The sequence below is a fragment of the Nannobrachium achirus genome (assembly GCF_963921795.1).
Source record: "Nannobrachium achirus genome assembly, chromosome: 4".
NCBI classification, from domain to species: domain Eukaryota; kingdom Metazoa; phylum Chordata; class Actinopteri; order Myctophiformes; family Myctophidae; genus Nannobrachium; species Nannobrachium achirus.
In genome coordinates this window covers 18289681-18361769 of record NC_137813.1, presented here as the reverse complement: position 1 = coordinate 18361769, position 72089 = coordinate 18289681, and the positions used below count along the sequence as shown (strand labels likewise).

The window sequence follows — 72089 nt, the reverse complement described above, 5'->3', positions numbered from 1 at the left end:
CACACACACACACACACACACACACACAGTGAGTAATACAGTACCTCCTTGTAATATAGAACCCCCTTCTAATATAGTACATTATTGTAATATAGTACCTCAAACTACAGTACAGATATCGTCTCCAAACAGAACAGTAAACAGTGGGGAAGGCTATCTCTCTTCAATCTGTATTACAATCCTTGTAATACAGTATGCCCTTGTAATATATACCTTCTTGTAATAACTCAAACAGTATCGTCTCCAAATTGAACTTTCTCTAGATACACAAAGAGAAAGGCTGTTCTCTCCTTGAATCAGTTTAATACAGTCTGTCCTTGTTGTAATAAATATAGTACCTCCAACTATTTTGTCTCCAAGCTGAACTTTATTTACACATGGCAAAGGTTGTCTCTCTCTGTAAATTCTCGTTTATCGAGTCATCCCCATCATTAGCCCCGTCATGTCACTCCTCAGCTGCTAAAACCTTTTGGTTAGAGACTTTTCTTAGATGTTACTTTTCCACCCCTTTCGAATGCTATCAATGCACTGAATGGGAATTTGTCACGTGTATTCAGACCATTGAATGGTGCAGCTGAGATACTGAGCTACCGGACGACTTTTCTTTACAGAGGTGAAACTGGACTTTATGCCGCTCTAGGCCTACACCCTACAGCAGTGTTCCCCAATAGGCGGCCTGCGGGCCATTTGCGGCCCGTGGGGGGCTACTGTCTGGCCCACACCAACCCCAGTAATAATGGTGGTATAAGAGCAGCAACAACACTAGTATATCGTCGTTGTCGGGTGGAAATCTCGTATCTCCAAATTTGTACGTTCTTTCGCAAATCATACAAGGCCGTCGCACAAAAGTAGTGAAAACAGCAGATCTACAAGCACACAACGCCTCGCACCGCGAGGCATTGTCGGCTGTTTTCACAAAAAAAATGATAAATGATAAATTCAAAACGAACCGACAACGACGAAAACTGTTGCTGGAGTAGCGGGAACGCCGTCGCCCCTTGCAATGTTGTGGCCCTCGGCTTGGTACCCTAGACATAATTCGGCCCTTGGGGAAAACTAATTGGGGAACCCTGCCCTACAGGATGCTTGTAGATCTGTACTCACGCACGCACGCACGCACGCACGCACGCACGCACGCACGCACGCACGCACGCACGCACGCACGCACGCACGCACGCACACACACACGCACACACGCACACACACACACACACACACACACACACACACACACACACACACACACACACGCTCAAGCTCAAAATAGGGAAGCTATAAGTTGAAAGTTGTTAAAATATGTTTTACATATTTTAACAACTTTCAGCTTTTCATAGGGTATAGAATATGCCTCCGTATTTAGAATTAAGTGCACACAAAGTAGGCATATACCGATAGGCTACACCTGGGCTTGTCTCGCAGCACACCAGTCTACCTCAGCACATCACACATGCTACAACTTCATTGAGATATGACAGAGCATCTTTTTGAACCGTTCCATAATGGACTGTAATGTCTCCTGAGTCTCTGTGTTATGTCAGCGAATATCTAAATATCAGCTTTCATTGACAATGATACTCGATCCCCAAGCTGAAGCTGTATTTATAATGTGTCTGTGTGAGCCAGCAACAGCTGGTCATCTTATATTTACAATTGGCTTAACGCCGCATCCCACTTCCAAGCCCGTCCACGCCCACTCTGCATCCACTCCAACTCTACTTCGACTCAACGGTAGGGAGAAGAACGTACTTTGTAGGGAGAGCGTAAGGAATACCACCCACAACCCTATGCAGCCGTCCGCTCAGAGAGCAAGAGAGAGAGAGAGAGAGAGAGAGAGTCTCAGGTTACAAGAGGGAAGGGGGGGGGGGGGCGCTGCACAGGGGAGAGAGAGAGAGAGAGAGAGAGAGAGAGAGAGAGAGAGAGAGAGTCTCAATCGCTAGGATCAGGGGCGTCACTTGGGTGTCCCTCTGCTCTCAAGACAAGTAGGAATAGGGAAGAAATAGCCAACCAGCAACCAAGCTTTTCTTCTGGAATTAACAAACTAGAATCCACTGTTACTGGGCTAGCTAGCCGAGAGCCTGTAGCTAGCTAGCCGAGAGCCTGTATCTTACAAGAAGTTCGCGGCCCTTCGGGCCACTCACCTCTAGAGTTCACAGCAAGATACTGTCTGTCTGTCTGTCTGTGTGTGTGTCTGTGTGTGTGTCTGTGTGTGTGTGTGTGTGTGTGTGTGTGTGTGTGTGTGTGTGTGTGTGTGTGTGTGTGTTGCTAAAATGAAAACATTGAAATAATGAAAATAAAACATTGGCAGGCCTATTATAGTAACAATAATAACACAATTAGGCCAAAACTTTTTATTATTCAAAAAACTTTTTTTTGTTTTCAAAAAAAAAAAAAATGTTTCAAAAAAAAAAAAAAAAAAAAAAAAAAAAATGTTTAACTTTTTTTTTTTATTTAAAAAAAAAAAAAAAAAAAACGGGCGTGGACTCTAGATGTGAGCGGCCCAAAGGGCCGCGAACCTCTAGTTTGGAACAATCTGTGTTCAGCCCAGACTAAGGACACTGTTGATGGGCACTGAAACACTGCACGCCTCTGCTCGGGTCAACAATGGCAACACCAGTATGCTTTTAGGGAATTGTCTGTCTCTCTCTCTCTCTCACACACACACACACACACACACACACACACACACACACACACACACACACACACACACACACACACACACACGCACACATGCACACGCGCGCGCAAGAAAGGGAGAGTATGCTGACATCAATTTTGCCACATTTTTATGAGGATATACAGTTGACATTATTTTACTATCACTAATTGACTGCATCTGTTTAGCAAACAGAAAATAACTGTTAAACATTTTCACCTTCATTATAACAAACACATTTATGCCAGAAGAGTCATAATGCCAATGATGCTTGATATAAGCATTGTTAACTTGCCTTTACTGCCATCATGTGGTAAGTAGTCAGAATTACATTCACCCAGTCTTTAGGGACCTGTAGTCCCTCAGAAGAATGAGGGTGTAGAAAATAATGACACGTCTATCAGCTGCAGGAGTTTCAGAGAATAAAACAATTACATTTTACAACATTTAAAATAATATATATATATGTATCCAATGTGAATGATACCACCTGCTGTGTTGTCTAATTAAGATCTGTGCATACTGTAAGTCTTATTCATTCTGATAATAACATGCATTCTTACTCTGGTTTCAAGGACATCATAATATTCTCGTGTACCTGGACTGAAGTTTTGGACACTCTGAATTTTACAGTGTACCATCATAATAAAGGCTCCGCTTCTCTTCAATCAGTCATTGATGTATCCCTCTCAGTGAATTCCCTCTGCGTCAATAACAATACACCTTTTAACACACAATCAAAAATAAAAGTACAGTTTTGATTCAATTGTTGAGATGAAAGTAGCTGCTGGTGCTGTACTTACTAATCAGTAAGCTAACCACATGGGTGTTCTTATATCTCATCATTGAAGTATAACCAAATTAGCATACATATAAAAGGCCCTATAGCTTGTTTTATCCTGTTATGACTTAACCTTTGTCACTGGCCACTTGGGATTTGAATATCGCAAGTGGATCAAGGCCATCCACTTCCAAGTTATGTTGAGTTTGAACTTGGCTCTTTATCCAAGTGGCTGCAGTAAAATACTGAGTACTTGTATAAATTAGCAACAACAGATAACCTTTGAAAACCTCAGTAGGTCGAATAAGTGCATGCCAAATACAGTATAACTTTGTAAGATGGAATTGCATTATTATAATGGACGATGACACCATCGGCTGTCATATTGGAAGGTCAGTGAAGCTTTAGTCTGAGTTCCCAGAAGTCGCATATAAACGGGAGGGGCAAGGTGAAGCTTAAATCATCAGTTAATTTATCCATTTGCAACTCTGGGAGCATACAAATGTGTACACTCTCACTTAGCTATTTGTAATTTCATTTTGAGGCCTTGAGGCCTTTCTCAAAGTGGGTGCCGTGATGCAAGTCGAGGGGTGCCGCAGAATACCTTTATAATATTTGGAATTCATCAATATCACTTCAATTTAACCACTTTGACCCTCAACAGTATACACGACACGTCCTGAGTTGCACAGTACTTGGTGCGTTCTTTTTCAATCTACACACAATCTCTTTGCCAAAAATAGAAGATCTACAATGTCACAACGCGTCACGTGACAAGTTGTGAGCTTGTAGGCTGGCTATTTTTGGCATAATGTTACACCACAGAATTGGGATGCTGGGGTTCAATTGTTTAAACATCAAGTAAACAGTTATTTTCAATCTGTCTTAATGGAGACGGATTATGCTCTCACATTTTCCTCATGACACACTTGTATCTTTACATGTACCGTAATATGATATAAATGTAAGGTTCTAAAAAGTGAAAATGTCATTAAGCCAGGGGTGCCGTGGATGAAAAAAGTAATTTACAGGGGTGCCTGTACTTTTGTACTTTAACAAGACAAGTTAAAGTATAAGACAAGTATATTTTAAATTCTGTACATTTACTTGTAACAGAGTACATATACAAAATGTGAGTACCTTTTCCACCACTGTCCATCAGGGACGTGCAGTGAATGTTAGAGAGGCAGGGGCTGAACTTTCTAAAGGGGCTTTTTGGTGGAAATATCGAAAATAGCAGACCTCCAAGCTCACAACGCGTCGTGAGCTTGGAGGTTGGCTATTTTCGGTGCATGATACCACACTGGACTACTGTAACCCTTATTAAGTCAACACTGGAGATGTGGCTTAACGGTATGGATTTCTACAAAGAGAGGGCAATTCTTTCAACATAAGAAGCTGCATTCAAGTTCAGGAGAGTTTGGACAAGGCAATTCTCTTGAATGCTGCCTTCAGGTATGGCATGGAAAGGAGGCATTTGCATTTCTTTCACCATAGTAAAAACCGCATTAATTGTCTGGAAATGGCACTTTTTACAAACGGATAAAAGGGCAAGGGCTCAAACCTCCTTTGATGTCTATGTGTACTGGATGTGATGGATGGGACTACTGGAGCTGTTGGACAACGTCCCTGTCCATCTGCAGCTCTTCATCTGAAGGTCTCCTTTCACGTTCTGCTGCTCCTCTGCCGTCCCTCTTCTTGGGTCTGAAAGCACGGGCCAGCATCTCTCTCTGGATCCTCTGCTCTCTCCGTTTCCGCATCAAAGCCAGGATCTCCTCTCTTTGGACAGCCATGGCCAAGTACCTCCTCCTCTCCTCCTCGGCCTGGAGCTGCTGCTGCTGGAGCATTGGGATACAGGCCGCGTGGGCACCTAAACATTGTGGGCACCCTCAATGTTAAATTGGCTTCGTTTTCTAAATAAAAAAACTCCATACCTAAGTACAATACGCCTATACTGTACAAATAGAACCCAATATGGCTCCCTGCTTGGCACTCAGCATCAAGGTTTGGATTGGGACTTGGGCGTAAGTCCCTGTAGCCAGGGACCCACTCACCCAGAATGTGAGATAACCTGTGATGTCATGCCGTATACTTTTTATTTCTGTTTTTTCTATTAGTTTGGTCATTAAGGTCCACAGAATGAGAGGTCTGCTCTACCGGAAACATTGCAAAAAAAGTTACGGTCATCTGTCTATTCACTGTCCCATGCCCATATATGGAGATCCTAATGTCATCAATATTGTAAGCCCATATCTAAAAGGACTTCATATGGAAATGCCTAAATATGGAGGCCACATCGGCCACATACCACACTAACAGAATCCATACAGTATATGGCCAAGAGAGATGGCCAAGACAGCCCATATCTGTGTGGCTGGTTCTACAGATAGGGATCTCCATATATGGGCATACAAGGGATTGTATGTATGATGTAAGATGTCAGAGACGTCATAGGACTTTCACATAACGAATAACTGAGTAAGCATGTTTAGGGTCTCACAGCATATCTCCATATACAGTACATGGATCTCCATATATGGGTACCAGGGGTCACCATGGGTAACTGCCTGGTCCGATATACATCACTGGCCAGATGGCCAAGACATGGCGCGACCTTGCCCTTTAGGGCGTCTTACTAGTTACTTTGTAGATTTTCATTACATACATTAACCACTTCAACCCTATATACAATACATTTTGGCCATTTGTAAATAACAGATCTATAAGCTCACAATGTGTCACGATGCAACACATTGTGAGCATGTAGATCAGCTATTTTCTTTTTTTTTAAATTCTGTTTTTATTTGGATCATCATTATTCATTCACAAATCTTCAATATTTCAACAAAATAAAAAACAAACTCTTTGATGACCAATTTTTAACAGTAACAATGAATAAAAAAGAAAAGAAAAGAAAAAGAGCAGCAGCAGGGCAGTTACATTACGGGAAACGCTTTCACTTTTTCACTTATTACAACAGTTACATGCGTGAGAAAAAGGTATACGGTCTAGGCAAATTTACAAGAGGACAAACATTACATTTTTAGCACCATCATCCGCATTATCAGACCAGTCAGCCAAAGTCAGATCGAAACGGTCTCACATATCCAGTCCACTTGTCCCAAATCCACAGGAATTTCTCCTCTTGGTCCCTTATTAAGTAAGTCAATTTTTCCATTTTATATATGTCATGGACCACCTCAATCCAGTCATCCACAGTAGGTTGCTGTGGTTGCATCCACTTTCTTGTGATAGCCTTTTTGCTCGCTACTAGAAGGATCAAGAGCAATTTCTTGTCATTGCTGTCTAGTTCTTCATAAGGAAGGTTACCCAAATACAATGTGTCGAATTGAAATGGGATATCAAAACCCAAGACCGCTTCCAGGTGTTTGTGAATATCCTTCCAGTAGGAACTCAAGACTGGACAGTCCCAAATGACATGGTAATGGTTTGCAATACCTTGCTCACATGATCTCCAACAGTCTGCACCTGTTTCACTATATCTTTTTTGCAAAGGTGTTATGAAGTACCTTATATGATTTTTCCAATTAAATTCTCTCCATGTCTTTGAACATGATGTTTCCCATATTACTGTGCACGTTTTCTCCCATTCTTCCATGGTCATGGTAAAATTACCTTCATCCCGCCATTTATCCATAACATATGCTGTACCTTCGATGTCATTCTGTTGGAGACCATTATATAATCCGGAAATTATCCTACTACAGTTTGGCTTATCAGCAGACAGAAATACACCCAGAATCCCTGAAGATTCCAGATGCATGGCATCCTTCGCCTCCTGGTTAATATAGTGTCTAAGCTGGAAGTATTTATACAGATCACATTTTTCAAGACCATGTTTCTTTTGAACAGATTCAAAGCTCTTGAGTACCCCCTTGTGTACGAGTGTGTAGTGATATGTTATCCCCCTACCAATCCATATCCTAAATCTATTATCATTTGTGTTTGGGAGAAAGTCTGTGTCGTATGCACACCATCTTAGCATTTTAATTCCCTTCCCCAGCCCAAATTTCTTCACAGTTTCTTGCCAAATTTTTAATGAGATATTTATCCATGGGTTGTTTTTATCCCTAATTTTATTAATTAGCTTTTCGTCCCCTATTACTGCTGCCAGTGGGACTCCTTGAATCAGTGCCTTTTCAATGTCTTTCCACCTTGCCACATATGATGTGTTGAACCAGTACACAAGAGGTCTCAGTTGAGCTGCACAATATATAGGCATGGAAGGCCTAAACCTCCCAGCTCCCTTTTCAGCTGTAGTGTTTTATATCTAATCCTAGGCCTCTTGCCCTGCCAAATAAATTTAGATATTAATTTATCCCATTCCTTGAACTGGTTCGATGACACCTCCACTGGGATGACTGAAATAGGTAAAGCAGTCGCGGTAGGATGTTCGTGCAACGTCCGATCAGCTATTTTCAAAAGATTTTTTATACGATTTACACATTTGAAAAGGGACATTCTACTTTTGGCTATTATCTACTTTTGGTACTTTAAGTAGGTCTACATTTGATATAACCACTTTTGGACTTTTACTTGTAAAACAGAGTATTTCCACATTGCAGTATTGATAGGTCTACTTTTACTTAGGCCTAAGTAAAACATGAGAGGCTACTTTTCCCACCACTGACAAGTGACTATAAAATGTATAAATGTATAAAATACATGTAGATCAAATAAAACATTAAATATATAGGCCTATTTGTTTTAATGTACACTGGCCAGCGTTCTCAGGTGCCCACTTAGCCATAAATTATAACTCCTGTAGAGACCTTTTTATTTTGAAGACTTTACTCTCGCGTCTCTACAGGAGTTATAATTTATGGCGGGCACCATAGGTGGGCACTCACTGTTCCCAGTTTACCGTGGAGCGTTGTGGTGGCTGTTGTTGTTGTTGCTGGAGCAGAACGCCCCCTCTCGGCGGCCGCACCGGGGTCTGGGCGGAGGTACGGCCGGGCCACGGGCAGCCTCTGGCGGATGTCCGAGGACACCAGCCGGGACTCCAGCGGCGGCTGGAGGGACACGGAGCTCCACAGCTGCTTGGCGTGAGACACGTCCTCCGGCGACGAGCCGTCGAACACGGTGAAGTAGCTGTCAAACTCCTCGTCCTGCAGAAGCTCCAGCGCCATGACGACTAACTTTAACTTAGAACTGTGTGAAAGAAAGGAAAAGAAACGAACAAACACCACGAAGAGAAACAGACACCTGCGTATAGGGTAATGTTATGCCTGTATTGGTGGCTGGCAGGCACATGGCACAAGTAATGAAAACAACAATATGCTGTGGTTCTCAAACTTTTCCTTGTAGAGGACCCCCAAATTGACACTTAATTATCCTGTGGACCCCCATTTAAAAAGATATGCTAGGGACCAGCACCAGATGCTATGGCTCTAGTGATTCCCAAACATTTAAATTTTCAAGGACCCCCATGTTTGACATTCTGTAGGCTACGGACCCCCATTTAATGTCATTTCTATCTCTGGGACCCCAATTTATATTGTAAAATGAATGTTCATATAACTCATTTAGCTTAGCTGGTACCCCCTGGAACTCCCTCAAGGACCCCTGGGGGTCCCTGGCTAGACCCCACTTTGAGAACCAATGTGCTAACCCAGGGGCCTTCATTTTCATGCCAATGACCCCGAGTGAGAGATGAAGCAGGGACCCTGGCCTGTGAGGCTGTGACTTATGACATTGTCTTGCACATTCAACTTTTTCATAGATATCTTTGTTTTTGACAGCACTATTAGTGTTTTGTTTTGTTTGTTTTGTCTTGTTTACACCTTATTTTTTCTAATAATGTGTTCAGGTAACCACTTAAACCCTCACTACTTAGTAAAATTTACTTTTGGCTCAGTACTTGGTTTGCTCTTTTTTCCCTTATACACCAAATCTCTTTGCCAAAAATAGCCAATCTACAAGCTCACAACAGCTTGCACTGCGAGGCTTTGTGAGCTTGCAGATCGGCTATTTTTGGTTCATGTTCACTCCAGGAATTCTAGAGTTCAATAAAGTAAAACATAATAATACAAAAATAAAAATAGAAACTCTTTTTGCTTCAAATCTAACAGCTCTTTGGTAACTCTGAAGACCCCCTAGGGGTCCCGGACCCCCTGTTGAAGACCCCTGGGCTAACCAATAAAATTGGCAGCATGATATCAAATAGCCTACATACTATCTCATCTAAAAACGAGTAGGAAGGAAGAACACAAGACTTTCTCAAATTATGACTACTATAAATAGCCATAATAATTATTATAATATGTTTTCTAAGCTTCATGTTAATACAAATATTCCAATCCCCCCCCCCCCCCCCCCACACACCTCAATAAAAAACAAATGAAACCAAACTAATTAAAAACTATTCCTTTTGAAATGTGCTGTTGCTTTAATAGGCTACTAAACTGTTCTTTACTGTATATATTGTACATTCACTGGGCCACATGCTCTGTTGTCAGAACTATGATAAACTCACTATGATAAACTCAAACATGTTAGTCAGTCAGTCAGTGGCGAAAAAAGCTACCCTAGGCTTTCAGCGGCAGGGCTGTTGTTATCTTTGGTTGCCAGGGAGACGGAGGAGGCGGTTGGGTCCTCCCCCAGGTGTAGCGGGCCTGTTTAAATAGTTGTGCAGGATGCTGCCGCAGGAGGAGGATGGACAGTCCTGCATCATAACTGTTACAGCTCCGTCTCACCAGTCCTGTCTGTGCCGGAGGGAGCAGCCCACTGCCTACAGTCTGCACTGAACAGCCATCAAGACACCACAATGTAAGTGTGAAGAGTTTATTTACCTTGTCTAACAACCAACCACTCACTTCATTCTCTCTGAGAGTGTACAAATAGAACCAAATGGACCCTTAAATTACCATTTTGTACACACTCTGACGTATAACACTCAGGATTTTACAGTGTAATATCAGGCCTTGATTGAAAGCAAAAAATGAACAAGCTGGTTGTGTGATAATAGGTGTGTGCAGAAATAATGCTACTGGTTGTTTTTGCACAATACATTTTTTTGCCTGCATATTAGGCAAAAAGAGCTTCAATTGGGACCAAATAGCCTATTGCGTTTGGCCACGTTTGAGTTTATTTAAGCAATTTTTTAAGTAAAGGAAAGTGTACTTGTTGCTAAGAGTTTTAAGTTGCAAGCCAGGGGCCGGCTACTGGATGACAGATTCTGCCCTTATACATTCATGTTGATCATTTCCATTTCAGTTGAATATGAATTTATCCTAAACGTCGACCTAAAAGATGTCAAATCTAGATTTAATAAAGATTATGTTGTTTTGCTGACACTTTTATGTGCCAGTGGCCACACGCACATTTTGGCGTGAACGGCAAGCTTGGCTGGACTCATGAGGTGCACCTTATAAGGTAGTATATGGCTGAAGAAGTAGCTAGCATCCCTCTCTGGGCCCACAAGACATTGAGCACAAGGGAGGTAGCCAAACATGGGCATTATTGCAATATGGCACCTGCCGGGCTTTGGATTATAGGGGTTGTTATCTGCATGCTGCTACTTTACATATTTTATTGTCACCTGCTCAATGGACGGTCGAGGCAAACAGCACAGCCCTGTCACCTGCACGTGAGGATAAGTGAGTAAGTAGCCTGATGCAAACCTGCAGTATGGAAATGTATGGCTTGTGTCAATGACGCCACCGCTCTATCTGTCCGGCCAGGTCATTAAACGCAAATGCAATAAATGTTACCATTATGGCATTTGAATGGGAAGAAAGGTGTGTTTCGGTAAGGGCAGGTTTGTGTGTTCTGTGTCAGGGTTCTTTTTTTTCAGGCCAAGGATCCCTTAGCTGAGAGAGAGTTGAAGCAGGGATCCCCCACCACTGCATAGTGTATAACATTGTTTTTTGTAGATTTCATAGATAGCTTCATAGACTTGTTTGACAGCACTGTCATGTGTTGTGTATGTTGGATTCATGTGTATTTAACCACTTAAACAAGTGTCAAGTTTACTTACCGGTAGTAAACTTGACATTCCACCACTTAAATAATAAGTGTCAAGTTTACTTAATAAACTTGACATTTAAAGCTTAAACAAGTTTCAAGTTTACTTAGTAAACTTGACCTTTCACTCTGTCTGCTCTTTTTCTCCCTCGACACCAAACCTCTCTGACAAAAAATAGACGAGCTTGTAGATCTGCAATTTTGGTTAATGTTCACCCCAAAATAGGGATGCTAGGGTTCAAGTGGTTGATGCAAATAAAAGCTTTTATCACACAAAGATTTGGCAACCGCCCCCATTTAGTAATTCTGAGGACCCCCTATGGGTCCCGGACCCCCTGTTGAAAACCCCTGGGCTAATCAATACAAATGGCAGCATGATATCATAAATAAATAGTCATAATGTTTTTTATTATGTTTTTATTTAATTTAAGGTAAGTATTTTTATAACAAATTATTGACATGGACTTCATAGAAAGTGTTACCAAAATGGCTCGGATGCCTCAGGCAGCATCGGTGAGGCCATGGTCAGCAGAATCTTTATTTGCACTGCTGTAATCAACTACTCCCCAGATCAATTAATACTATTTTGTATTTATCTACTGTTGCCTGTTTTGAAATTTAACCACGTGAACCGTCATGTGACACACGTCTCAATTCTGGGGGCGACCTTCTGTGAATATTGCAGATCTACAAGCTTGGCTATTTTTGGCCAAATATTGACCCCTGGGGGACTTCAGTCAACTAAATATAATAATTTATAAGTGTCAATTGAACACTACCTTGTGTTGTGTCTGCAGATCACACGTCGTCTCATCTGCCGTCAAAAAACGAGATACTGATTTAGGTGCCAGTGACCCGTCTGCCATCGACAAGCCACAGGACCCGGTCGCCAGTGACACTTCAGACCCCGGCTCTTCCACGCCAGACACCCCGTCAGCTACCAGGGACGTCTGCACGATGGCTGACGACGACGAAAAGTACCTGTTCCTGCAGAACGACTTTCACAACAGCGGGGCGTCTAACCCCGACTGGTCGGCCAAGAGGATGGTGTGGATCCCTGCGGAGAGGGACGGCTTCGAGACGGCCAGCATCAAGGAAGAGATGGACAATGAGGTATCAAAGAGGAGCAGTGGGGTAATTCAGTGGTTCTCAACCTGTGGGTCGGGACCCCCAGGGGGGTCCCCAAATTATTTTGGGGGGTCCCCAGATGATTAACTTAATGTGCAACATTGTTTTCTCACTCCACAGTAAACACACCAACATAACGTTTAAGTGTATAGAGGGAATCTGCACATTTCTAAAGTGACAATTTACTTTTTAACTCACTTAGCGCCGAGCGACTTTCGGGGCGACTAACTAATGATGGCGTTTAGTGCCGAGCGACTCGGAGCGACTTTTATATAAAAGCATTGTTTAAGCTTTTAATTTGGGTTGATAGACGGAGCGGAACGGTTAGCTTACCTTCGACTAGCATACAGATGAAAACCGTGAAAAAAAAGGATACGATTATGACGTCACCTTTAAGCCATAGCTTCCTGTTTACGTAGGCCTCTGTTAGCCGCTAGGCTCAATGCAAACCATCCGACCCTCACGTAGCTTCACTAGGTCGGATTTTGATTCGGAAACTTTCTGTGTGGCATCTATATACGTTCCGATGCCCATACCAATGGTGGTTTGAGACGATCAAGCACGAATTGAGCAGTATTGAGCTCAAATGGCGGCCCGCGGCCTGTCCATTGAATGTCAATGGAGAGCATGTCATTGTACCATCCTGTTATGTCATGAACCTTGTTTTTTATTCTGACTTAACATGGGACCATGGAAAGTCTATGAGCTATGGCTCACTCTAGTGGTCATCTTGTGGCATCCGCAGGCACGTGTACCTGTTTATGTAATGTGATTTTGGGGATTCAATATAGCTATTTCCTGGCGTTATAAGCGCAGATTCATATTGAAATCTGGCTCGCTCGGCGCTAAGTGAGTTAATACCAAATTGTCAAATATAAGAGGCAGAAATTTTTAAAATAGCAGATCTACATGCTCACAACGCCTCGCAGCGCGAGGCGTTGTGAGCATGTAGATCTGCTATTTTCACAATAGAACTGTATTATACAAAATGTATAACACAGTTCCCGGACCCCACTTTGAGAACCAATGGTGTAAAGCACTGTTTACCAAAAAGTGGGTCGGGATGCATTTGTGGGTCACGGACCAATTTGTATGGGTCAAAAGATTTCATTTTTAAATACCTTTTTAAAATATACATTTAAAAACAAACAAACAAACACATCTTACAAATTCCATAAATAAAAACATTATAATAATTAAGAAGTATTGAAAATAGCCGATCTACAAGCTCACAACACGGTGCGAAGCGACACTGTGCTTGTAGATCGTATTGGTCCTGGGCAAAGGTAGCATTTCTCTTTTGGGTCTCAAGCTAAAATGTTTGGGTACCACTGGGGTAAAGTAAGTATCTACTCAAGTACTGTACCTACAGTAAGTACAATTTTGACAAGTTCAAGCTTATTCACTTTCCTTGGTGCGTTCTTTTCCAAAAATAACCGATCTACAAGCTAGCAACGCATGAATGTTTCCCCCAGAATAGGGATGATGGGGTTCGAGTGGTTAAAGGTCAAGGAACTGATATTTTCTCAAGTTTTCCTCGTAACATACTGTATCTCAGGGGGAAATACTTACATATTTATGTACCGTAATATGACATGAATATAAGGTGCTAGTATCGTGACTACTAATTGAAGCCGAGGCCGAATTGGGCCAATCCCATGGATGAGCCCTGACAGCACATGGTTGGTGCTACAGACTCCAAATTTCGCACACAGACAGCTCAGACCTTTGCCTACGTTCTTAGCTAGGCCTCGACCCGACCCGATATGCGGTTTTCCGGAACCAACGCGAAAGGTTTGGAATCTCCATATGCGGAGTCCTGACTACTAATTGAAGCCAATGGACGCCGAATCCGAATTGGCCCGAATCGCATGGATGAGCCCTGACAGCACATGGTTGGTGCTACAGACTCCAAATTTCGCACACAGACAGCTCAGACCTTTGCCTACGTTCTTAGCTAGGCCTCGACCCGACCCGATACACAGTTTTTTGGTTTTCACGAAAGGTTTGGAATCTCCGTATGCGGAGATGACTGACATCGGGCTGTTCCGGAGCAAGCGCTGACTCATTGTGACATCACTTCATAAAAGGCTCTGACATCACATACGCTAGATAAGTCAACAAAAAATCTCTCTGAATGGGCATAAACTAAAGTCTTTCTTCCTCTCACTTCGAGGTGAGCAAAGTTCAGGGTGCTCTTCAGAGCGGTTGGGTTCAGGGGAATTAGCGGGCTGTGCCTTTAAGAGAACCAGGTGAATAATGTGGATAAGCCCGGGCAGTTCCCTCTCACGCTAAACTTAATCCTGACTACTAATTGAAGCCGAGGCCGAATTGGGCCAATCCCATGGATGAGCCCTGACAGCACATGGTTGGTGCTACAGACTCCAAATTTCGCACACAGACAGCTCAGACCTTTGCCTACGTTCTTAGCTAGGCCTCGACCCGACCCGATATGCGGTTTTCCGGAACCAACGCGAAAGGTTTGGAATCTCCATATGCGGAGTCCTGACTACTAATTGAAGCCAATGGACGCCTAATCCGAATTGGCCCGAATCGCATGGATGAGCCCTGACAGCACATGGTTGGTGCTACAGACTCCAAATTTCGCACACAGACAGCTCAGACCTTTGCCTACGTTCTTAGCTAGGCCTCGACCCGACCCGATACACAGTTTTTTGGTTTTCACGAAAGGTTTGGAATCTCCGTATGCGGAGATGACTGACATCGGGCTGTTCCGGAGCAAGCGCTGACTCATTGTGACATCACTTCATAAAAGGCTCTGACATCACATACGCTAGATAAGTCAACAAAAAATCTCTCTGAATGGGCATAAACTAAAGTCTTTCTTCCTCTCACTTCGAGGTGAGCAAAGTTCAGGGTGCTCTTCAGAGCGGTTGGGTTCAGGGGAATTAGCGGGCTGTGCCTTTAAGAGAACCAGGTGAATAATGTGGATAAGCCCGGGCAGTTCCCTCTCACGCTAAACTTAATCCTGACTACTAATTGAAGCAGAGGCCGAATTGGGCCAATCGCACGAAAGAGCCCTGACAGCACATGATTGGTTCTACAGACTCCAAATTTCGCACGCAGATAGCTCAGATCTTTGCCTACGTTCTTAGCTAGGCCTCGACCCGACCCGATATGCGGTTTTCCGGAACCATTTGGAATCTCCCTATGCGGAGTCCTGACTACTAATTGAAGCCAATGGACGCTGAATCCGAATTGGCCCGAATCGCATGAAAGAGCCCTGAAAACACATGGTTGGTGCTACAGACTCCAAATTTCGCACGCAGATAGCTCAGACCTTTGCCTACGTTCTTAGCTAGGCCTCGACCCGACCCGATAAACTTTTTTTTATCCGGCGCGAAAAGTTTGGAATCTCTGTATGCAGAGATGATGTCTGACATCGGGCTGTTCCGGAGCAAGCGCTGACTCATTGTGACATCACTTCATAAAAGGCTCTGACATCACGTATGCTATATGAGTCAACAAAAAATCCATATATGGAGATACCCAACACATCTCATTAAGTTTGACCTCACAAGCCCCATATTTGGACCTGGACGATAGACCTCATGCTGCTTAGAAACCTGCAAGCAGGTCCTGGCCGCACTCTCAAGAATGGCACCAGAAAGGTGGTAATGCAAATGATGAACAGTCATTGAGTGTGAGATTGTAGTAGGCACAAAGAGGAGTGAAACAATCTTCCTACCAAGAATACCTCACTATGACAGAGGTGAGCTTCCCTTCACCTTCATTAGACGACAGTTCCCTATCCGTTTAGCTTTCTCTGTTACCATCAATAAGGGTCAGGGCCAAGAGAATGAACGAGTTGGCATCTACTTGCCTCAACCTGTGTTTGCTCATGGCCAACTCTACACAGCCTTCTCCAAAGGTTGTAAAAGTTTTCATTGTGGATAATGACATGGGCATTACTGACATTGTTTATAGCGAACTCCTTTAGGATAATAAGCATAAAGGGAGAGGCAGAGATGTCCATATATGGGCATAAATGCACACAGATGGTCAAAACGGTTCCTATGACAACAGGTTAGTATAATGGTCTTTGCATTAAAGGTGGGGCATTCATTCCCTATTTACATCATTCCCGAGCATGCCAGGCGCCTTGTAACTCTCTCCTCACTGGTCTCCCAGCACGTGCACTTAAACCTCAACTAAGTTCAACCTCAACCAGCCTAAGTTCTCACATGTCTCCCCCCTTCTCCGCTCACTCCACTGGCTCCCGGTTGGGCCCACACTGAATACAAAACACTAATGCTGACCTTCAAAGCAGCCACAGGTATGGCTCCTCCATACCTCCAAAACCTGATCAACCCCTACACCCCCACCCGTTCACCTAGATCAGCCAACACAAGGATGCTGACAGAACCCTCGCTAAAAGCCCCAGGACAAAAATCCACTCGTCCAAGACAGTTTGCCCTCCTGGCTCCCAAGCTGTGGAATAAACTACCTGTCGCACTTAGAACAACGGACTCACTCGCTAGCTTTCGCCGTGGACTGAAGACTCACCTTTTCAGACTCCACCTAAACCCATAGCATTACTGAAACACTCAATGACCATACAGGAAGCTAGTTAGCATTTGTTTTTTAGGTTTTTAGAATCCTTTTTTTTCTTTACTGATTATATTGTTTTCTTTTTTGATGGGATGGGATGCTGTGATTTTTTCCCCTCCTACAACATAATCATCAGGTATTATGATTATACTTGGAGAAAGATTTCTTTTCTTCAAAAAAAGTGTATAAAAAGTGTTAAAATGGCTTGGTTAAACTATGGCACCACCTCTTTAAAAGTGTTAAAGCTCCTCATCTCAAACCACTCTCCCAGGTGGTGGTGGAGCTGTCCAACGGCCAGAAGGTGACGGTGAACAAGGACGACATCCAGAAGATGAACCCGCCCAAGTTCAGCAAGGTGGAGGACATGGCCACGCTCACCTGCCTCAACGAGGCCTCCGTGCTCCACAACCTCAAGGAGCGCTACTTCTCCAGCCTCATCTATGTGAGCACACGCACACACTCACACACACACACTCACACACACACACACACACACACACACACACACACACACACACACACACACACACACACACACACACACACACACACACACACACACACAGTAGTATTGATTGATTTGCAGCTTTGTAACTTGTGTTATGAAAGGTGCCGAACACACCTTTATTTGTATTTTATTACGACTAGCCCTTACCCGTTCAAAGATATGAGCTCTGAAATGATGTGCAGTGTGTTGGTTATGGGATGTGCACTGTGCACAAAGTATATGAGGGATGAAAAGTAACTTTAACTGGTGCTTGCATTGCATGATAATATGTAGGAGCATCAATGTAAGAAATACCCGTTTCGTTTAATGGCTACAGAGATACTGTGTACCGATCTGCATGATCTGCCCGCCCGCCCACCTGCACACGCACACGCACACACACACACACACACACACACACACACACACACACACACACACACACACACACACACACACACACACACACACACACACACACACACACACACACACACACACAGAGCTGGTTAAACATGTTGCCTCATGCTAGATGCAGAATAGATATGCCTCATGCTAGATGCAGAATAGATAGTAGATACACCATAAAAATGCTAATATACAGCATATGATTTGTGAAAGTGACAAACGGGCTTCACAGTTATGTCAGGTGTGTTCATATGCTAATGGTGATGCGATTTCAGATCAATTGCTCCAGCCACTAAGGAGAAACGCTGTGACAGACAGACACTCAGACAGACATTTGGAAAATGATATGTTTGATAGCACATTTTATAAACATTCAAAGGACTATAATGTGTTTAAAAAGAACATATTGGACTCTCCAACCCCTTTTCTCTATACATACTTAGTTGTTCTGGGTTTCCTTTCAACCTGCAACATTCACAACTTAGAATTCACCATGTTGCATCATAGATAAACACAAATTACTCGCACCAGTAACAGTTTTGGACAGTAACAGAGACCACCATGCATATCTTTCCCAGACGTACTCGGGCTTGTTCTGCGTGGTGGTGAACCCCTACAAGATGCTACCCATCTACTCTGAGAAGGTCATCGAGATGTACAAGGGCAAGAAACGTCACGAGGTGCCTCCACACATCTACTCCATCACAGACAACGCCTACAGGAACATGATGCAAGGTCAGTGGACTCTCTGGTGATTGATTGATTGATTGAAGAATTTATTAGAAGTTTGCAATAGAAAAAAGTACAGTTTCATGACAGTACAAATCACTGGTACAAGGTCAACTAAAAGGAGATCCTAGAAAGCCGAGGCTTATTTCCACAGGAACCACACTTTAAGTATCTCATATAACATTGAAAGACAGACGGATAGAACATAGTACTTTATCTAGGATAATATCAGTTTCAAAAGCATAACATCAAATACAAAAGGCAGAATACAAAGAAAAGGGGGGGGGGGGAGCATGGGCGCTTAGTCTATTTACAAGTCACGGGTAGCTGCTGTCTGAAGGTGACTTTTCATACCAATTTTGAAGGAGGCTAGGGATTTGCTCTCCTTTAGGGCTTGTGGAAGGGCGTTCCACATGTTGATGGTATAGCAGGAGAACGAGTTAGCGCCTTGTTTAGTGTTAAATCTACGCTGATGATGATTAGTGGAGCTGCCTCTGGTGTTATGATCGTGAACATCCTTGACCTTTAAGAAGTAGTGTGTCAGGTACATGGGGATCTTGGAGGTGTAGTGTATCTTGTACACCAGGCCCATTGCAAGATGCTGTACTCTGTCAGCTACTTTGAGCCACCCCACGCTTTCGTGGTGATGCTCGGTAAGGTGGGTCAGAAAAGGTAAGGTGGGTGCAGGGGAGTCGCACCAAATTCTGGGCCCTGGGAACAAGAATTCACTCACATGTTGTGCTTTAACTATTGAAAAATAGCAGATCTACAAGCCGCGCTGCAAGCTTGTAGATCTGCTATTTTACAATTTGTACAAGTCTTTGAATATTTCAAATCCTTCTAACCTATGTTTCTATGTCAGTGGTGCTCAAACCTTTTCACGTGAAGGACCCCCAAAATGATATGTATTTGGCCACGGACCCCAATCTCAAAACATTTAGTTCCAGGGAGGGACCCCCAGAAGCAAAATTTGAGTTGAGAATTTGAGATGTTCGCTTAAAAATACATGTATTCAAAGATTTGCACACGTTTTCACGACTTTTCAAAAATAGCAGATCTACAAGCTTGCAGCGCGGAACTGCTTGTAGATCTGCTATACAATAATACAATAATTTCAGGCCCCTCCACCTTGGGCTCTAGTAACTCAGTCCCACTCCCCCCCCCCCCCCCTTGTGACGCCCCTGCTGGTGTGTGGGTCTGTAACAGTGTGATACCAAAGAAATCACAGCTGGCTAATGACAATACCGCTTCCTCGAATTGTACAAATGATTGAAATTCTTTATAAGGAATAACCCCTTGAGATGAACCATCTCGTTTCCCTAGGGGGTCCCCAGAGTTACTACAGGGGGTCCTCCAAATCTTTGAGTGATAGAAACTTTTTTTCTCCTTTTTTATATTAACCACTTGAACCTTAGCGTCCATATTTGAGAACTTTAGCCAAAAATAGCAGATCTACAGCTTGTAGATCGGCTATTTTTGGCAAAGAGCTTTGGTGTAGAGGGGAAAAAGAGCAGACTAAGTACAGAGTGAACGGTCAATTTTATTAAGTATTGACCGTTCAAGTGGTTCAATATCTGAAAACACAAATTGACATGAATCCAAAACACACTGATGAAACTGTCAAACAATAAAACTATATGGAATCTATGAACAGGTTGTGGGGGTCCCTGCTTCATCTCTCTCTCAACTAAGGGGTCCTTGGCTTGAAAACATTGAAGACCCCTGTATTACACCTTTACCATGCCATAAGATACAAACTCCCCACAGACAGTTCCTACTGTATGTATGTTATGGCAGGTGCTGCGCTGTCAGCAATCTGTCTGGACTCTATGGTCTACCAGTGACCTCAAACCAAGCCCCACTTTCCATTCACCATGGAGATGGCCATACATGGAGCACAGAGGCCCACTCCCTGAGACCCTGAGTCCACTAGTAGCTATTTATAGCCGGCATCTAATCTCTGACTGACCTGGCTTTTAAGGAGTTTTCTCGTCCTACCGGTGAAATGCGCCCGAAACCCTGAAAGGTCAACGCGTTTGAAGCGTTCAGCTTGACTTGAACAGAGATCAGGGTCAGTCTGAGTTGAGGACCTGTTTTATCCCCCAATAACCCCCCTCTCTCTCTCTCTCTCTCTCTCTCTCTCTCTCTCTCACTCTCTCTCTCTCTCTCTCTCTCTCCAACTCCCTGCCACTGCTTTGTGCCTCCATAGACCGTGAGGACCAGTCAATCCTGTGCACGTGAGTGAAGACACCAAACAACCTTGATATTTTTTCCATCTCATACAGTAAGACATGTCCTCTGAGCAGGGCTGTGCAGAGAGCACTGAGTGGGCAGGTGCTCAAACCTCACAAAAAGGCGCTTCTAGCGCGCAGCGATTCTTGTGGGTGGTCTTTTTGTGGGGGTCCCTCCCTCGTGCCATTTCACTCCAGAAATGTAGCTAGTACATAGAACCTAGCGCGCTTTCTGGCCGTCTCAAATAAAGTTCAAGGTGGGAGGGCATTATTTTGACATCTCTGTATCGGGTGAAACTAAAACTGACTGATGGCAGTCAGCTGATTGAAAATATATTACATTTAGTCAAATGTTCGTCGGGCCATGGATGTTGGGCAGGCTATTAAAAAAAAAGGGAAAAAATTACAAAAGGGCACTTTGAGGTAAAAGGCCAGGTGCCCAAGCACCCAAAGCCCCCACAACCCCCTCTCTGCACGGCTCTGAGAGGACTCTTTTCACTAAAGCGCTGGAAGATCAGCCTGATTTGAGTGAATTATGGCTTTCACCTAGTAATTTGCGTACAGGCTGACATTTGCAACTTAAGAATAGGTGTGCTGAATCTGTTTCTGCCGAAGTAGTGTTTACTCTCGAAGCTCAGGGTCAGTGATTGATTTATTACAAAATAGAGGGGATGACATTTCCTTAACGACTTAAGCCTTAAGTCGTTAAGAAAATGTCAGCAGTATATATGTATTTGTCGATATGTAGATCTAGAACCCCATAATGTGTTGTATCGCGATGCACTGTGAGCTTGTAGATCTGCTTTGCTCGCTATTGTTGAAATATATACTGTATACTGTATGTGTGTGTTTGTGTGTGATGACGTTTTGAATAAAATTATTAAATTGTGATATTATCAAACATATCAGGCAGTCATTTTCCTAAAAAGTAATACATGTATTTAATTCAGTCTTACCAGCAGCAGGCATAAAACATAAATAATACGAATAAGGGATTGACGTATATTTTACGAGGTTCAACCTCCACTCTTCCGGCCTTTCTCGTGGTTGAATCAATCCTTCTGGTTCATGTCTCTTGTCGTACTGTAATGTCTGCTGTAAATTCTCTCTCTCCCTGAGCTATTCACCCCTCTCTACTCACCCCTCCCCTGTGGTCCCTCCACCCAGAGGAGAGTCGGGGGCCGGGAAGACAGAGAACACCAAGAAGGTCATTCAGTACCTGGCTCTGGTGGCCTCGTCACACAAGGGCAAGAAGGACCCTGTGAGTTGACACACACACACACACACACACACACACACACACACACACACACACACACACACACACACACACACACACACACACACACACACACACACACACACACACACACACACACACACACACACACACACACACACACACAATCAAACAAACACACGCCTGATGCACCAATACATTCATAGCCAAAGTCTTTCTTGAGAACCAAGCTCTGTTTTGATGTGAATAATTGTGATGTTGGATCGCAAGAAGCCAGTATTAAAGTGTTCATTCTACACAACAGGAGCCCAGTGCCCTAACAATGGTCAAGGTGAGGAGATCTGCACAGCAGAGAAACTGTATTTAACGGTGGCTGTTATGCCGGTGGTGGGCTTGGAGCTTTGCATACGACACATTCTCACTTTGAGGCAGTGGTGGAAAAGTAAAAGTATATCAACACTGCAGAAATACTCTGCAGTGCTGACTTTTACTTGATTACAAGTAAAAGTCAGCAGATCTACAAGCAAGATCTACGAGCTTGTACATTAGCTGGCCCTCAAATGGCTGAAATGTGTAGGCCTAGGGCTGAAGTGAGTAATATATGTTTTGTCGTAATAACCAGAATCTACGGGCGCCCGCTGGCCTACTGGTCCAGGCGCATACCACTTAGGCAATGCCACATAGGCAATGCCACATAGGCATGGATGCCTGGCGGCGTCACTGGTTCGATTCCCAATCCGGACGACCTTTGCCACTGTCCTATCCAATAACGGCATAAAAGCCCCAAAACAAATCTTTAAAAAAAAAATAATAATAATCTACAAAGTAACTAGCAACTAAGGTTTTCAAATAATTGTAGTGGAGTACAAGTACATATTTGCCTCTGAGATGTAGTGGAGTAGAAGTAAAAGTATTGAAAATTCATTAAAGTACAAATACCTCAAAACTGTACTTAATTACAGTACTTGAGTACATGTACTTAAGTTACTTTAAAACCACTGCTCTGAGATAGCTTTTCAGTGTTTTCGGGAGACCCCTTTTGGTGAGATTTGGCCATACCTCGTCAGTCATTTAAAGCAGTGGATGTGAGTGCTGCATACTGTACCTGATTGAAAGTCAACTGATTGAATGAATGAATGTAGTTATTAAACCATATTACGAACCACAGTAAACACAACCATGAACATAACGTAAACATGTGCAATACACCAACAGGTCCAACACCATGCACCGATGTTAAAAAGACAACAACCTCATATTTGACTTAACATCAAAACATATATTTCTTATGTTTCTTTTTAATTCAGTGTAGAGATATCAATTTGATTACTAATCCCTAGTTTATGGCGCTCTCCCTCAACTGTAGCAGGGAGGAGGTCTGGACTATGTGAGTATATCCCGAAGTTATTCACCCAAATGGACCCGTTTCCCAGTGTTGATTTTGACATCAAACTTTGGTCATAGTCTTTTGAATAAAATCTTGTTTAGTTTTTGTCATATTTTAGTCATCTGAAATGGTCTAGTTTTAGTCTAGTTTTAGTCGTAATGTCATAAGATTTTAAATCTACACTTGATTTTGTCAACAAAAATCTTGGTGCACCTTGATGGCATCATAATGCCTGATTTGCATCTGAGTTGCATGGTGAAAATATCAGATCTATAAGCACACAACGCGTCACAGCATTGTAAGCTTGTAGATCGGCTATTTTCAAACATAAAATGACTTGTCTTTTAGTTCTAGTGGATCTCTTCTCCACTAGTCCCACCCTAACTTTTTAGTCTAGTTTTTATTTGTTGACGAAATTGTCAATATATTTAGTCTTAGTTTTTGTCATCATAGCCTAGTTTTTTGTTTTTGTTTAGATGTAGTTTTCGTCAGTGAAAAAAGGTAGTCAGCGAACATTTTTAGTCATAGTTTTAGTCGACAGAATCAACACTGCCCTATCCAGAAGGGTCCATTTGGTTCAATTGTTATACACTCAGACTCACAAATGGATGCATTATCACTGAGAATGTTTCACTGTGTGGCGTGACAAGCATGTAATAGTCACCAAACAATAAAGCAACATTATTGCAACCCATATCACATCAATCACTCCAAGACTGCATGCATCTTGTATACATATTCAGCATTTTCAGACTCACTGTTATTATCAGAGCATGATTGTGCTTGAAATGTTTTGATTCAAGTACCTCTGTGTGTGTGCACGGGTTTACTTTTCTGTGCTCATACGCACGCTATCTGTTTGTGTGCCATGTGCGCATCTCTTTACAGTCTATTGATTATTGTGTGCTGAATGAGATAGATGAAAAGATAAGTCGATAGATATAATTTATATAGATAATGTGGATGGATGGATGGATGGATATATACAGAGTAGATAGACAGGGCTGTCTTAAGTACCATACTGTCTCCGACCACCACACTTTTCGTTGGAGAGTTACGACTTTCCGACTTGCAGTTTTCCGTACTCTAATTCGGGGTAATGCTTTTCAGAAGATGCGATTGACGTAATTTTCTAGTTGAACCGGACCTTTCCGACGAAAGTTCGGTGGTCGGAGACAGTATGCTAACCTATAATGCAGGGGTGCCCACACTTTTTTGACTTGAGGGCTACTTTTAAAATGACCAGCTCGACGTGATCCACCCACCCCAATAAAGATGTACCTGAGGTGGCTTTGGAATAATAGCGGCACTGGCGTTACATATAAGACAAACGTATTTGAAATGGGAAATAGTGGGGAAAAAGGTATTCACCCCATTCTGTATGGAAGTGGTATGTTCTTGGGGTTATTTGTAATGCTACTGACTCTTGAAAACAAAGCATTGCATTGGGTGGTTTGCTTACTTTAGAAGCCATGAAGGGAGCTGACAGGCCCGTTTTTATGTCAATCAATCAGTCACCTTAATTAAGTGACATGAATGTAGATGTGACAGAATTGTTTATAAATATTTTTCTTTACATTTGAATTATATATTTGTAGGGCATGTCATGTGATCTACCTGCACAGCCTTTGTGATCTACTGGTAGAGCACAATCTACCTTTTGGTCACCCCTGCTATAATGTCTTGTGGTGTATAGGGGGAGCTAGAGAAGCAGCTGCTGCAAGCCAACCCCATCCTGGAGGCCTTTGGAAATGCCAAGACCATCAAGAATGACAATTCCTCTCGATTTGTAAGTCACTTTAGGCCTACATTTTGGGGGCCTGTCTGTGCCCACCAAAGTAATTAATGACATTAACTTGTTGCTATTTAGCATTGGTTTAGTTTAGAGCATAATGGTCTGATATGATGTCCACAGGGCAAGTTCATCAAGCTCAACTTTGATGTGACAGGATTCATCGTTGGAGCCAACATCGACACCTGTATCCTCTGCTGTTCTGTCCTCACACAATATAACGTCATTGTTGGGTGGAAGCCTTGTACAGTATGTCCCTTTTTTGTTATTTTGAAAACGATTTAAAATAGTGAAAACAGCAGATCTACAAGCACACACGAGGCGTTGTGTGCTTGTACTGTAGATCTGCTGTTTTCACTAGCTTTGTGCGACAGTATTGTATGATGAAGTAGGGCTTTACTTTATGTAGATCTGCTTGTAGATCTGCTGTTTTCACTAGTATTGCGTGACAGTCTTGTATGATGAAGCAGGCTTTAGGAAGAAACGTACACATTTGAAACTTGGAGATACAAGGTTTCTGCTCGAAATTGACGATAAGAGAGAGAGAAAACAAACAAACATTTAGCTACTTAGATTGGGTAAAGAGAGATGGAAATATTCATTCAGGTTAACAGTAGGAAAAGACCACAACTCCAGTTACTCTAGTCTAGAGTCTTATGTGCTCATTAGAATTATGGTCAGTGCACAGGTTAACAGACATTTCAGTGTTAGTCCCAGACATAGCTGAAAAACACAGTGCTTCAAAATAGATTTTGGACATCTTATACTTCCGTTACTTGTCATATGTGGGTAAATTGTGTGTGTGCGCCTGGGTGACGTTAATTCTGAAAACAAAGCAAAACTAAAAATGAAAAAAATGTGGCTCCAGTCTAGACTTGACAGAAGAGAATAACATTCTCCAGGAGCTTGAAATACATACTGCACCATTATTCACAAAAGGTTGTACACTGGTAGATAGTGAATGATTCCCTTTGTTTTAGATTGTTAAATCTAAGAACATAGTGTTGTACAGGTATACTTAATGAACAGGTAGGTGTGGCCACATAAAAACATAATTTTAATACTTTCTGTACACTTTTTTGAAGAAAAGAAAATATATTGGTATCAAAATTTACTTAAAGCACCAAAGTAGAAAGTACTCATTATGCAGAAGTTTTCAAAAGTATATATAAAATGTCCAAAAATCTTTTTAAAATAGCAGATCTACAAGCTCAAAATGTGTCACATCGTGATACATTTAAGTAACCAGTAACTTAAGTTTTCAAATAAATGTAGTGGACTAAAAATACAGTATTTTTCTCTCAAATGTAATGGAGTAGAAGTAAAAGTATTGGAAATTGGAAATACTCCAGTAAAGTACAAATATACCTCAAAATTGCACTTAAGTGGGTAAATGTAGTTTTTGAGCGGTGGTCACACCGTCTCCTGTACGTGGCCGTGTGTGTGGGTATGCGTGCATGCGTGTCTGTCTGTATGTAGCCTGGGTCTGTATGTAGCCTGCAATACCTTTTCTGACCACACATGTTAAGGGAGGGGCGCTGTTGTTCAGGCCAGGCACACTCCCACACACACACGCACGCACGTGCACGGCTGCACGCGCAGCCTCCACGACCACCGCTCAGTTCACACGGGGGTGATTTTTACACCACTGGAACCCATGCATTTGAGACGAGTGGTTTTGTCTTTAACCATCTCCTGACCCGACCAGACCTGCTGGAGAAATCTCGCTGCATCCGCCAGGCCAAGATCGAGAGATCCTTCCATATCTTCTACTACATGGTGGCAGGAGCCAAAGACAAGATGCGTGGTGAGCTAATTAGTGTTGATTTTGAGTACATTTTGATTTAGTTTTAGTCTTTTAAATAAAATGTCATTTAGTTCATATTTTATTAATCTAAAATGTTTTAGTTTTTCTAGTTTAGTCGACAAAATGATTTTGTAGACAAAAATGTATTTTGGCAGGCCTTGATGCCGTCGTAATGGCTGATTTTTACACTTGGTTGCATGCTGAAATTACTTGTCTTTTAGTTATACTGGATTTCTTCTCCACTAGTCCCTCTCTAACATTTTAGTCTAGTTTTTATTTGTTGACTACATTTTCAATATATTTAGTCTTAGTCATCATCATAGCTTTTTATTTTGTTTTCATCTTTGAAAAAAGGTAGTCGACTAACATTTTTTTGTCACCAAAATCAACACTGGAACAAACGCTCTTACTGTCATCAGTGAATGGACTGATTGGCCTGATTGCATGTATGCATGTCATGTGTGTGTTTCTCTCTCTCTGTGTGTGTGTGTGTGTGTGTGCATGTGCGTGTGCGTGTGTGTGTGTGTGCACTCGCATGCGAGTAGAGGAGCTGCTCCTGGAGGATTTCAGCGGCTATCGTTTCCTGATTGACGGTCACGTGGAGGTCCCAGGCCAGGAGGACGACGAGATGTTTGTGGAGACTCTGGAGGCCATGGAGATCATGGGCTTCACCGAGGAGGAGAGACTAGGTAGGGTTCACTTCATCCAACTCCCTGACACTCCCTGAGCAATGGATCAAACTTTTACATTTGAAGGTCCATTTGGTTCCATTTGTACACTGTCAGAATTACAGACTTTTATGGGTCAATGTAGGCCCCCCTAGCTAAAGCATGTAAATAATGATGGGAATATGACATATCTTAATTTCACCAGTTTTTATGTATGGAAATGATTCAAGCAATTATGCAAAAGTAATTGTATTTCTTTCTTTCTTTCTTTCTTTCTTTCTTTCTTTCTTTCTTTCTTTCTTTCTTTCTTTCGTGTTCAAACCCCTGTATTATAGGGATGCTTAAGGTGGTCTCCTCTGTGTTGCAGTTGGGTAACATTAGGTTTGTAATGGAAAGGAACAGTGAACAAGCCAGCTTGCCTGACAATACAGGTAACATACTGTACAACATGTCAAAATGTTAATAGCACAGCTATACAACAACTATACACCACAATAACATAACTATACAATGACGCGCAATACTGCTAACATACAACACGCCATAATGCTAACAGCACAGCTAAGTTAACCAACCATAACTAACAGTCAATACAGGTGACAGTGCTGTGCTTTTTCTGGGGGTTTTCTTTGCACATTATTCTGAGCAAAATGTAGACTCATTAAATTTGAGATATCCGTTATTATTTCAATCAAGTACCACTTCCGAAGCGCTGTAGTAGTGCCTCCCTACATTCCAATAGCTTCTGCAGCGTACAATAACACAAGTAACACGCCGTAAGGGCGAGACACGTCCATCAGGTCGCGCAGCAATTCCCCCCAACACACACACATACGCACGCACGCACGCACGCACGCACGCACGCACGCACGCATGCACGCACGCACGCACACACACACACACACACACACACACACACACACACACACACACACGCACACACACAGAGACACACACACACACACACACACGCGCATACACACAGAGACACCTTTCGGTGTTTGTATGCTTATTTATATTCACCTTGTAGGTATAGCGTATCATTGAACATGAAACACAGTGATGGTTTTGTTCTCTATGTTGTCTGTCTTCTCTCCAGCGGCGCAGAAGGTGTGCCACTTGCAGGGCATCAACGTGGTGGACTTCACCCGGGCCATCCTCACCCCACGCATCAAAGTGGGCCGAGAGGTGGTGCAGAAGGCTCAGACCAAGCAGCAGGTACTGTTGGTATCAGCAGTCACAGTTTTAACCAACCAACTCTTTAACCCATTATTTTAACCACTTTAACCATTATTTTAGGCAACATTTGTGCAAGTCCTTGAATATTTTGACCCAATTCTATAAAAAAGCATGTCTATGTCTTCTTAATCCTTCTTCTAAATCAGTGTTTCTCAAACCTTTTCATGTCAAGGACGGTCCCCCAAAATTATATGTATTTGGTCCCCCATCTCAAAATATGTTGTTCAGGGACCCCCCTGAAGCAGAGATTTGAATTACAAAAGTTTGCTTTTAAAAATATATATTCAAAGATTTGCAAACATTTTCAAGATTTTTCAAAATGAACAGATCTACAAGCTCGCAGCACGACACTCGGTGCCACCTGTGAGCTTGTGTATCTGCTATTCTTCAATAGCTGAAGTATAAAATAATTCCAGGTCTTAATGGGTTAACTGCCAGAGTTAAAACATCGTCTAGCCTGTATTTCGAGTGTTTTTACTAACCTTTGAAGATCCACAGATTATTTTATATTTGTTTCCTCTGATGCGGATGTAAATAAAGGAGGTGACGCTGGAAAGACTTGTCTCTATTCTTTCCACCGAAAAAATAACATTGTATCCGCGTCTCCGCGATCATCCGTAGAAAAATACTTTTTTTTTACCAAAACCCCACTCTGGGAAAAAGATATCACAGGCTGCGGAGGTTCCGACTTGTTCAACTCTCACACAATTCATTGTGTGTAAGGCCTACACCAGACAGTTTGTGTGTGTGTAGTCATTCACTGTTCTGACAGTCTGGAGCACCCTCTCCCGCACAGCCAGCCAAAACTGTTGGCCGGCTGCGTGGCGTCGAATGGTCAGGCCGGGGACCCCCAAACTGATGGGGAGATGGAGCAGGGACCCCCTACCACCTCGTAGGGTGGGGGGGTCGCCGGGGCTACGACATATTTTTTATTTTAAACAAGTACAAGTTACAGCGAGCAGGGTGGGCCGTACCACTACCATTTCTAAACATACTACTTATTAACTGAGAACAAATGTCAATAATATCAACAATCTGTCAATTGCATAGTAATCATGTATTCAAGTTATTCAAAATGGATAGAATCATGATTTTTTTTTTACATAAATGTGGAAAATGACAAAAAACAAACAAAACAAAAACATTTTTTGAAATCTTTTTTTTTTTTTTTTTTTTCAAGCAATAATTTCGCGGACCCCCTGCAGTACCTCCGCGGACCCCCTAGGGGTCGCGGACCCCCTGTTGAAGACCCCTGTGTTAGAAGTTTGCAATAGAAAAAAGTACAGTTTCATGACAGTACAAATCACTGGTACAAGGTCAACTAAAAGGAGATCCTAGAAAGCTCTACGGCTTATTTCCACAGGAACCACACTTTAAGTATCTCATATAACATTGAAAGACAGACGGATAATCAAACTAAGTTGAAATGTGTTTAAAATAGAATTCCGGCAGTTATATTGTTAATGCACTTATTTCTCTTGCTTGAAAACTTTTGCATAGGCGGTCTCGTTTCGCGCCGGGCGCTGCCATTGTGTGGTTACAAGGGAAGCTGTGCAGATGTGGGTGCGCACAACGTCTCATTGACTGCAATGGGATTGGATTTCTCGCAAAGGTGTATTGGGATTTCTAGCCAGGTGTATTGGGATGACCCCTCTGCCTCTCCCCCATCTCTCCCTTCAGGCTGATTCCGCCGTGGAGGCTCTGGCCAAGGCCATGTATGAGCGACTGTTCCGTTGGATCCTGTTGAGGGTGAACAAGACCCTTGACAAGAGCAAGAAACAGTCCTCCTCCTTCCTGGGCATCCTGGATATCGCCGGCTTCGAGATCTTCGAGGTGAGGCCTTAAACCTGTTGCTTTCAGAATGTCACCATTATATTATGTCCGCTACGACCAAGTCACAGTGGTTGCCGTCATTTACAAGCCATCAACCCAAACACATACAGAGCCATCTAAAAGAAATATGAATATTGTGTAAAAAAGCATGCTAATGCCATAGCACCCCAAATCATCTCTGACTGGGGAAACTTCACACTGGACTTCAAGCAACCATGACTTCAGAGGGTTGACATTTCTGTTTTAATTTGAGAGGTCTCGTGTAGTATTGTAATATTTTGAGGTATGGATATTTTGATATTCACGAGCTGTATGCTATACAAATTTTAAATTAAATCGAAAAAGGTTTTGAATATTTTACTGCATTCGTAATGTATCTAGAATATATGAATTATATTACAGAAGAAAACAAACTTTTACACAATATTCAATTATTATAATTTTTTCTTTAGATGGCTCTGTATTAATCATATCCTGTATCTTGCAAGACAGTGTTCTGCAATTGCATGTCATTTATTTACCCTTGGCCACTGTTATTATTTCCATTGCATCAATTGTTCAAATTAATACACGTTTTATCAGTTGCTCACACACATCACAGCTTGTTTGGTTTGTGCTCCCCAATAGCACAGTCATCAATGACTGCAGTAACGGATGCAACTACTGTACTGTACATGACCCCACATGTCAATCATCAAGAAGCAGACATAATTTCAAGAAGCAGTGAATGTTCCACATCCCTAAGCTTGGCTTCACTTGTATCCATTGACCCTACTAAGCTATTAATCCTCTGAGCCCGGAAAGATTAAGCTATTTAGTCCACTTGAAATGCTTTTAATATGATCAGGTTTAGATTTGCTGGGAGGAGCCTCAGCTTTTAATATCCTTTATCCCTTTGGTAAATATAGACTCTCTGCACTGTTTTGGTAATGGTAAATGGTACGTTTGTATAGCACCTTTATCCAAGGCCACTTCATCTCAGAGGCACATTTGACAGCTTTAAATACTAGTTAATTTGTAGATTTTGATTACAATACATACATTAACCTGCACAATGAGTACTTTTACTTTTGGTACATTAACTAGTCAAGCTACTTCTTGATGCTCGAGGTTCCATTTGCTCATACAGAGCTTGGCAAAGCAGCATTTTCTATCAATGCTCCACTTGCGTGGAACGAGCTCCAGAAATCCTTAAAAATAAGATCTCTGCCGGCCTTAGGCAAATTCAGGACGATGGTTTCTAAGTAACACCTTTGTTTTAGAATGTAAATGTTTTAATTAATTGTTCCTAATTTCAGTTCCTTGAACTTTCTTCAGTTTCAAATATTCTGTCTTCTGATCATATTTTAATATTGATGTATGTAAAATGTATATATTATTGTTGACATTGTTGTATCTCGGCTACATTGTGAATGAGGGCTTGCCCTCAATTGTATCCCTGAGTTTAAATAAAGGTAGCAAAAAACTATATTCTGACGCCGACACCTTTACTGTTACTCTAGTGCATTTTGAACACTGTAATTTCACTCGCGACAAGTAGTATTTCTACATTGCAGTATTGATACTTTTACTTAACTAAAACATGTGAGTACTTCTTCCAATCTCTGCGCAGGATTGTATGTATAACGTGTTGTTTCTTTCTCTGCGCAGGACAACTCGTTTGAACAGCTGTGCATCAACTACACCAACGAGCGGCTGCAGCAGCTGTTCAACCACACCATGTTCATCATGGAGCAGGAGGAGTACAAGAGGGAGGGCATCGAGTGGAACTTCATCGACTTTGGCCTCGACCTGGAGCCCTGCATCGAGCTCATCGAGAGCAAGGTTAGTACCTGGAGCCCTGCATCGAGCTCATCGAGAGCAAGGTTAGTACTAATATTACAGTTCATTCAATCTATAACCAAACAACACTAGATGTAAAGAAAAATTAAAATATACACACAGCTTTACAAAATAAAGAAAATACCAGAATACCAGAACGCTCATCCCAAAACCTCACCTCAGCGTCTCTCCGGCGGAATGGTAGAACGGTGTCTGCCTGGTATTCCTAAACGTAACCTCTGCAAACTATGCCTAAATGGGTAAACCTAACCTTCTTCCTAACCTTAACCTCAGTAAAACGGTGCCAAAACATATTAACCCTATTTCCCGGGGCGCCCGCTGGCCTACTGGTCTAGGCGCATACCACATACTGTAGGCATTGCCACATAGGCATTGATGCCTGACAGAGTCGCTGGTTCAATTCCCGATCCGGACGACCTTTGCCGCATGTCTCTCCCCATGTCTCCCCCCATTTCCTGTCAGTCTACTGTCCTATCCAATAAAGGCATAAAAGCCCAAAAACAAATATTAAAAAAAAAGAACCTAACCCTATTCCTAATCTTAACCCCAGTAAAACTATGCCTAAGCCTAAACATATTTCTAACCTCTCCTCAGTAAAACAAATACAACAATACAAGCACCGCCCCACCGAGCGGTTGGCGTGAGGTCAGGGAAAAACATTAGGGCGAGCGAGTGTTTTAAGGCGAGCATTCCAGTTACCAAGAGAAGGTAACTGACTGAAATGGAATTGTGTGGTTACAAAGCGAACTAAAACAAACTAAAATCGTAAGTAAATATCCTTAGTTTTTGTCTTTATCAATTTGTTTAATATGTACACTAGTAGTATTACAATAGTATTTTGGAGGCATACTGTATGAAATCTTCCATCTGGCACAATAATGTTATAACTTTTTCGAGGATAAGCCCCTTGAGATGCAGCATCTCACTTTCAAGGGAGTCCTCTGCCCATGAAATTGAACTGTTTGATTTGGTTTGATTTTTCATTACAATTGCCTCCTCTGCTCTGTCCTCACAGAAAGACCCTCCAGGCATCCTGGCGCTGCTGGACGAGGAGTGCTGGTTCCCCAAGGCCTCGGACCTGTCCTTTGTGGAGAAGCTGGTGAACACACACAACGGCCACGTCAAGTTCAACAAGCCCAAGCAGATGAAGCTCATGTTCTCTGTGTTGCACTACGCCGGCACGGTGAGGAGCCAAACACCACACAATGTAGAGCGTATAGGGATGGGACCATAATTGTTATTGTTGTTTATCGTGTGACAGAGTTAAAGAGGAACGCTACACGCTAAAGTGTTATTGTACTGCTGAGTGAGTTTCCTTGTTCCTCAAGGTGGACTACAACATGGATGTAAAGTGTTATTGTTGTTGTTCCTCAAGGTGGACTACAACGCAGCCGATTGGTTGACCAAGAACATGGATCCTCTGAACGACAACGTGACAGCTCTGCTCCAGAGCTCCTCCAGCACCTTCATCCAGGACCTGTGGAAGGATGGTCAGTCTACTGTAGGACATACTGTAGGACATACTGTAGGACCTGTGGAAGGACGGTCAGTCTACTGTAGGACATACTGTAGGACCTGTGGAAGGATGGTCAGTCCACATACTATAGAACAGTGTTTCTCAAACTTAAACATTTCAAGTTTACCCCTTAACGGGTTCATTTGGTTCCATTTGTACACTGTCAGAGTTACAGATTGTATGGGTCAATTTATACCCATTTATACCTATTAAGGCACTTCAGTAAGGTACTCACTTTTGTGAGATACTGTATTTGTATTAAGCTGTTGGTGGAATGCACACTGGAATGTTGTTTTGTTGGTTATACGTACAGTATGTATTTGATGTGTCTGATAATCCCATGTGGGATGGGTCAAATATTGTCCAGACACGAAAATAAAATAAAATTCATTCATTCATATACCCAGTCAAGTCATACCATGTTCGGTTGCACTCGGGTGATGCACTCTGAAAATAGCAGATCTACAAGCTCCCAACTCACCGCAGCGTGACGCGTTGTGAGCTTCTGGCTATTTTCAGCACGCAACCAAGTGGAAATACATTTTAATCGTCAAAATCAACTGTAGATTTGGTCGACTAAAAATTAAATAAATAAACTAGACTAAAACTCAAAATGTGCCGTCAAAATCCACACTGAGTTGCGTCTGTGTGTTCCCAGCGGACCAAGTGGTGGGTCTGGACACCATGGCCAAGATGAAGGAGAGCTCGGGCTCGTCCCGGTCCAAGAAGGGCATGTTCCGCACGGTGGGTCAGCTCTACAAGGAGTCCCTGGGCAAGCTGATGACCACCCTGCACAACACCCAGCCCAACTTCGTCCGCTGCATCATCCCCAACCACGAGAAGAGGGTGAGAGAGACTGATGATATGGAAAGATTCAAATATTCATATCTATAGAGGGTATGCATGTGACATCACCATCATACCCGGAAGTTATGCGGGAACGCCTACTCAGTGGCAAAAAACGACTTTCTGGCCTCGACAGCCCATACAGCCAAAGGGTACGTTCAGATATCTGGCTCGCAAGGCGGCGTAACGCGCCTGCCTATTTAATGTAGCAGCATTACTCCCTTACCTTTGAACCTTCACACTTGAGCAGCTAATGTGAGTGTCAAAAGTTACGTACTTCCAGCGTTTAGGTCTGTCCCATTGGTTAGTGAATTTCTCTACCGGGTTCTCACCCGGTAGAGAACAATGAACCTGTATTCAACCCTTAAGCTTGTGACCCCGCAACGGCATAATGCATCTTCGATCAGAGACCTAAACGCCTCTTCCGGGTTATTCTCTTTACATGGGAGTGGGGTCAATGCAGAAAAACAGAAACAGAAAAGTCCTATCTGATTGCATTAAACGACGTTAATGCTATGTTAAACTCTCTTTGCCACTCGATTTGCCATTCACTTTATGCCTGGGCATACCCTCTATAATCATATCATAAAGCTGTCCATGCTCTTGCTGGTTACAGGCAGGCAAGATGGACGCCCACCTGGTCCTGGACCAGCTCAGGTGTAACGGCGTGCTGGAGGGCATCCGCATCTGCAGACAGGGTTTCCCCAACCGCATCATCTTCCAGGAGTTCAGGCAGAGGTCAGGGAGCTGTGTGTGCGTGTGTGTGCGTGTGTGTGCGTGTGTGTGTGTGTGTGTGTGTGTGTGTGTGTGTGTGTGTGTGTGTGTGTGTGTGTGCGCGCGTGTGTGCGCACGTGCATGTGAGTGCGTGTCTGCAAACCTTATCCAAAGTGCAGTGGTTTTGCTGGCCGAAAAGGACAGATCTACAAACTAACAACACATTTTAATCTGTTCCAGTGGTGTGAAGTACCTAAGTACTGTAACATAACATTTTGATGTTTGTGTACTTTACGTGAGTATTTTCCAATACTTTTACTCTCAGAGGAAAATATTTCACTACTACTACAATTATTTGAAATTGAAAACTTTAGTTACTATAGTTACTTTGTAGATTTAGATTATTATTACAAAGCATACATTAATGGCTTCTATACATTTCGATCAATTGAAAATAGCCAAGCTCACAATGCGACGCTTTGTGAGCTTCTAGATATCATATTTTCAAAAGATTTTTATAAATTTAAAAATGTGAAATGGGACATTCTGCCTTTTGTACTTTTACTGTACTTTTTTTTACTGTACTTTTTTTTACTCTACATTTTGACTGGACTTTTACTTGTAATGTAACATTGCAGTATTTATACTTTTAAGTAAGTGAAAAATGTGAGTATGTTTTCCACCACTGATCTGTTATTTTTGGCTAAGGACCACCTTGGCGTGACTATAACTTGAGCTCCAACTTGTAGCCTGTGTTTGGAGACCAACAACAGCTTCTTGTTCTTGTCCCCGGGGTTGCAGGTATGAGATCCTGGCTGCCAGCGCCATCCCCAAGGGCTTCATGGACGGCAAGCAGGCCTGCTCTCTCATGGTGAGTTCAATGGACCATTTCATCGGACTAAAACTACGAAAAGCATTCATCGACTACCTTTTTTTCACTGAAGAAAGCTAAATAACGATGTTTGCTTGCACTCTGAAAATAGCCGATCTAAAAGCTCACAATGCGCAAATAAATACATTGTGCGTTAGTCCAATCATATCATCACTGTCGGGCAGAAACCTCGTATTGATCTCCAAGACTCGTGCAAGACTAGTGAAAATAGCCGATCTACAAGCACACAACGCCACAAAACGAACAGTTTTGGACATATGAGGTTTCCACCCGACGATATGCATTTTTGTCAACAATAGAACGTGAATCCACCTCTCCTGTGCAGGCACGTGCACACATAGACATCAAAAGGGGCTTGAGCCCGTGCCCTTTTATCCGCCTGTAAAAAAGTGCCCTCTCCAGACCATGAATGAAGTTTTTACTCTGGTGAAAGAAATGCAAATGCCCTCTTTCCAAGAGAATTGCCTTGTCCAAACTCTCTTGAACTTGAATGCAGCATCTTATGTTGAAAGAATTGCCCTCTCTGTGTAGAAATCCATGCCGTTAAGCCACATCTCCAGTATTATACGCGTTTTGAGTTTGGAGGTCTGCTATTTTCAATATTTTCACCAAAAGGCCCCTGCCTCTCTAACATTCTCTGCACGTCCCTGCTCCTGTGGTCTCCTGCAGGTGCAGCATCTGGAGCTGGACCCCAACCTGTACCGCATCGGTCAGAGTAAGATGTTCTTCAGGACGGGGGTTCTGGCCCAGCTGGAGGAGGAGAGAGACCTGAAGCTCACCGTGGTCATCATCGCCTTCCAGGCCCAGAGCAGGGGCTTCCTGGGCCGCAAGTAACACGCTCCACACACGCACACATACACACATGCATGCCATGTGCTGTTCCATTGTAACAGCACTATAGGGATGGGACGATATTAAAATGTCATGTTTATTGATTATTGTGACCAAAATAATATCGATTAACAATATCATCGCGATAATAAAAATATCCCCAACATCCATTATTCCGGGGCGTAACGTTAGAATAGCAGATCTACAAGAGTTTGGACGCGTTTGGAGCTTGTAGATCGGCTATTTTTGGCAATGCGATTTGGTAGAGACTAGTGAAAAAAAAAAGACTGTATCAAGTATGTTATTTACAGGTCAATTTTACCAATTATAGAGGGTTTAAGTGGTACCACATTTGCAGCTTGGCAAATAAAAGGTGAATTGCTCCCAGTGCATGACGGAGGATAATTTCACGATGAATTAAATCTCCACTATACGATTTTTGTGAGTGTATTTTTTATCACGATAAACGCTAATAGCGATTATCGTCCCATACCTAAAGAGTAGCCTCGTGTTGCCAGACTCATCCACACTCATCCTCATCCACCCCCCACGCAGTGTGAATGATCTGGCAACGCAAGGCTACCTAAACAGCACATACCCAACATGGCATCCTCGCTGATTTCTTTCGATCGCTCGAAACAAACATACACCACCAATAGGCAACCCTGGGCAAAATATGACTTCCGGTTGGTTCTAGCGGAAGTGGCGGTAGTGCTGCGTTTAACGGAAGTTAGGTCTTGCGGTGCGGGTCTGTTTACATTCCACAGCAAAACAAATACAAATAGATTGGTCCAAATCAATGTTTTTGTTTGTATATTTTTTATTGCGAGCGCAACCGATGGAGCGGGAGAAGTAGAACAGATTTTTTTCAGCTGGGAATACGTTTGCAGGGACACTGCACTGTGAAAAAAAATACAACTTCCGGGAAAGTTCAGCCCCACCTCCTAGAACTCTCTCTGCTTCATATCTTGACCAGGCTTTTCTCTTTGCAGATGTAAGCCTGGCTACACGTGGCTACCAATAGCCTGCTATGTGTGATGCCGATTCCTCTTTGTGTGTGTGTGTGTGTGGTCAGAGCGTTCAGTAAGCGCCAGCAGCAGCTGACCGCCATGAAGGTTCTCCAGAGGAACTGTGCCTGCTGGCTGGTACTGAAGAACTGGCAGTGGTGGAGGCTCTTTACCAAGGTGTGCACGGCACGCTAGCCCTGACCTCCATGAGTCCAATAGTTGACTGATCGAGGGAGTCTGATTCAACTACCAATTTGTTGTATTAATTAACTAATAGTTTGCCATGTATCATGATTTACTGGACGAAACCAAGCACCTATATGTTAAATCAGACATTAAAGGAGAAATCCAGACCAAAACATGACCTCCCCTGAATGTGCATGTTTTTATAAATGTTCCTTCCTGGTTTGGTGGATTTCTGTCATAATTGCCCCTGTTCTGATATCTCTTGTACGACTCTTCCAAAATTGGCCACTCCAAAGTTCGTTTTTTCTTTATGAATCGTCTATTTATAGTTCCAAGAGATGCAGCAACGTACTGTTAGCGTCTCGCGAGATTTCCGGTTACTACGGTTTTAGCGTAACTTCTGTAGCGCAAAGAAGTCTTTGTTCTGGAGTTATTACAGCCATTATATACACAACAAGGCATCGTGGTATAAATAAAATAAAAATTGCAGCAAAAGAATATAATCTAGTTAGTCTGTTGATCGCTAGGATCCAGTAGTATGAATGAGAAGATAACGTACGCTTCTAGCGTAGTAAGCTTCTAGCGTAGTAAGCTTCTAGAATAGTCTAGCTATGTACGTAGCTACGTTGGGCCCACAGCCCAAATGGAATGATCTGAATGATTATTACCAGTCTGCCTATATTTGACAACCAGTGAACTAGTTGACTACCAGTCGACAATAGACAACATTCAGCCAATCAGATTCGACTATATAAATGTTTAGTCGGGGACAGGCCTAACACATGATTTACAACCCAGTTGGGTGACCCTTCAAGTTCACACTGATTGGCTGCATGATGCGTCCATCATCCAGGTGAAGCCACTGCTGCAGGTGACCAGACAGGATGAGGAAATGGGTCAGAAGGACGAGGAGCTGAAGTCAGCCAAGGAAGAGGCGGCGAAAACGGCGACTCAACTGCAGGAAATCACCCAGAAACACACACAGGTGAAATCAAGGCCTAATTTGTACTCTGTTGTAGCAAAGATAACTAATCTACAATGTGTGCGATGCATTGTTAGCATGTAGACAGTGGTGGAAAAGGTACTCACATTTAAGTGATACCCTGTCTCCCTCCCTGTGTGTGCAGCTGACTGAGGAGCGTGCCAAGCTGGAGCGTGCGCTCCAGGCGGAGACGGAGGCGTGCGCGGAGGCGGAGGAGATGCGGCTGCAGCTGGAGACCAGGAAGCAGCAGCTGGAGGAGGTGCTGCACGAGATGGAGGCGCGGCTGGAGGAGGAGGAGGAGAGGAGCAACGCCCTGCAGCGCCAGAGGAAGGAGCTGGAGGAGCACCTGCAGGTGAGAGCCAGCGCACGCACGTATCCTCACTGTCAGGTGGAAACCTTGTACAGTATGTCCAAAACCGTTTGTTTTGTATTAATCGTTTAAAAAAGTCCATTAACTCATTCTCCAGGACATGGAGGCCCACCTGGCTGAGGAAGAGGATGCTCACCAGAAGCTCCACTTGGAGAAGGTTGCCATGGAGGCCAGGATGAAGACCCTGGACGAGGACGTGCTGATGATGGAGGACCTCAACAATAAACTGCTCAAGGTGTGTGCGTGCGTGCGTGTCTGTGTGCGTGTCTGTGTGCTTGCATGTGAGAAATTGTACATAATTGTGCATACAGTACATTTATTTTAGTTTTCATTGTATTGTTCTGTCTGTATTCGTACACGGGGTCCTGCAATGATGAAACTTCCACCACAAGACTAGAGCACACCTGCTTAGAAATAGTTCACCTTCAGGCAGTACCACCACTTATCAACCAGCAGGTGTCCTACCAGACCACAGGATCTGCATTTCTCAGTACCACCTCAGACTAGTCCAAATAACTGTTGATTCACTAAAGCAACAGTAACAGATAGAGTGTAGCATAAAAAAGTAGATACAAAATAACACGTAATGTGTGTGTGCGCGTGTGTGTGTGTGTGTGTGCGCGCGCGTGTGTGTGTGCGTGTGCGTGTGCGTGTGCGTGTGCGTGTGCGTGTGCGTGTGTGTGTGTGTGTGTGTGTGTGTGTGTGTGTACATGTGTGCATGTGAGAGCAGGAGAAGAAGCTCCTGGAGGAGAGGTCGGCGGACCTGAGCTGCAACCTGGCGGAGGAGGAGGAGAGATCCAAGAACCTGACCAAGCTCAAGGCCAAGCACGAGTCCATGATCTCCGACCTGGAGAGTCAGTCTACCTTACTATATTTACCACCCTGTTTACCCACTGCTGCATGCATGGCACAATGAGCTTGTTGGGTCAGCAATGAGGTTACAGTAATGAGGGGCCATCGCCATGCTGGCTTTTGGTGGACATTTTGAACAAAATAAGAACCAAGCTACGGTGGCTAAAACTTTATGTTGAACATTTCTGTCAACAAATAAAAACTGGACCAAAATGTTAAGGAGGGACTAGTGCAGGAGAGATCCAGTAGAACTACAAGACAAGTCATTTTATGTTTGGTTGCGCTCTGGTGTTTCGGTCAGAAAATAGCAGATCTGGAAGCTCACAACGCGTTGCAAGCTTGTAGATCGGCTATTTTCAGCATGCAACTAAGTGTAAAATCAGGCATTACGACGCTATCAAGGCCCGCCAAAATACCTTTGTTGTAGGTCTGTAACTCTGAGAGGGTTCAAAATGGAACCAAATGAAAAGATGTATGGTGGTGCTTCCAAATAAAACGTTTGAGAACTACCAGTACCAATGGACTCATAATGTGCCATAGTGTTGTGGTAAACCAGTGTCATACATTCTTTAAAAAAAACCTGGAGACTTGACATTCAGTAATTGGGTATAATGATCAAAACTAGAACGCTATAATGGTGTGTGTAAAACGGAAACTCTAAAGTTTGCCAAGTTTGCCAAGTCTTTGACACAGACATATTCCCTGGTCTCTCTGTGTTTCTAGTTCGTCTGAAGAAAGAGGAGAAGGGCCGGCAGGACATGGAGAAGGCCAGGAAGAAGCTTGACGGAGAGCTGGCCGACCTACAGGAGCGGCAGGCCGACCTGCAGGACCAGCTGGCGGCGCTCAGAGCCCAGCTGGCTGCTAAGGAGCAGGAGCTTCAAGACACTCAGGGCCGGTAGGCGGAAAAACCACACCTCTTGATTGTCCTTTAACCACTTCAGGCCTATACAATACTCCTTCGGAAAACCTTCCGATTCGGAAAAGGTTGGGCCGTCCTTCCGAAGCTCAGAAGGGCAGTCAATTTGTAATTATATCACATCCCTTTCCGAAGAAATGTTTGGGCGTGTCGGAAGGATGTAATTTTTTTATTTAATTAGTTTATGAAATAAACTCCCCCGTACCCGTGAGTGAAACAGGACTACAAATCCCCAAAATTCTCTGCTGTGTCCGCCTCCATTTAAATGGATTTATAAAAGTCTATTTATCTCAGATTCTTTTCCCAGATGCGTATTTGGTCGAAAAAAAAGTATTTCTATGGACCCTAACTATAAAGAACTAATGATCGCGGATCTAATGTTATTTGAGTCTTTTCAACATCACCTGCTTTGTTTACATCCGTGTCGGAAAGAAAAATCCATGGATCCTCAACTGTTACTCGAAAATACTCGAAATCACTGGCAAGGGAAGGCTATGTTATTAGGCTATGTTTTTAACTCTGGCAGTTAACGAGTTAATGGACTATAAGTGCAGCAGCAGGTAGATATAGCCTCTATCTCTCTTTCTATCGCCCCCTTCAGGCTGGAGGAGGAGAGTGTCCAGCGAGCAGCGCTGCTGAAGCGGCTCAGGGAGCTGGAGTCACTGCTCAACGAGCTCCAGGAGGACGTGGAGGAGGAGCGGGCGGCGCGCGGGAAGGTGGAGGCGGCGCGCCGAGACCTGGAGGAGGAGCTCAACCACCTCCGCACCGAGCTGGAGGACAGCCTGGACCACACGGCCGCACAGCAGGATCTACGGTACGGTCACCCAGTTGAGCAGCAACGCTTATTGTAAGTCGCTTTGGATTAAAAGCGTCTGCTAAATGCCTAAATTGTAAATTGTAGGGCCAAGCGTGAGCAGGAGGTGTCCATACTGAAGAAAGCCATGGAGGAGCAGAGCAGAGGTCATGATGCTCAGCTCCATGACCTCAGACACAAACACAGCCAGGCTGTGGAAGAGCTCTCGGAGCAGCTGGAGCAGGCCAAGAAGGTGGGTTACACACACACACGCACGCACGCACGCACGCACGCACGCACGCACGCACGCACGCACGCACGCACGCACGCACGCACGCACGCACGCACGCACGCACGCATACTGTACATGCGCTTGTGTGCAAACATACGTTTACATTGTCAAAGCATGGGTCAAAATGTAATGAAAACAGTGGAAAATACGGATCGTATATATACATTTCGAGGGGGTACAGCATTAGTGTAAACCGGACTTTGTCACATTGTGTCTTTACAGTATATGCATGTTACTGTATATATACAGGGTCTAAAGCTTTTGGGAACAAATAGCAGCAATAATTTCTTCGCAATATTATTTAAATAGTAATGTACTGTAACTAGAAGTTTGCCGGGCTCATTCTAGGCTCGCACCCTGTGAGTGCTCGCAGCCGATCCAAGCACTTGGTAAACTTGACTCTAGCCTAGGTGTGCTCTTTTCCCTCTAGTCTATCTCTTCTAAAGCCCTCCTTAGTATGGGAATATTATATATATAGGACGTAGGTAGGCCCTACGTCCTACCTACGTCCTATATATAAGATAGCAATACATGAGACTACTGTAATGGAAACTTTATCCACTCCTCCCTCTGCCTGTCTGTCTGTCTATCCATCTGTCTTGTCCATCTATCTGCCCGCCTGTCCATCTGTCCGTCTGTCTGTCTGTCTGTCTGTCTGTCTGTCTGTCTGTCTGTCTGTCTGTCTGTCTGTCTGTCTGTCTGTCTGTCTGTCTGTGTGCAGTTGAGGGCCAGTCTGGAGAAGGCCAAGCAGGCGGTGGAGAAGCAGGCGTCAGAGCTGAGCACTGAGCTGCGCTCGCTGAGCAGCTCCAAACAGGAGCTGGAGCACAAGAGGAAGAGAGCAGACGGCCAGCTGGCCGACCTGCAGCAAAGCTTCAGCGACAGCGAGAGGCAGAGGACCGAGCTGGGAGAGCGCCTCACCAAGATCACCGTGAGTCCTCCTCAATAGGGATGGGGCCATAATCGCTATTATCGTTTATCATGATAAAAAAAACACAAGATTTACATTCATGGTGAAATCGTCCTCCGTCATGCACTGGGATCAATTCTCCTTTTATTTGCAGAGCTGCATATCCGGTACCATTTAAAGTAAACCCTCTATAATTGGTAAAACGGACCTGGAAATATCGTACTTGATACAGTCTTTTTTTTTCACTCTCTACCAAATCTCTTTCCCAAAAAATAGCCGATCTACAAGCTCACAATGCGTTGAGCTTTGCGAGGCGTTGTGAGCTTTGCGACGCGTTGTGAGCTTGTAGTTCTGCTATTTTTTGGGCAAATGTTCCGCCCCAGGAACATAGATTTTGGGGATATTTTGATTATAGCGATAATATGTGATATGATGAATCGTCCCATCCCTAGTCCTCAACACTACACACACTATCAACCTATTTAGGAGTTACAGACTTTTCTAAAGGTCTTTAATTGCGACCGTAGGGAGAAGTTACAGTAGTATCAAAACCTACGCCTCATGTCAGTCAGTGAGTCAGTCAGTCACGCCTCATGTCACGCTCCTCTATGGCGAGGTTGCTTCTCGCCCTTAGGGCGTCTTACTAGTTTGGTTCCATTTGTTTCGTCTTGCCGAGTGTGTCGAGTTCCATTCTATTGAAATTCATGTCTGTCTTTCTCTCCTTTGCACCTCTTTTTCTGTGTTTGTCTGTCTCTCAATCCTTTTTCTTTATCTCTCTCTCTCTCTCTCTCTCTCTCTCTCTCTCTCTCTCTCTCTCTCTATCTCTCTCTCTCTCTCTCTCTCTCAGTTGGAGTTGGACAATGCTACAGGACTGTTGAACGAGGCAGAGGGGAAGAACAGCAAGCTGAGTAAAGACGTCTCCAGCCTGAGCTCTCAGCTACACGATGCACAGGTGAGGAACACCTACAATTCATCATGTAATAACATGTTACTGTTGACCTAGAGACTCAGAAAAGCTGGGTTTTCTCCCTCCCTCCTCCCTCTCCCCCTCCCAGGAGCTGGCGTCAGAGGAGACGCGTCAGAAGCTACACCTGCAGGGCCGCCTGCGGCAGGCGGAGGAGGAGCGGAGCAGCCTGGTGGAGCAGCTGGAGGAGGAGACGGAGGCCAAGTGGGCGGTGGACAAGCAGCTCTCCAGCCTCCACCTGCAGGTCAGCACTGGGCACTGGTGTTTTACAGCAGCGGTTCCCAAAGCTTTTTAGCTGGTGACCAGGGGTGGACTGGGCATCTGGCATACTGGGTATATGCCCGGTGGGCTGATAATACAACTGGGCCAGTGGGCCAAAAAAATATATATATATATATTTTATTGATTGATTGATTGAAGAATTTATTAGAAGTTTGCAATAGAAAAAAGTACAGTTTCATGACAGTACAAATCACTGGTACAAGGTCAACTAAAAGGAGATCCTAGAAAGCCGAGGCTTATTTCCACAGGAACCACACTTTAAGTATCTCATATAACATTGAAAGACAGACGGATAGAACATAGTACTTTATCTAGGATAATATCAGTTTCAAAAGCATAACATCAAATACAAAAGGCAGAATACAAAGAAAAAGGGGGGGGGGGAGCATGGGGGCTTAGTCTATTTACAAGTCACGGGTAGCTGCTGTCTGAAGGTGACTTTTCATACCAATTTTGAAGGAGGCTAGGGATTTGCTCTCCTTTAGGGCTTGTGGAAGGGCGTTCCACATGTTGATGGTATAGCAGGAGAACGAGTTAGCGCCTTGTTTAGTGTTAAATCTACGCTGATGATGATTAGTGGAGCTGCCTCTGGTGTTATGATCGTGAACATCCTTGACCTTTAAGAAGTAGTTTGTCAGGTACATGGGAATCTTGGAGGTGTAGTGTATCTTGTACACCAGGCCCATTGCAAGATGCTGTACTCTGTCAGCTACTTTGAGCCACCCCACGCTTTCGTGGTGATGCTCGGTAAGGTGGGTCAGAGGAGGGAGACCAAGCACAACCCTAATTAGTTTGTTTTGGGCTGTTTGGAGCTTTAGCTTTAAGGCAGCTGGGGCGTCGCGATACCAGACAAGGACTCCGTAATCAATGAGGGGCCCAATAAGAGCACCTCCTAGTGTCTTTCGGGATTTAATATTGATCAGTGGGGCAACTCTTTGCAAGAAGCGAATTCGTTGATTGACTTTATTGATTACCTTGGTGGTCATTTTTTCACTGGATAGGTTAGCCTCCAGGATGCAACCCAGGTAGCAGATGTGGTTTTTTCTTTCTATCACAGTGTCACCTACTTTAATTGTGAAGTTCTCAACTAGGCTAAGTTTCTGACTAGATCCAAAGAGGATACATTCAGTTTTGCCTAGGTGAATTGAGAATTTTAGGATAATTACAGTAATCTTTAGGCTGGGCGTCCACTAAGTGGAGAGGGCCAATCCTTCTGTAGCACAGGCCCACAGAGAGACATTGCATGATTGGCCCACTGACTTGCCTATCATCTGAATACCAGCCTAGTAGCCCAATCACAGGATACAAGCCCCCCCCCAAACGTGTCCCTGCCTCGACATGTTGTGGGCTTGTAGATCTTCTATGTTCGGTTTGCGCCGGTTGTGGTGGGCCGGTCTGCGCCATGTTGCCATTGCCGAATTTGTGTACCAGTCCGATAATAACGATTATCGTCCCATCTCTAATCGCGTCATGACATTTTCATATCGTCCCGTCCCCTACACATACCCCCAGCTGTCCGACTCCAAGAAGAAGCTGGAGGAGCTGTCCGGGGCGGTGGAGCTGCTGGAGGAGGGGAAGAGGCGTCTGCAGCGCGACCTAGAGGCGGCCAGCAGCGACTGCGAGGAGAAGGCCTCGGCCTGCGACAAACTGGAGAAGAGTAAGAACCGTATGCAGCAGGACCTGGACGACGTCCTCATGGACCTGGACGGACACAGACAGCTGGTCTCCAACCTGGAGAAGAAGCAGAGGAAGTTTGACCAGGTCAGTTTATAATAGCAGTGGTTTTTAAACCTTTTTTTCACATCAAGGTCCATTATTTGTTCGGCATTTGAGCCACGGGCCTCCGTTTGATGATATTTTGCCTCTCGACCGGCCCAAAGCGTAGAATATGCTGTTGTCGTTGGACACGATTTTGTCCACAATTCCCTGCTGTATTGATGTTGTACCATAGGACTGATAACGGGTCAATCAAAAATAACATTTCTTCTAGCTACATTCTCTTTTGACCCTTTGTCAGCCTTCTGGTTGGTCCCTGACTGTCTTGGCTCTTTCTGCCTTGTTCCGCCCTGGTTCTGCCTTGTTTATTTTGAATTTGCTAAAACATAATTTTTAAAAACATTTAAAAACATGCCCAGTCACTAAACTGCTTTTTACTGAAAGTGTAATATGAGAATTGAATACGCAGACTAACAATACGAAGCAAAAGACAAACACATTATTTCAATGGTAGTGGATGGAGAGAAAGTATTTTTTTCCAACCAAGACGTACTCAGCAACCAATGGGTGTGAAGAGGGGCGGGACCACAGGCGGGACTTGACAAAATTAATGGTCAATTGTGTAGGCTTCTTGTAAAGTAATGCCTGTAAGTAAGGCAGATGTTTAACCATAATTGAACTCTTGAGAGCGTAAAATGAAACCAAATCAACAGTTAAAGATCTATAAGGGTCCATTCGGTTACCAACTCTCCATCATTTAGCTGGGGACCACCTGGAACCCCCTCGAGGACCATGTTTACGGTGATTTTGACCGAAGCATTCTTTTATTTATACTGTAGATGCTGGCGGAGGAGCGCTCTGCGTCTCTCAGGAACGCGGAGGATCGCGACCGCGCCGAGGTGGAGGTGCGGGAGAAGGAGAGCAGGCTGCTGGCTCTGGGCAGGACTCTGGAGGAGAAGCAGGGGTCCCTGGAGGAGGCGGAGAAGGCCATCAGGGCCCTGCGCACGGAGATGGAGGAGCTGGTCAACTCCAAGGACGACCAGAGTGTACGTATATACGACCACGGGAGAGTATTTTTTGCAGGTCGTTCAATCCGAGTGTATCAAAGGGTGCGTTCGGAAATGTGTCCGGGTGTGTTAGATAATCAACCGCGTCACGGTTACTGAGGTTAGGGTTAGGTTTAGGCATAGTTTTACTCAGGTTAAGGTTAGGTTTAGGGGTTAGGGATAGGGTTAGGTTTAGGCATAGTTTTACAGAGGTTACTGCACTCACTAAACTGAGCACACACCCAATCATCAGGTATTATTATTATACTTGGAGGAAGATTATTTTCAAAAGAGTGTACATAAAGTGTTAAAATTATGTTCTTATGTGGCCACACCCCCCTGCTCATTAAGTATGCCTGGTTGTCAGGGGGCACGGTGGCGCAGTGGTTAGCGCTTCGCCTCACAGCTAGAAGGTCCTGGGTTCCATTCCCGCCGGGGGACGCTGTGGGTGCTGGGGGCGTGTTTCTCCCTCCGCGTCATCAGCGCCCACACCCTAGGTGGGGTCGGCGATAGGGCCTTTCTGTGTGGAGTTTGCATGTTCTCCCTGTGTCTCCTAGGGTTTATACCCTCACAAAAACATGCAGTAATCCTGGTCTCAATAATACCTCCCCCTGGCCAGCCGGGGCGCTTGATGGAGGGGAAAGGAACTGGTTGGAATAACATGTTCCTTCCACGCCCTATGTCCATCCCGGGGAAATCCCCCCTGTCAGGTGAAAAGAAACAACTTGGACTACATGCATTGAAGGAAGCATGAGGTCAGTCCGTTGTCTCCCCAGGCGCAGCAGAATGAGAGCAGAGCCCAGGATTACATAGGCAATTGGCACTGGGTGAAAATGGATTGCAAAATCGTGGGATAAAGATTATGAAAAAAAAAGTATGCCTGGTTGTCATGGTGACCACACGTAGGGGTCTATTAGAGTAATGTTAACTCCATAGACACATACGAAACAGGAAAAGTACAAAACTATGGCACCACCTCCTCTCCTCGCCCTTCCAGGTCCACGACCTGGAGAAGGCGCGGCGCGGCCTGGAGGCCATGGTGGAGGAGATGAGGACCCAGATGGAGGAGGTGGAGGACGAGCTGCAGGCGGCCGAGGACGCCAAGCTGCGTCTGGAGGTGAACCTGCAGGCGCTGCGGGCGCAGCACGACAGGGAGCTGCAGGCCCGCGACGAGCTAGCAGAGGAGCAGAGGAGGCAGCTGTTCAAGCAGGTCAGTGTGTTCTAGTAGAGAAGTGGTTCTCAACCTGTGGATCGAGATCCCTAACAGGGGTCCCCAAATTATTTTGGGGGTCCCCAGATGTCCATATTAAATCCCCACGCCTCAAATTGCGAGGCATTGTGAGCATGTAGATCGGCTATTTTCACAATTGAATAGATCCGAGTCAAACTAAATGTAATGCCAACTCCTACGATTCCAAGTGCTTGTGCAGGGTGGGGGTCCCCAGTTCAAATATGATTATTTTGGGGGGTCGCGGCCACTGTTCTAGTAGAGCAGTGCTTCTCAACCTACGCGCACTAAGAGTGGAGGCATTTTGTATAACACAGTATAGTGTGTATCAACACCCTTTTCACGTCAAGGTCCATTATGTATTCGGCATTTGAGCCACGGACCACCATTTGATGAGATTTTAGCCTCTCAGACCCAAAACGTAGAATATTTTGTCGCTGTTGGATGAGATTTTGTCCACAATTCCATGCTGTATTGATGTGGTACCATAGGAGAGACAAAACAGGTAAACGTGGATCAAAATAAAAAAATCTTCTAAATTAAGTAATGCAAATGTTTAACAATAATTTTAAATTTCATTTTACACTCTCAAGAAGAGTTAAAGGTCTAATAAGGGTCCATTTGGTTACCAACTCTCTATCATTTAGCTGGGGACCACCTAGAATCCCTTCAAGGACCACTGGTGGTCCCCGGAACACTGTGTTTTATCATAGTCACTCAGGACTGGGTTGGAATCTGCTGTATTACCTCAGAACTCGGGTCTGTCTATCATTATGTGTAATACCTGAGTGGATCCGAGAAGACCCCTTACTACTGTGTGACTGTGTGTGCGGCGTGCTGCACTGATGAGGAGAGATACGCAATGAAGTGCTGTTAAACTCCCTCCCGTCAGGTGCGTGAGCTAGAGACGGGTCTGGAGGAGGAGAGGAGACAGAGGAGCCAGGCTTCAGGCAGTAAGAAGAAGCTGGATGGAGAGCTGAAGGACATGGAGGACCGTCTTGAGGTGGCCAGCAGGGGGCGTGATGAGACTCTCAAGCAGCTCCGCAAGATCCAGGTACACATGCATGCACAAACACACACACACACACACACACACACACACACACACACACACACACACACACACACACACACACACACACACACAGTCACGTGCACACATAGACATCAAAGGGGGCTTGAGCCCCTGCCGCTTTATCCTTCTGTAAAAAGTGCCCTCTCCAGACCATGAATGCAGTTTTTACTATAGTGAAATGCAAATACCCTCTTTCCATGCCATACCCGAAGACAGCATTTAAGAGAATTGTCTTGTCTAAACTATCCTGAACTTGAATTAGTTAGGTAAAATTAGCCGAAAGTTAAACCAATCTGGGAACTAAATCAAAATCAATATCTTTCTTCACAAATGTGTTCATAAAGGTGTCAACTATCACCTCTGAACTTTCTCAATCACAACTCCCTTGGGGGACTTTGTGGGAGCCAATCAAAGTTGGGGGTATCCCGTGGGCCTGGGATTAAAGGGGGAAAAATAAAAAATGGCCAATATGAGTGTATGAGGTGTGTAATTAGGGTATTTTGGGGCTGCTGAATCCATTCCAACCATTAGTTATCCGTAAAAATGACTCCTTGGCCATGAAATAGGCCACAACAAACTACCTTTTTGTGTCCACGAGACTATAATAATATTGGCAATAAAAAAAATGGTTGGAGTAGGGTTTGAATTCATGAAAACTATTCAAATTCAGGTGGGTAAGCGCACATCATGACACACATGATAACATGATACAATCTGACAAGGAACACTCAAAAGGGTTTAAGCATAGGGACTAACAGGACACAGGAGAACTCGAATGACATGATTGGCTAAGCCTTAGCCAATTAGGCCTATTTTATGGCCAAGGAGTCATTTAAACTGAAAACTAATGGTTGGAATGGATTCAGCAGCCCAAAAATACCCTAATTACACACCCCATATGCTCATATTGGCATTTTTGTCATTTTATCCCCTTTAATCCCAGGCCCAGGTATCCCGATACCCCCAACTTTGATTGGTTCCCACAAAGTTCCCCAAGGGAGTTGTGATTGAGAAAGTTCAGAGGTGATAGTTGACACCTTTATGAACACATTTGTGAAGAAAGATATTGATTTTGATTTAGTTCCCAGATTGGTTTAACTTTCGGCTAATTTTACCTAACTAAATGCAGCATCTTATGTTGAAAGAATTGCCCTCTCTGTATTCAGTATTTGATTATGCTTAGTTCAGTGTGGTATCACACACCGAAAATAGCCGACCTCCAAGCTCACAACGCGGTGTGAGCTTGGAGGTCTGCTATTTTAGATATTTCCACCCAAAAGGCCCTTTTAGAAATGTCAGCCCCAGTAATGGTTTTGGACATCCAAGGTTTCAAGCCGACAGCGACACTACACACATGACCTCCTCTGTGTTCCTCAGGGCCAGGTGAAGGATGCCCAGAGGGAGTTGGAGGAGTCCCGTGCTGTCCACAAGGAGGCGCTGTCCTCAGCCAGGGAGTCAGAGAGGAGGTCCAAGACCATGGAGGCAGACCTCATCCAGCTGCATGAGGTACAACCAAGCCCCCAGAACCCAGGGCTAGATTTGAAGCAACCCCGATGGTGGCCAAAGTTGGAACTGCAGCCTAAACGCGCATTTTGGCCCCGCCCCCTCCACTCCAGACAGGAGAGGAGAGCAGCGTGACGTCATTTTGGAACCACGGTGGTTCCAATTCCCCCAGAATGCACCTGGATTTAGCTACATGCTAGCACGTAGCCGTTGCTTCAAAACGCCACTGAGCACTTGCATTGAAATGATAGTGGGGGCGGGGCTCGTCCGCTCTCTATTTTATATATACTCTATGGGTACAACCAGTCTGTCCGTGTATTGTTCAGGGGTGGGGAAAGTACTCACATGTTTTACCTGAGTGGAAGAATCAATACTGCAATGCAGAAATACTCTGTTACATGTACAAGTCTGGTAATCACAATGTACTTTAGCAGCAAAAGTGAAGGTACTAGTTATGAAGAATGAAAAAGTCCTGTCTAAATTGAGACTTTTGAAAATAGCAGATCTACAAGCTCACAATGGGTCGCATCATGGCGCGTTGTCTGTCTTTCTGAAGATTCAATATCTGGTTGTTTAGGTTCAAACCTGTATAAAAATGTATTATGGACCTGTATACCATATTAGCCTATATATTGTAATATGCATGGTGTAGCCCCTAACCCATTCAGGCCGGGAACACATTTTAGTGTATGGGAGGGGCTTACAGTACATGTACAGTTTGTAGCAACATATTTGTTTTTGTAGGCTAATTTCTGATTTAGAACAGCAGGCCCAGAAATGCAAAGTACTGTATATTGATAGCCCCTCTCTCTCTCTCTCTCTCTCTCTCTCTCTCTCTCTCTCTCTCTCTCTCTCTCTCTCTCTCTCTCTCTCTCTCTCTCTCTCTCTCTCTCTAGGAGTTGCTAGCAGCAGACAGGGCTCGTAAGCAGGCAGAAACAGAGAGAGATGAGCTGTCTGAAGAACTGTCCATTGCCTCCTCTGGGAAGTGAGTGACGTGACGGAATGTCATTGATAGTCAGCTCTAAGTTGTCATCAGCCAACTTCAAACCTACTTTACAATTAAAAAATAACAAAATATAGCCTATATATGCATTCAGCATCTATGAACTGTCTGTGAGCAAGACCATTCTTAGCTCAGCTCCGTTGGGACCGATATGGTCTACGAAATGAAAGAAACGAAATCAAACTAAACACGTTCTCCTCCAGTTCTCTGCTGTGTGACGAGAAGCGTCGTCTGGAGGTGAAGCTGAGCCAGGTGGAGGAGGAGCTGGAGGAGGAGCAGGTCATGGTGGAGAGCCTCAACGACAGGCTGAGGAAGAGCCAGCAGCAGGTACTGTAGGCGCAAAGTCTTCTTGAGAGATTACTGTAGGGGTGATATAGTGGAGCACTTCCCACTGGTTGCACTATCTGCAAAGTAACTATTAACTAAAGGTTTCAAATAAATAGTGGAGTAAAAGTACAATATTTGCATCCGAGCTCTAGTGGAGAGTAGAAGTAAAGGTATTGGAAAAGTACAAATACCTCAAAATTGTACTTCAGTATTGTACTTAAGTAAGTATTGTACCTAAATAGTTATTTTACACCACTGCTTCTGAGGGATTGAAATGCAATCTGAACGTTGCCAGACCAACTCTGCCGAGGGCAATGGCAGATTCGTCAGGTTTCCAGGCCAGGAGGGATAGGATGATCCAGAGTGTATATAAGAGAGTTACGTCACGCTTTGAACTCGCCGCAGACCGGAAGTGGCGTCGCATGGAGCCTGTTCTCATTCTTATCGAGGCTCTGCTGCTCTCCTGCCCGTCCGCCCCCACTATAGCCGAGGTACGTATTTTCAATCACTGGTAAGTAGACGAAATCACGTCTTTTTCACCCTTTTAACGCATTCACGGGCCTCTCGTGAATGTGTGAATGCGTGAATGCGTTAAAAGGGTGAAAAAGACGTGATTTCGTCTACTTACCAGTGATTGAAAATACCTCGGCTATAGTGGGGGCGGACGGGCTGAAGAGCAGCAGAGGCTAGCTAGGAATGAGAACAGGCTCCATGCGTGCGCAAGTGCGCATGCGTAAGCTTCCCACCATAGAGTAAATAGGCTTTCCACGCTTACTATGGGAGTCGACGTAAGTGACGTAACTCTCTTATATACACTCTGGGATGATCCTCCCGCATGCGTTACGTTAAAACGGTCCTCTGGACCGGTGGAAACGGATTGCTTTCAGATGAAAAGGAGCGGAGGTGAGGTCACATATATCGGAGGCGACACATGGTCTATCTACTGCACCTACTGTATACCATCCAAAGACCAAACAGTAGAGGTCAGAAGTGACCTGGGATGGAAACGGCCCATTTCACATGCTTTTACAGTATATAGGCAATGGGTCGCACACAGTGGCAAGAGTTGGTTTTCTCTTTTCTTTATTGTATCGGCTTATCCAGCCATCTTCGTGCTGCCACGTGACAGGTGGCTCCACAGCCACGAACAAGGCCTCTGGCAGTAGGCTGTGAAATAGTCTCAAGCGAGCTTATGAACGATCAGACCAGGGACCAGAGAATCTGTCATTCTGAGAGTGTACAATTGGAACCAAGTCCATTAAGGAACACAATGTTTTCCAGTGTATATGTGGTGAGGTTGCGGTGTGTGTGTTGTCGTCCCCAGCTGGAGCAGATGGGAGGGGAGCTGGTGACGGAGCGCTGCTCCTCTCAGGGCAGGGAGGGCTCCAGGCAGCAGCTGGAGCGCCAGAACAGAGAGCTGAGAGGCAAGCTGCAGGAGACCGAGGGCCAGGGCCGCTCCCGCCTCAAGTCCTCCATCAGCGTCCTGGAGAGCAAACTCCGTGAGGCAGAGGAGCAGCTGGACATAGAGAGCAGGTGTGTTGTGCGTGCGTGAAGTTGAAATGGAAGCAACATGGCCAGAAATCACAACCATTGATGTAGATCACTGTTTCCGAAACAGTGAAGGTCCAATTTTTATGGGTCTTCCAGGGGTGAAATGCCCCTTTAATGTAGACTTGACACTGTGCTGGGATCAGCCGTCATGGTAGAATTCCATTGTGAACAGATTGTGTGGTAGCGTTTCGGTGTGAACAGATGAACAGTGTGTTAACTCTTTTACTGCCACAGAATTGAACAAAAAGCTCAATCCACTGCCAGCTAAATTGAGAATTGTCGCTCATCTTTGAAGGCCTACTGGAGAAATTTGGTTTCGACTATAAAGACAACAATTATATGGCAACGAAGAATAGAATGTCTACTTTGCAACAGAAAAAGATTTCGAGTTTTTATCTTGTTCTGTTCATTAGCTAGAAGCTGCAGAATGTGGCCTAAAAACAGCTCTTTGAGAACATAAAGCTGAGAAAAATGCATTTTTGTGAAGAATACATTTTCAGGCAGAAATCTCTCTTTAGCCTTTTATTGCTGGCTTCAGTAACATCACACCTATGATCAGTGGTTGTTTACAAACAAATTCAAAAAAATAAAAACAAGAAAAAGTGTCTTTTTACACACTTTTAGTGTGTAAGAGAAGTAAGAGCAGTAGTAAGAGCAGTGCAGAACATTGACACAGTGACATGAGCTTCAGCCTGAATCCTGCTTCAGCTTTCAGGGTTCTCTTTATCTCACTGTGACACTACTGTGACACTACATGTCTACAGTACAGAGTGTATATGTGTGTGTGCGTGCGTGCGTGCGTGCGTGCGTGCGTGTGTGTCATTCAGCCTGCACAGGGCCTGGGGCTCCATTCTGTTTCACTCCAGCCAGGCTCCTCCGGAAGGGCTCCACCGGGTCTGCTGAACTCGTACACGAGCCCATGGTCGATCTGTAAATTATACAAATACATATATACTATAAAATACATGAAAAATAGTACACCTTCAAGCTCACAACGCGTCACAGCAGAATGCGTGGAGGTTGGGGGCCTACTATTTTCATCAAAAGGCCGTTTTAGAAATGTCAACCCCTGCCTCTCTAACATTCTATGCACTTCCTGCTTACCACACAAATATATATATATATATATATATATATATATATATATATATATATATATATAGTAATTATGTAAAAACAGCATTCATGGTCTGGAGAGGGCACTTTTTACAGATGGATAAAAGGGCAGGGGCTCAAGCCCCCTTTGATGTCTATGTGAGCATGTGCATGGTGCTAAGTCTGATTTACAGAAAAAAGTTTGTTTTTCCACGATGTGGAAATGAAGAAGTAGGCTCATCATCATCGTCGACTCATCATCTAAAATCATAGCCAGGAAAATATCAAATAGTTTATATCTAAACAAATCAATTTACAATTTTGACATTTAGCAAATGACTTACAATAAGTTCATATATAACATAAAATGCAGTTATAGTAAATAGTTACCATGCATTTACTGTCACAGTGAAATTCCCTTTATACCCTGTATACCTATATAAAATGTCACAATGCAACATAGCTCTGTTTACACAAAGCTGTACTCCCTCCAACTGTATATATGTTCCCCATTTTCAACAGTTTTTATTTGTAACACTTGCTTTGGCAATGTAAACGTATGTTTTCTCATGCCAATAAAGCTCCTTTGAATTGAACTGAAAAGCTACATCATCAGCTACTGATGATGATGATGATGATGACGATAAAAAGAAACCTCTCCCTCTCTCTCACACACATCGTACGCACGCACACACAAACTAAGCCAATAAATCCTAAATTCCCATCAAATAATCCTAGTAGGCTGTGCAGTGCACGTACACTACACGCGGTACGTGCACGCGCGTGATAGGAACTCCACGTGTGTCCTGAGTAGCGACAAAAACAAACCAAGCACGTGGATCCTAACTGCTTGGATCAAGTTACTGATCCGGTCCGGATACGGAAACATTTCTTGCATGTATGTGTACGTGTAAATAGCCGGATGCAGTAGGCGGGCTCTAGACCGGATCCCAATGTCGGAGTGGCAACACGTCGCAATGGAAAACCGTTACCCTATCTCACTGATCACTGACCATCCCCCCATCCCAGGCTTCCAGTTCCACACGGATGCTCTGTTATCACACAGTATACAACTATATACAGTATACAACTATACAATACATACATGCACTGGATTGGAAGTCTTACTTTGGACAGTAGAATCGTGGCCTCTGTTCTCCGAGGGGTCTCTACGCGGAAGCCATTCTTCATTGGCCAAATCGCCCAGTTCGTCTGTCTCTTCGCGGCGGTGGCGGCGGTACATGGGTCTCTGCTGCTGCGGCGATGTGAGCCCCCGGGCGGGGGGATCCATCCTACACGGGGGTCGAGCTCCGTCGGGATCGGTTTCCACAATATCACGAGGCTCTTGATCCACTTCTGGACCCCGGTTCTTCGCGACTGGCACCATCTTCAATCTTTTTATCTTCAATACCAACGGCTACAGAGATCTTTTTCTCTTCTTCATCATCATCATCATCATGATCATCATCACGACCACCACCACCATTCGTGGGCGCTGCCTGGTCCTGAGTCACCAACGCGGGTAGGTTTGTAATCCTAATTCTAACAAAGTTTGTTTCTATCCGTGGATCTGCTCTGCTGCTGGCTGCTGCTCCGGCCAGGGGGGGAGGGTCGCACTTCGGCGGAATGATACCAGCAAGTTGAGGCTGAGTTGGCCTAATACATCTCAATATTCTAGTACTGCTAAATACTACTACCTACTACAATTACTATACTACTAATACTATAAAACAACTGATTTCCGACAAAATGATCGCTTTTACCAACGTTTCTCTCTCTCTTTCTCTACTAACAGCCCGATGCATAAAACAATATAGTCCCTCAACGCTGCTAGCAGCTAGCAGTGGCGTCAGTTCAGAACAAGCTAAGGTATGGCAACATGACTGGTGTCTGGTGAAGACACCAGTCATGTTGCCATACCTTAGCAACAGGCACGATGAAAAGTATTTTTTTTATTATTTCCCCCTGTCAAGGTATGGCAGCTGCATACCCCTGCCATACCCAATTGACGCCCCTGGCAGCTAGGCTGGTGCAGAGTCGCTCTGGGCAGGCGGAGCCAGGACAGTCTGTTTACTTTTTTTTTTTATGAAAGGTTTCCGGCTGTCCTCAAAACGACACCGACGACCAATTATGCATTCAAAAGTTGCGCAAGGACGTCTTTTATCATAATCCATAATAAACATCAAACGAACGAACGCCCGTATTGGCCCTACTCGACCTCAAGAATTGGGGCGAACAGGAACGTTCAAAGCAGTATAAGAGTTAACTATGAAGTGTTGTGTGTTGCATGCAGAGAGCGTCAGGTCAGCGCCAAGGCTCTGCGTCAGAGAGACAAGAAAGTCAAGGATCTGACCAATCAGATGGAGGAGGAGAGAAAGATGAATCAGCAATACAAGGACCAGGTACACATACGCACACATACACACGCACGCGCGCGCGCGCGCGCGCACACACACACACACACACACACACACACACACACACACACACACACACACACACACACACACACACACACACACACCTAAACTTCCTCTGCTTTCCTCTGAGGAAGAGAGTTAGATACTGTAGAAATTAATCTGACTAATTGATAATCGATTATAAGAAATTATATGAAATACTGAAAAAGCTGAAGCTGAATCTATTTTTGTGAAACACTTTTGTATCAATTCACGGTACTCAAATATTTTAAAACAATAATAATAACAATAATATTTGTGTTGATTCGTTGATATAGAGGGCATGCATAATGTGAATGGCAAATCAAGTGGCAAAGTGACTTTAATGTTGTTTAACGCCGTTTAATGCAATCAGACTTTTCTGTTTGGATGTATGGGCTGTCAAGGCCAGACAGTAGTAGAAGATAATCGATAGTTGCAGCTGCCCTATGGGGCAGCATAGCTCAGCGGTAGAGAAACCGTTATTAGAGCACGAAGGGTTCCCGAAGGGTTCCCAGTTCGAATCCGGGCTCCCCCTGAGTTAATTTCGAAGAGTCCTTGAGCAAGACTCTGAACCCCTAAATGCTCCCGGTGAGTAGGTCGGTGCCTTGCATGGTTTCCTCCGCCACCGGTGTATGAATGTGTGCGTGAATGGGTGAATGTAATGCACAATCTATGTAAAGCGCTTTGGATAAAAGCGCTATATAAATGCACCATTTACCATTTACCCCCAAAGCCTTTGTTTTTACCGCAACCAGCGTGGTTTGTCTGTGCCCTCCTCCTGTCCCGTCCCGTGCAGGCGGAGAAGGCCAACGTTCGGGTGAAGCAGCTGAAGCGTCAGCTGGAGGAGGTGGAGGAGGAGGCGCAGCGCGTGGCCGCCTCCAAGAGGAAGATGCAGAGGGAGCTGGAGGAGGCTGCTGAGACCAACGACACCCTCAACAGGGAGGTGGCGTCTCTGCGCAGCAAGCTCAGGTACTGCACTGCAACAACACATGTTATGAATGAACGATAACATTCTAACCCTAGAAAATGTACATTTATTTGTCCCATATAGCACTGGTTCCCAAACACTGGGTTGAGACCCATTCTTATGGGTCGCAGACCCATTTTTATGGGTCAGTTTATGGGTTCCTACATTTTGTTTTTAATTATTATCATTTCAACACATTTTCAAAAAACATTCTCAAAATAGCGAAAACTTTCATGAATTAAAAAAATATATATTTTTCTACGTAATTTCATTAATAAATAAAAGAAAATGTTAAGAAATTACATAAATTAGAAAACAAATGTTTAAGAAGTAGTGAAAATAGCCAAATCCCCAAACTGCCTACTTAATGTGTGTTTCAATATTGAAAACGCCTGACCCAAATCAAGCATGTACAAGTGAAATTACATACCCAGAGAACTCTATTTGTTCTTAATGGCATCATCCACTATATAGAGTTCAAGAAGTCTGTCTATGGCAGGCGATTAAATTGTGCCCAAATTATGGACATGGCTGACATATCATCGCAAAATGGTTGTTGTTAGGCCATGGTTTATGTTGTTGTGAAAGAGCTTATTTCACCCCCGCAATAACCTGTTTGTTGCTGGGTACAAACCTGAACATGCTGATCAACGTGATGCGTTGCCAACGCAACAGTCAAGCTCATCAGCGTGTTGTACTGAACATAAATACCACCAAATGCAGGGCTACAAGTGTTTGACAGCCATTAGATCACGTTTTGATTTTGAACTCCCTTCTGTTTCCTATCTGTGGCTGCCTCTGTCTTCCATCTGTGCTCAGATATCACTGATCCTCAACCTTTGCTGGGTTTCACAACTTGGCTACTATTATATACTTCAGGCTTTCACTCTGTTCAAACATTCCTCTTTCTGGGGCTCCCAAAGCTTAAAATCACCATTTTGAACCCTGCTTGCCAAACCTGCAAACTGCTTGCCAAAGTCTCCCTTGACTTTCTCAACCCCTCCTCCTTTACCCTCCTCCCTCCCCCTGTTCTCCTCCCCCCACCTCCCATGCCACCTCCCCCCAGGCGTGGTGTTGGTGGTGGTGGGGAGGTGGCGTTCAGCGGCGCTCACCGGAGCATGGGAGGAGGAGGTTCCATGAGGAGATCCATGCCGAGTGGGAGCACCAGCCGGAGGGTCAGCATCAGGGAGGAGGAGGAGGCTCGCTCTCCCTCTCCTCCCCAGGAGGTGCTCAATGGATGCCCTGACGACTAGAGTGGACTCTCTCTCTGTCTCTCTCTGTCTCTCTCTGTCTGTCTCTCTCTCTCTCTCTCTCTCTCTCTCTCACACACACACACAATACTGCCATGATACTGACCATGATACTGACATGATACTGACCATGATACTGACATGATACTGACATGATACTGACCATGATACTAACATGATACTGACATGATACTGACATGATACTGACCATGATACTGACCATGATACTGACATGATACTGACATGATACTGACCATGATACTGACCATGATACTGACATGATACTGACATGATACTGACATGATACTAACATGATACTGACCATGATACTAACATGATACTGACCATGATACTAACATACATGATACTATGATACTGACCATGATGGCGACTACACCAAAGCTTTTCACGTGTGTCTGTGCGTAGAATTTGTTGTGTGCGCACAGCACGTTTGGAAAGATCCAATTTATATCAATGATAACGGCTACACCAGGCTCACGGATAGCGCAAGCCCCGGATACACTATGATATTTTGTACACACGCTTGTCCGCTTTGTACTCAGACTCTCTGGTCTCTCGCACAAATACTCCCTCCTTGGTGTAGCCAGGGGTTTTTCGCACACACACGGACAGACTGACCATGACACACGCACACGCACACACACACACACACACACACACACACACACACACACACACACACACACACACACACACACACACACACACACACGTCTTTCTTCTCCTCTCTGTCTCCTGGTGGTTGTGTGAAGTGTGAGTTTGGTCCTGATGTGACCCATGATGCATATTATATTGATATTCCTCTTTGTAACATAAAACACCAGTAATGTCACCCATGTTTTCAGCGGTGCAGTGAGTCGACTTAACCTTAAGGTTTTGTCTCAGTTCAGAAATCATTTCAAATAGAAAACGATCACCTAACTAGAATATGTCCAAAGCCAACTGAAGCCAACCATGCCTCTGCCCTGGGAACATTCTTACCTCTGTCTCTGCAACAAGCTAGCTCATATGTAATGTGATACATGAATTTGTAGATCATATTTTATGCTAGTTGTCATACAAATAAGCATACTGTAGCCTAGGGTCGAATTGGTCCCTCTATTTATTATTTAAAAATCAGACCCTGACCACCATAGCCCTTGGCACTGAGGAGCTAAACAAAATATGCACTTTAGTGTTCTATTGGTTTGGACTGTCGGTATCATTTATAAGGAAACGCCAAACATTGTACTGGAAATTGATCCACGTCTGCTCCAGTTGCCAACAATTACTAGCAATTAGCTGCAAATCTCCATATATACATAACATGAGAACCTGACAGCAACTTTGAATTGAAATCTAAAAATAGCCAGCTGACCATTATTTTGTTCTCATTAAATATGTCTGCATAATATGTCCGTCAACATTTCTTATCTTGTCACCTGACTATCAATGTCAATGTCAAGTGGTGACCAGGGTTAATATAACCTAATTTATACAGCATTGTACAACAGTGTCACACATCGAAAAGAACAAAACGTCACATCTACAGATTTAACAAATGTAACCACTACCATTCACTATACTGTACACATCCTACAGTACACTAGTGACCCTATGAAATAGGTGTGCAAACATTCAAACCCAATTAACTAATTTATCATCATCATCTCTTAATTAATAAATACAGTACTACTACTACATCACTAAAGTGACAATCATTGGTGAGATACATCAGCAATGATGCACTCAAAAATTGGAGTTAAACACATACAGTTTACTACAAGCAACATGCTTTGACCAAAAATAGTTTTTACTGCAAACTAATGTAGCATTGTAACGTGTGATTATCTACTGATTCATATTCATAAAACGTAGAAGATGCTCAATGCAGTATGTTTAGAAGTGAACTTTTAACGGCAAGTATGTTTTCATTACTTGGCTCACGTACAGTACCGGTAATTGTATTACCATGAAACAACTGTAGACTTCACTGAAGTGTTCTGCTTATTAAAGGAATATTTCAGAGCAGCATTGTTGTACAACATTAGAAACCAATCAGGCATAATTCAATGTTTCTTAAAGCACACTGAATGTCATCTAATAATGTCTACTGTACATCTTTGTCACTTCAATGTTTCTTTTGCATGCACTTAGTGTATATGATTTATTTTCACTGCCGGATGTCAGGATGCAATATTATTAAGATGTAAGATTTAATATAATATTATTTATCATGGAATTAAATATGAATTGAGTCTTGTTGCCAAACCATTTTATATTCATTATGCATATTAGGACATGACTGAGCTATTTGGAGTGTCTCACAAATGCACCTGCTATCTTTAAATCTACAGTAGTGTGGTCATCTCATAGTTATGGTTTGTCAAAAGTCAGGACTATTCATTGTAATCCTACTTTGTAATTCTACAATGGAGGATTGTTTTCTTTGTAAAACCACCAAAGTGCTATTAAATTGATACCAAATCCTACTAGCTTCCCACATTGTAGATTCTGTCTCTTTTTCTTGCTTGATATTCATGCTTATTGCAGAGTTAACCCAGAACTAGAGGCAAGCAAACCGACTCTATGGGAGCCAACCTAGGGCAAAGTGAGGAAAGGCAAGAAGTGCACCACCTATACGCAGATGCGCTGCAGCGACAGCCCCAGAGATGATGCAACTAGCATAACTATTAGGTTAAGCTATTAGGTTAAAGGGGAAGACCACCCATTTTCAATAATGAACTGTGTCATTAATATACCTTAGAGGAGTTGTGTGGAAATAGAAAAAAAGTTCCCCCCCTTCTGTGTTGCCTAGAACTGGAGGATTGATTTTGGGGTTTGTATTGTAAATTACAACTTGATGACATCACACATTGTAAATTACATTACAAACCCCAAAATCAATCCTCCAGTTCTAGGCAACACAGAAGGGGGGGGGAACTTTTTTCTATTTCCACACAACTCCTCTAAGGTATATTAATGACATATTTCAATATTGAAAATGGGTGGTCTTCCCCTTTAAGCAGGGGAAGCTTGCTGGGTACTTACCGCTATAACAAGGCGTTAATAAAGTGACCACCATGAATGGAGCTCTCTCCCTTTGATCTCTGCTCTGCCCTGCAGGAGTTCACAAGTATGTTTTTTTCCTCTGAAAATCGACCAAAAATACCATAATAATGACTGTATCTACCCCCCCCCCCCCCCCCTGGACAAAATCGTGCCCCCTTCTTGACCGAGTGATATCGCCTATGGTTATATTTTGTACTAAAGCTACTTTATATTGGTTTATATTATACTTATATTGGTTTTAACTCATACAGTGCCATCCGGCCACAAGGGGTGCTAGAGTGCCAGAAATTTATCCATAGACCTTCTTTATAGCTTTCGTCGACCCTCTCCCAACTGGCTTGTGTTTTCACTCCGGTCAATCCTATGGGTGTCTAGAGGAGGAAGCTAGCTGACACGTAGCCAAAATGCTAACCCATTTAGAAGCCCGATCTAAAGCTATTTCAGCCGCAAAAAACTTTCTCTTTGGGTCTGGGGACACAATCCGGAGAAAATCCTGTCTAAAGATGTGATTTATTATTGGAGTGGGCGGCGCGATTCGTCCGTTAGCGCGAATACGGCCCGTGGATGGCCGAGTCTAAGTCCCGGCCAAGGATGGACGTCTAGACCGGGGCTTCGTTGAGGCCTCCGATAAAATAATTCATTTTATTAAATATCCCGGACATGTTCGGGATAGGCACCCTGGAATACGTCGCGCCGCCTACAATGAACATTTGGTGAACATTGGGGGGGGGGGGTCTAAACTTTATTTTAAACCATTTTCAATGGAATAAATCGTCGGAGCATCTAGCGTCTCTCGTTGGTGAGCGCTGGGCGAGCCGGGACCACCCACGTTGCTCCAAGCAGCTCGGGGTAAGTAAAATAGCAAATAAAAAATTGTTTTTGATCCAGAATATCCCGAACATGTTCGGGATAGGCACTAAAAGGGTTAACTGTTGGTACCATTGAAGGAAACCCATGAAAAGAGTTATAAATTGCCCCGTTATTTAGAAATATACAACTAAATAAGTACAGTGGTGTATATTTCATTTATTAGTTATCTTTATACATGTACTTCTGAAACATGCAGTTCTGTTTGTTGCACCAGTAATCAATTATACAAAATCAAATGTTAATGCTAAAATCCACTTCCCCTCCATCCAAGTGAAAGATTCATAATGTCATAGATTCAAATCACAACAGCCCCTTATGTTTCCTGATTCTTAACAGTTACAGAGTAATTACAAATCCTGGCCGGTTGCTGGTGATGTGTTTTAAGATCCAGCTCTGGTACTGGGACACTCTGGCATACACCCCAGGTTTGATAGGTACGGTGCAAGCAGGATCACCCCAGCTCACAACTCCAGCCTGGACCCAACGTTTACCCTGTTTGTTCACCAATGGGCCTCCTGAATCTCCCTGTGCAACAGAGACAGAAGAGGATGTTTGCTGTCACTATACATTCCAATATGCTTCATTTCCACGTATTTGCTGTGACTGACTGATGAGTGCAGTTAGAGGAGTATTTTAGCTTTTTACAAAGTTTGAGACAGTGTTTCGCCTTCTCTTGTTTGAAATGATAAGGCAGAATATTAGTTCCTGATAAATTATTAAAATGTTGACTTAGTCAAAGATTAGTCTGTACTGTATATCTGCAATCCTACAGGAAGCGTAGGTGCATCTTCACATTTATGTTAACACACCACATTGAACAACAGCATCCTCTGCATTAATGTATTGATGCATTTACAACAAAATCAAAACATTTACAAATAAAGTGTTTTAAGTTCATACCATCAATAAAATGAACACTTCAGTTACAGCCAAACTGTAAATGTACATACAGCTGTACAATACTATTTGAGTGAACAAATCACTCTCTCATGTACACTGGTCAACTCTACATAAGTGTTTACTGGATCAATCAATAATGCACAAAAACATATTATGTCTAAAGGGTGAACGAATCACATTAGATGTAGCCGACTTACAAAGCAGGTGCCCTTCGTTCCATCACCAGCACACATCATGTTGTCAGTGATTTGGTGTACGTAGTTGTCGTTACATTCTTTATTGGACACGACAGGCAGCTTCACCTCCTGCAGCCTCTGTGTGGAAGGTAGAGGAGCTGGAAGAGAAGAGTAGAACGTTTCTGTATAGCTTAACAAGTCCACATGTCCTGGGTTCAAAGCATGTGTGTAATATCCATATAACATTGATACACTCTTGTAAGATATTGTTAGTTGTTCTTTGACCAGGATCCCTTAAAGGTTGCTTCAGTGGAGATTAAACTTTAAAGAGACAAGTCACAGTATAGCTGAATGTATAATATATAATTATAAATATAATACATTTACCATCTGCATAACTGTATCTCGGCTGTAGCCTACCCTAGTGAACATCTGGATACTGATGACAATGACAATATCTCAGAAATAATTACTAGGACATATCATCCCAGATTACTACCAGTATAGGGGCACAATTGAATCTAGCCTAGGGCAAGAAAGATTGTTTGTTGTACAATTGAACGTTTGCAAATATTATCAGGAATGTTAACTTGTGTTTCATCTACTATATTCCATAATCCCATCAATGAACCCACTGAAGATGTCTCACCTCCGGTGTTGATCCTGCCCCAGCCGGTGACCCAGGCGGCGCTGCCGGCAGTGAAGTCGCTGCCGGCTGCTGCCAGACAGACTGGTCGGATGTAATCGGTAAACTTAACCGGGGCGGAGAGTTTTAACAGAGCAATGTCGTTGTCGTGGGTGTCAGTGTTATAGTCGGGGTGGTTGATGATCTCTGCCACGGATCTGGACACCTCCATGAGACTGCTTCCCTGCTGGGCCTGTCGTCCAAGGTACACTGTGATGTCACTGGGGCTGGCACTGGAGAGAGAGAGAGAGAGAGAGAGAGAGATGTCAGTGATATTACTGTAGGTGGAACCTACAGTATAGAGGTACCCTAAGCCACACATGTATTACTACCTGAAAGAGTAAAGTAGATCAGGAGTCCCCAAACTTTTTTGTCTCAGGGCACTCAGGCATATTTTTTTAATCCGAGGCACCCCTACATTATCATTTTTACTCCCAGCACCTTATATTTATAACATATTGCCGTTGTCGGGTGGAAACCTTGTATGTCCAAAACCGTTTTGTATTTATCATCTATAAAATGTACTAAACTAGTGAAAACAGCAGATCTTCAAGCACAGCGAGGCGTTGTGTGCTTGTAGATCGGCTGTTTTCACTAGTTTTGTGCAACAGTCTGGTATGATGAAGCAAGGCTTTGCTTTACCAAAAGACGTACACATTTTAAACTTGGAGATACGAGGTTTCTCCCCGACAGTGATGATATAAGTTTGCGCCTTGGTGGTGGCATGTAGGCCACAACTCCAATTTTAGTTAAATGACCTCTCCATTCACTGAATCATCAAAATGGAAACGATCGGTGGCTGTAGGCTACTGGACTATTTTGGACGGATTTTGATGGCTAGCAGTGTCGATTGACCTGTCTACTATCAAATGTGCTCTTTAAATAGCAGGGAAATAGTGCACTGGGGAACTTCACTAGACCAGGTCACAGCTGGTCTAAGGCAGTGCTACAACGCAGTGCTACAACGTACTGTACTGTAGGTGCTGGGTGTGAAAATAACAACTGTGTCTACTACTAGAGGTTCGCGGCCCTTCGGGCCGCTCACATCTAGAGTCCACGCCCGCTTCTTTACTGTAGTGTACTGTACTGTACCTTACTGTGCTGTACTGTACCTTACTGTACTGTACTGTACTGTACTGTACCTTATTGTATTGTACTGTGCTGTACTGTGCTGTACCTTACTGCACTGTAATGTACTGTACCTTACTGTGCTGTACCTTACTGCACTGTATTGTACTGTACCTTACTGTACTGTATCTTCTGTACTGTACTGTATCTTCTGTACTGTACTGTACTGTACCTTACTGTGCTGTAGTGTAATGTACCTTGCTGTGCTGTATTGTACTGTACCTTACTGTATTGTAGTGTACTGTATCTAGTGTACTGTTCTGTACTGTACCTTACTGTGCTGTAGTGTACTGTACCTTACTGTATTGTGCTGTACCTTACTGTACTGTAGTGTACTGTTTCTTCTGTACTGTACTGTATGGTAGTGTACTGTACTTTATGGTACTGTTCTGTGCCTTACTGTAGTGAACTGTAAAAGTATTGTGTAAATTCCAGATATTATTATTATTATGACTATTGTTAGTTATTAATTATTGTTAGTGATGCAACTGATATGGAGATTCCGAGTTTCCAATCTTTATCTTTGTATCCATCTATGTATCTAGAAACTAAAGGACTAACGTTACGTGGCTGTAATGTTTTCTTTGGGATGTACATACATGTAGATACATGTAAATTAGAGCATGAGTTATGATTTATATTTTATGTCTATAAAACCTTACAATGTTTTTTTTATGTTTTTTGTTTTGGCAAGTAGAAATTAATTCGGGCCTTACAGGGTAAAAAAAAAATCAAAAGTATATAGAGTAGGCCTATATATATTTGTATACTAAGGGCCATTAAAAAAACTAATACACAAATATTATTCTTTGAAATAAATATTGTATTAGACTATCAAATGAATTGAGTAAAAGTAAATTATGATTTAAACTAATTGTTATTAATTCATTGGACAAGACTATCATAGATATTTTATATATTTTTACATTTTTTATATCTATAAATGTCAAAATCAATAAAATACATAATACATAGGAAGTTATTCTGCCAAGCAGTAGGGGGAGTGAGAGAGCTAGTAGTGGGGGAGAGAGAGAAGAAGAAAAGTCTAGCTTTCATTTCACACAAAATGAAACCGAAACTGTAATGTTGACATTGTGTTGTCAGTCATTATTACTGAAAACAGACAGATCTACAAGAGGAGAGCTGCTCACTTACTATAATGGCAGAGAAGGATTTATATGGATCTTTTTAGTTTTTACCTGGGATTTATTCAGCTGGGCTGGAACCAAATGGACCCCTAAAGGATTATTTTGTTCCATATTATTATATGGCCAATGGAATATGATTTTGTAAACAGCAGCACACAAGGTAGGAAAACTTCCGATGCGGCTTTTGCTCAATTGTATAATAAAGATGGCCAGAGGATTTTATAGCGTAGGCCTACACAATTGGTGCAGTATAGATTTTCATGGGAACCATACACAGCTATACACAAACATTATGAGCAAGAGCTAAGCAGTACAATACACAATCTAGAATCAAAGCTTACGTTCTAAAGCACACAACGGAAGTCAGGATCCACATGTCGTTAATGAGGGCTCCTCCACAGTGATGGGAGCCTTTAGTGTGCAGACTGGCCTGCCACGGCCATGCTCCTGGTACAGCCTCAGCACCTCCTACGATCCACTCGTTGAATGGAGCCAGACCGCACACTGCACACAAATGCAACGAGAGATTGTGTAAAACATCAAAAATCATGCAAGACTCCATTCCAAAATGTCTCTTACTTGTGTCTTGTTTGCTTAGTTCTCGTCTGTTTCATCTATTTTTGAAGCGGTGAAAACCGCTTCCAATGAATGGCTTTGTGTGTATCACGCCCATATATGGTCAATCCAGTCCAGAATGAACAGGCTTTTTCAAAAACAGAATGTCCGTTTAATTACCATATATGGTGATCTCAGTCCAGAATGAACAGGGTTTTTCAAAAACACAAAGTATGTTACCTTATGTCCATATATGGTCACTCCAGGCCAGAATGAACAGGTTTTTCCTGTCCCACAGAATGTCCGTTTAATTACCATATATGGTGATCTCAGTCCAGAATGAACAGGGTTTTTCAAAAACACAAAGTATGTTACCTTATGTCCATATATGGTCACTCCAGGCCAGAATGAACAGGTTTTTCCTGTCCCATACGTGTAAAATATCAGTCCAGAATGAATAGGTTTTTTCAAAAAGCAAAATGTCGATGTCCCTCCCGGTTAGATGAATGGATACTTTGAGGATTGGTCAAGCTTCACATGATAATTTGGCCTTCAGGGTTTAAAAAATGTAGTAAGCCACAAATACATTCAGAATAGAGGTTTTATCTGTCCACCGCTTCACTTCGAACCGAGGTTTGATTTTTCACTTATGTTCCATTTTCTGTGCACCTGTCTGTGAGCCCTGCTCTGGTTGTTGTGCTCGGTCACAGCCTGCAGACCATGCTTTAATAACATACCTGTATGTTATTTTTATATTAGCGTACAGAATCGTGGCATTCTGTGATTATTATGTTCAACACAAAGCTTTAATCTTGCAATTATACTCCTGCTATACTATACACATATTTAAAATGCGCTGTAAAGATGGTTGTCAAGGAATACTCCTCTGTCTGTATAATTCACTCCTTATTCTCCTTTGTTATGCAAATTGGCAGTGGGCCTGCTGGGTACAAACCTGCTTACAGAAATGCCCTGCTGGACTACACTTTCAAAGCATTTCATTTCATTACGTGAGGTTTTCTATCGAACTGGTATTTGGACTGGGATAGACTATGTTATCTTCATTATTTGAGTGAGTTCCGTCGCGTGAGTTCCGTCGCAGACATTACAAAGGCAGGGCCCTTAGCCAATGAGGTGCAATTGAGGTGTGGAAAATCGGGGAGTGGTGTTAGCTGGAGTATTGGTTGAGCTTCACATGACTGTTAGCACGCTGTAGAATATAGTCACGAGCGAGCCCACACTGTTTCGGAGGAACAGTATCTCTAGTTAGAACAGAGTTCTTCAACGTTTTCAGGCCAAGGACCCCTTAATTGAGAGAGAGATGAAGCACGGACCCCCACAACCTTTTTTCATAGATTCCATATAGTGTCATTGTTTGACAGCACAGCCGTCAGTGTATTTTGGATTCATGTCAATTTGTGTTTTCAGATATTTAAGACTTGAAACGTCAATAATTATAAAACCTGACCTTTCACTCTGTACTTAGTTTGCTCTTTACCAAAGCTCTTCGCTGAAAATAGCAGATCTACAAGCGCTGCGAGGCGTTGTGAGCTTGTAGATCTGCTATTTTTGGCTAAAGTTCTCCCAATATGGACACTAGGGTAAGGGTTCAAGTGGTTAATATAAAAAAGAGGGAAAATAAGTTTCTATCACACAAAGATTTGGAGGACCCCCTCTAGTAACTCTGAGGACCCCCTGTTGCTGCATTAGAACAAATAGGTCTCATTGTGAGGCGTTGTGAGCTTGTAGATCTGCTATTTTTGTCTAAAGTTCTCCCAATATGGACATTAGGGTTCAAGTAAAAAAAGGGGAAAAATAAGTTTCTATCACACAAAGATTTGGAGGACCCCCTGTAGTAACTCTGAGGACCCCCTGTTGCTGCATTAGAACAAATAGGCCTTGTCCATTCACCTCAGTGACAGGGTGGCCTGGTCCTGCTTGCTCTCTGCTGGGAGGTCATTGGAGTCAGATTAGCCTCAACCAAGATGAGCACACAACACACAATATGAACACACTATACTGCAGGTTAGAACCAACTGGCAGGGCCATATCGCCTTTACAACCTTCCATAGACTCTTATAGTGTTACACTCCTCTAATTTACCTTCTCTTTATAATTCCTCTTTCCCTCTTTCATGCATTGAATGAATGAAAAACATAATGACAACAGAACTCACCATCCAACTGTGCTCTGCCACCTGAGAAGTTAAAATGAGTAATGTTAGTGTGGTGCCACAGAAACATCTCATGTTAGCAAAAACAGGCAAGGTAATTTATGTTGATTAAACACATGCCTGCCATTACATGCATGCAGGTCATGTACCTGCATGCATGTAATGGCAGGCATGTGTTTTATCAACATTAATTACCTTGCCGGTTACAGAAATAAATCAAAAAGCATGTGACACTTGATACTCATCAACATAGCCTATTGCTGGATGACATAAGTCCCAATATTATCATTAATGTATATGGGTTAACATGTCTTTATTCTACTATGAATGAATGTATTAATGGACAGATAAACACAAACCTAAGACCTCCTATTTGGTTATTATATTAGTTACATCACAGTTACCTTATTTGCATTACTTCATTAAGTTGCTTATAGTCTATAGTTAAATAGAACCTTAACATTTTCTGAATAACATTTGGAATATTGTGACACTTACCATCAACCACTAAAGCTAAAATCACAACACAAATGGTCAGTCTTGAGTCCATGTTGTCCCCTGTCCAAACTGTGTAAAACCACAGGAGCATTCATTTATAAAGGCCCGTGCAGACTGGGCAGATCCCGGGGCCGATTCATCCCGATCAGACTGACAGCAGCTGTGCCAACTCCACGACAGACTATGTAAACGGACAGCAGATAACAGTCCTATTTTAGTTAGTTTGGTGTTCTTTTCAGTCTGCAGCAGCAGACAGTAGATAACAGCTAGGTTCAAGATTGTTTTATATTGTCATGAATTTACAATAAAGCTGTCTCAACATTGTAGGCAGTGAAACCCTTGTAGCCTACTTTAGAGCCTCCTCCTTGAAGTGACAATAATAGAAAATATTAAAGGAGTTGGTTCAACATAGTCTTAATAAAGCAAAATCGCCCCCCCGCGCGTGTGTGCACACACACACACACACACACACACACACACACACACACACACACACACATACACACACACAGATTTTTAATATTACATTATTCTATTTCAAGTAAA

At 43.4% G+C, this 72089-nt stretch overlaps 3 protein-coding genes across 3 annotated transcripts; 1 reads left to right on the top strand and 2 right to left on the bottom strand.

Moving 5' to 3' along the window:
* Window positions 1-5041: 5041 nt before the first annotated feature.
* On the bottom strand, window positions 5042-8587 carry hoatz (HOATZ cilia and flagella associated protein; the record flags this gene model as incomplete). The annotated part of the gene is made up of 2 exons (XM_080723107.1): window positions 5042-5307; window positions 8323-8587. The coding sequence occupies 2 exons, from the start codon at window positions 8585-8587 to the stop codon at window positions 5042-5044; spliced, it is 531 nt and encodes a 176-aa protein (XP_080579233.1).
* Window positions 8588-12380: 3793 nt separating this feature from the next.
* On the top strand, window positions 12381-60341 carry LOC308282716 (uncharacterized protein; the record flags this gene model as incomplete). Its single annotated transcript, XM_080723106.1, has 42 exons — window positions 12381-12536; window positions 17395-17565; window positions 18597-18753; window positions 20957-20984; window positions 22146-22239; window positions 23585-23605; window positions 25302-25394; window positions 25521-25584; window positions 27106-27204; window positions 27750-27893; window positions 28208-28303; window positions 28972-29090; window positions 30792-30944; window positions 32595-32768; window positions 33802-33969; window positions 34162-34276; window positions 34961-35148; window positions 35765-35886; window positions 36664-36733; window positions 37424-37584; window positions 38661-38769; window positions 39632-39763; window positions 39906-40112; window positions 40228-40365; window positions 40861-40984; window positions 41706-41877; window positions 42500-42712; window positions 42800-42944; window positions 43705-43911; window positions 44738-44842; window positions 44946-45098; window positions 46649-46897; window positions 47692-47898; window positions 48896-49108; window positions 50019-50180; window positions 51579-51707; window positions 52601-52689; window positions 52911-53034; window positions 54359-54567; window positions 57974-58082; window positions 58918-59090; window positions 60155-60341. The coding sequence occupies 42 exons, from the start codon at window positions 12381-12383 to the stop codon at window positions 60339-60341; spliced, it is 5949 nt and encodes a 1982-aa protein (XP_080579232.1).
* Window positions 60342-64537: 4196 nt separating this feature from the next.
* On the bottom strand, window positions 64538-71672 carry LOC308284279 (chymotrypsinogen A-like). Its single transcript, XM_080724857.1, has 6 exons — window positions 71544-71672; window positions 71049-71069; window positions 68659-68821; window positions 66006-66274; window positions 65378-65514; window positions 64538-64805 (listed from the first exon to the last, which is right to left on the bottom strand). The coding sequence occupies exons 1-6, from the start codon at window positions 71632-71634 to the stop codon at window positions 64617-64619; spliced, it is 870 nt and encodes a 289-aa protein (XP_080580983.1). The 5' UTR covers window positions 71635-71672; the 3' UTR covers window positions 64538-64616.
* Between the last annotated feature and the right edge of the window lie 417 nt (window positions 71673-72089).

Bases quoted from the DNA above. Each gene is read 5' to 3' on its own strand.
- LOC308284279 (XM_080724857.1), bottom strand. From the start codon at position 71,634: ATGCTCCTGTGGTTTTACACAGTTTGGACAGGGGACAACATGGACTCA. The intron at 71,070-71,543 runs GTAAGTGTCACA...TTAACTTCTCAG, and splicing joins TTTAGCTTTAGTGGTTGATG to GTGGCAGAGCACAGTTGGAT. The intron at 66,275-68,658 runs GTAAGCTTTGAT...CTCTCTCTCCAG, and splicing joins TCCGTTGTGTGCTTTAGAAC to TGCCAGCCCCAGTGACATCA.